This window comes from Pseudorasbora parva, chromosome 11 (assembly GCF_024679245.1).
Source record: "Pseudorasbora parva isolate DD20220531a chromosome 11, ASM2467924v1, whole genome shotgun sequence".
In the NCBI taxonomy this organism is placed as follows: Eukaryota; Metazoa; Chordata; class Actinopteri; order Cypriniformes; family Gobionidae; genus Pseudorasbora; species Pseudorasbora parva.
In genome coordinates this window covers 10078222-10150310 of record NC_090182.1, presented here as the reverse complement: position 1 = coordinate 10150310, position 72089 = coordinate 10078222, and the positions used below count along the sequence as shown (strand labels likewise).

Below are 72089 nucleotides of genomic sequence, written 5' to 3'. Positions count from 1 at the left end.
CCTTCTCTGCATCTTTATTAGATCGCCGCTCTTGAAGCAAAAAGAATGTTTTTCTTCCTATAAAGGGATGAGAAACGAATATTCCTTTATAAACATAATTTTTGTGTCTGACTATTAAATGTGTCGTTTTTCAGTTTAAAGGCAGTGGGTTTTCTTTTTAAGGCAGTAGTGGGAAAGGGTCAACTCAATGAACTCTTCTCTGACAACCTGTCAGCACATCTCATTTTCTCTCCTCCTACAGTATCTGCCTCCATCCTTCATCTGTTCTTTTCTCCAATATTTCACTCTCTCCTCTGACTCTCACACTCTTTCAACTCAAGCCAGTCACCTTCACATATGTGACTCGCATCAGAACGTACATTTAATTACATTTCACAGGAGTCGTGCTGCGCAGTGTAGGCTACCCACCATCTGCACCAAAACGGAAAGCACTTACCAATACATTTAAGTCAGAATAAACACCATATTCACATTGGATATGATGAATGAAATCGAGATTTAATATTTCCTACTCTCCTAAAAGTGCAGAGGCTAGATGTTGTGCTAATAGCAGCACCCAATTGCGACAAAAACTAGTGCTTGATGATAAAGTACATTCTTAGAAATGCTTCTTTTGGTATAATGATATAAAATCACTGGGTTTATATAAAATCATTGGATTTAAAATTAAATATAAAAAAACTTAAATCAATGGTTGGGTTTGTCCACGTTTGACTCAAACATGGGTTGAAATTACCCAGCAGTAGTGTTGTGGGTGGCAGTCGAGGTGTTTTAATGTGTTGTTGTATGGTTGTTAAAGGGGCCATGAACTGAGAAATCTATTTTTTTCTTGAGATTTTGACACATAAGAGGTCATCCATCATACTATAAGAATATCCTGTAAGTTTCAGACCTGAAAACTTCCATGTTAGTCCAAAAACAGCTTTATTGTAACCAAGCCCAGAGAACAACTTCTTGTGGAATGTGCCTTTCTATTGGGGAAAGACCGCCTGTGCAGAATCAGATCAATGCCTACTTCACATTGTAACTTTGGCCCCGCACACTGGTGTGTTATTGAGATGATGAGGAGAGAAGAGCAATACAGGATGTTCTATAAGTAACATTACCTTCCAAAGGATCCTAATGCTAGGAATGTGGTTATTTTATTTATTTTCAACAATTTAAATGTCTCAGTTGAGCATTATTTGTATGCAGTACTTCCACTGTGGATTCTTTGGTAAATCAGTCGCAATTTCGCAGCAGGGTTTGCAAACAGACTTTTGCAATATGGACTCGACTGTAATGCCACAACATGTTTCATGTAATGATTCATGTACAGTCAGATGTTCTTTTAGCCTAGAAATATAGACGCACCCTAGCGGCAGCAAATTTAATCTCTCAATACCCTTCTGAGCTTTATTCCTCTCACTCTGGATGGGCCAATCACATCGTGTATAGAGTCGGCAGGCGGGGCCATAATGACGACGGCTGAGTTGCGTTTGCGTGCTTCTAGTAAACACAGAAACTGGCGAATGGCGGCGGTCTTTCGAATCAGCTTTGACCGCGACTCTGGAAGACTTGGAGTTAAGCTTTTCTCTGAGAAAAGAACGGCACTGAAGTCATTCTTAAAAAGGGAAGATCCCAGATGGCAAAATTGCTCTGGCCCAGATCCGGCCCACACTTTACACTTTCATCTGGCCCACTACCCGCGTGGAATGATGGCACTTGGGCGGTCCGCTCCCGTTTGCCAGATTTAGACCGCAATCAAGCCATAGCAACGCCGCATGTCAGCCATGAACAAAACGCATGAAGCAGAACTGGCCCACATCTGTGTTCGGAGTTTAGCCGACCGGATATGGCGAATGTTTAATCTATCAACAAGCTCTGTTTCACCTTCGTTGCTCTGGTTGGTTGTAGCGCTATCCTATCGCGTGCAGAGGGAGTTTGAAAGACAACCGTTTATCCCGCCCTGTCTATGGTGAGTTTCCAGACCAAACATCTTGATGTGGCTTGTCAGGCTAATGCTCTTTGTCTATGTGTCAGTAAATCAAACTAGTGACTAAAGGGTCAACTTCACATTGTGTCTCTTAATGGATGAAAATAATCTGTTATTTAAACTGATTAAACAATATTTATAGAAAGTGATCAAGAATGGTCCCTTCAATTGCTGAAGCTGTCAATGAAACAGCGTAAGTTTAAATCAATAATTCTCTTATTTACATTGTGTTTGCACTGTTAATGAAGATGAGGCATTCTTGAGTGTGTAGAAATCGAGTTGCATTGACAAGATGACTGCATTCATGCACTCAACATGTATGTGATTGGCTTCAATGTTTATCACTGCAACCTTTCATGCCACGATCTAAATATAATGCTACAATCATCACTTTTCATGATAGGTTAACCTTGAGAGCTGTAATAGCAAAAATATGCTAATAGTTTGAGAGAGTTAAACATGTAATACTCAGCTATTTCATATGCAAAGATGTTAGCCAATCACAGCAGTGGGCGTTTACACTGAAGTCTCACAACAGAGCGCTCAAATCAGAGGCTAAGATCAGGGTTGCCTTTTATTTCTAAATTATGTCACATTACAATGTAGAAATCATACTAACATTAAAAGTGCACCACAGAAAACATTATAAAACAACAAAATGCTGTTCATGGCCTGTTCAAGGTGTTCTAGGTAGTTGGTAGTTTACCTCCTGGGCAAAATCAAAAAGAGGATCCCTGCAAGTCTGTGTGAAATTCTAGTACTGATGCCTCTTTTCAAGATCACTAAAAGTAATAGCGATGCTTGATGATAGTTGAACTCATTTTTGGTCTGTGTGTGCACAGGAGGGTGACCATCTGTATTGCCGCAATTCCTGGAGTAACACACCAGCCTCATTTGCATTTTCCAGCAAAATACAAAATGTCACAGTGCTGTCTGGGCCTCATTAATAATAGAACGAACATCATTCAGATCCAGAACTTGGGTGGCATTCTGGCAATTAAACGGACGGGCCGTTATGATTTCAAATGCTGCCCTTTGGGATAAAATGGGCACATGCTGAATATTTAAATGCGATGTGACATAACTGCAGTCAGAGATAACAGGGGAAGAGACAGATTACACCTCTATCTCGCTCTTTTCCACTCTCTCCCGGTTTCTGTCGTAACGTTTGAAATGAAAGGATAACCACAAAAACATAATTTGCATTCCATTCCCCATACGAGCATGTTTTCTTTTCTACTGTCAGGTGTCTCCTCGCAGCATGACACCTCAGGAACCGTTCATCTTGTGTCTTGTTTGTTTTGGTGGCAAGCCTGCAGGGGTGGTTTGTGCTCTCCGTGCTAACGGACTCGTTCCAGATGCCACTTCCCATTCCTGGGTCCGTGTACCAGGTCATAAAAACCGAAGAGGATTTCATTATCAGGAGATTCCAGCTCTAGTTTTCAGCCCGACGCACATGTCTGTGCAGCGGTCGGCTAAACGATGGGTGGAGATTTTTTAAAGCTCTCAGAGGAGAGATGGAACACATGTTCCCGCAGTTTACCGCTCTGAACATCTTTTCCATTTCGGCGAGAGGGAAAATCTATGCAAACGGCACGGCTTCATTGTTCACACCGAAGCTGGGTTGTTAAACGGCTCCTTTCTCTCCTCCGTACTCGTCTAAAACATCCAAGTATTATTAGACATGTTTACCGTGAGCACCAAACCAATTCACCCCCCCCCCTCGCTATGGCTTTTGTGTAAAACGGTAAAAGCAATTACCGCTCATTTTCCAGGAACAAAACAGAACAGCGAGGAGCCCTCACTCAGAGGAAAGCAATCAGTATGTTCTTTAATTGCATTAAATTTCTTTTGTTAAAATGTTTTGCTGATCGTTAATTTGTTTGAAATTTGCAAGCAAATGCTTTATTTAGTAAATCCAGTGAGGGATATTGTCAAATGAGGAGAGCAAACCAATGGCCAAAAGGTATTTGTTAATGCAGCGAGAATAATATATTATTGGTGTTATGCAAGCCCTTTTTTTAACCGATCAAAACATGATTTTTAAAGTTTAATGCCATTCGATTCCATTAAAAATTATTTTAGCACCTCTAAATAATAAATAACTATCTAGTCTTTTTAGAAGTGACATAAATGTCATTTAAGCAAGGGCGGACTGGGGCTAAAAAGTGGCCCTGCATTTGGCCCACAACAAAATCACACCATAACGCACAGAGCATTTTTAAACATCACTTACCAACATAAAAATACAGTAATAAAGTACAATACAGAAATATAAATCCTGTTTACATTTTTTTAAATTGAAATGCCTATCATTAACATGATCTCACATTATAATTTGTCTTTGCCTTTCAGTAAATTTAAGACATTTTACACAGTTCAGTCCACATGTCAATGCTCTGGTATGGTAAGACTTGGAATGCAGTGCAGGATGGGGACTGTTTTCTAGTGGTTATAGTATTTTTCCTTTCAGGATTTTGACAGCTGTCATTTTATGAGCTCCAATTGTGGAAAAGTGTGGAAAAATTCATAAATCCCATCCAAAATAAAAGTTTGTTTACATTGTGTGAATAAGTATTATGTATATTTTTTATATTTAATTTATTTTATTTTATTTTTCGGTTTTATTTATTTATTGTTGTTGATTGTTGTTGATTGTTTTGTTTTTTTAAATTCTGTAGCACTTTGAGATTTTGTTTAATATAAAGTGCATTATAAATAAAATTTATTATTATTATTATTATTATTATTATTATTATTATTATTATATTTGAATACACACACATACATTTAAGAAATATATGCATGCATATACAATATAAATATAGTACTTATTTATTAGTTTTCCTTTAGGGATATATAGACTAATATTTTCTTCTGTTTTGATAACAAACTTAATCTCACTTGTAACTTTTACAGCAACAGAACTGAAACTATTCCAATATCAGTTACAGTTCTAAAAAAGGGCAATATTATAAACATAACTAGTATCTATGGTGACTGCATAATTATGATGACCTGAGTGAAACAATGGAAACGCTTCAATGGCGATTTCCAAACTCTCTTGGAAGTCATTCGGGCGCCATGGTAACCGGAGTTCTCTCCATCTCCCAGCGGCTCAGAGGTCAGCTGTCATTGGCTCTCTGTGCATTGTCTTCTGTTCTCGCTAACAAACGTGTCACACTACATCAAGATAACATTTATAACCCGTCCAAACAACAGGGGTACAGCACAGGGCTCCATCCCAGTGACAGGTGAAAGGAAAGGGAGATTTCAAAAGTACTTCTTTGGCTTACTAAACTGCCTTTTGGGATAAATGACAGAGTTTGAGATTATTCAAACGTCGCCTTTTAAATGAGGTCAAAGGCAAGCCGGCCTCATTCGTTTCAGACAGCACAACAGCATCCATCTAACTGATGACACCCACAAACCCTTGCGCTTTATGGAAATGAGCATGAATATCATTTACGATTGGCCTGTGTATTGAGTGTTACCTGCGGCATCAACAGCCGCGCATGTGTTGTGTGTTTTAACGCGCCGTGAGAGACGCTTTGGAGACCTGTGTAAAAGAGCATCTGAAACGCACCTGAGGGGGAATGAAGATGGAAAATGGTTATTCTCCACTGGCGTTGGGCTAATACTTCACGCTCGCTGATGGGAAAACTGCTGTGACCTTTAGAATTGGCAAACGTCTCTGAGGACCTGTATGTGTGTGTGTGTGTGTGTGTGTGTGTGTGTGTGTGTGTGTGTGTGTGTAAGAGATATCTCCTCTTAGGCTACAGACAAACAAAAAAAGATAATTGAGAATGAGTCGAAAATTTCCATTGCACTCATAATCTGCATTCATAGCACCATTCACCATGTACAATGGCTATAATTGCTTCAGTGAAACTACAAAATAACCAGTCAGATCAGGGTGGCTATTTTTTCGTTCCCCTTTTGTAACGCGGTTGTTTTTTTTCTGCACTGCCTTTGTGTGGCTTTTCATTGCTTAACTTTTCCCCATTTAATCTAATTCATTATCTCAGACCTCTTTGTCCTCCTATCGAGTCACACAATGCCGCTCGCTCACTATGGACATGTGATTTCTTTCTTCCTGGCATTCCATCCTCTCTTCCCCAGGGATGAAGAATCGAGGAAAAGTACCTGTAGCCGGGGTTTTCCCCTCCTTTGTGTCTGGGAGGATCAAGACGGGAATGGCTGAGGCACTGGATAAATGCTTTAAGAGGCATCAAACCTGACACCTTTTTGTCCCTGCAGGGCCTCCATATGCATGCTGTGGGCTGATGAGACCCAAGAAGAGAATGAGGGACTTTTTTTTGGCTTTTAATTGAAGATGATTATCAACACAATCCTGACAAAAATAATGACTATATATATATATATATATATATATATATATATATATATTTTTTTTTTTTTTTTTTTTTTTTTTCCTCTCTCTGTCAGGCAGCCAAATTCTCAACTGAATTTGTATGTCGTGGCAAAATCATATACCTAAAAAACAATTTATGTTAAATTTTATATAACAAATTAAAACTAGCTCAAATCCATAGACTTGGCAACACTGTTTATAACATACATAATTTATAATTTGAGATTTATTTTATTTTAGTAAAAAAAAAAGAAGACCTGAGCTGTAAATTTGTTGAAACATTGCATATGGCATGCAAAATTTGCATTCTGCGAATAGGCAATTCTGACACATACAATATCCATTATGACATGTGGGCCGTTTAATCAATGTACACAATAATAATCTTTTATTTTTAATAGTATAAAATGTGTGTGTAATAAGCAGAGTGTACTCACATATTACCAGTGTTGGGAGTAACGCATTACAAAAGTAATACATTACAGTAACGTATTACTTTTTGCTGTAACGCAGTAGTGTAAGGCATTACTAATCAATTTTCAGTAATATTTTACTCGGTACATTTCCAGTAACGCGTGCGTTACCCCCCCCCCCCCCAAAAAAAAAAAAGAAAAGAAATACAATAAAAAGGAAAAGGAAAAAAAGGCGTGATACATTAACGCATGAAAAATGCAAGTTATTACCTGTTCGTGGTCATTCAATAGCCGCGTGTGGTGTCCAGGTTAGTAATTAAATACTAACTGACAGCTTCTGATATATTTTTGTATAGCGATTTACTTCATTTTCCTTCAATTCAGTACTTCAATTCATCTCCCTCTTGCTGGTGTACTTTTGGATATGGTGTGACATAGTCCAGTGAAGGCGTACGTGTTTATTGCGGATTTTACAGAAGTACCGCAGGCATGATCTCAGTCTCTGTGCTCGCGCTGGCCAGTGGAAAAGTGGCTAAAGAAGGTTTAAAGGCTCTGTCGTTTCAAAGAATAGCACAACGGCGAGCGCGTCGAAGAACGGATGAGAGACAAGACGCGCGCTGCAGAGCCAAACTATAGGCCTAATGCCTATAAACAACACTTGGGTGAAGATGACAGAATAAGACTACTGCACACCGTGACACCGTCGTTTAGATTTTTTATAGCAATAAAGTAATTTAGTTCAGTTAGAGAACAGGCCGTTCAAATAAAAACGGAAGCATGAACCGAAAATGTGATCTTGAGCTGACAGATGATCGCGGAAGATTTGGTTTCAAAGTAAAATGTAAAAGCGCCTATTAAAGGGGGTTTGTCATTGTGTTGTGTATTTCATTAAGAATAATAGGCTAATTTTAAACCGAAACTAAAAATCTGCTTGGCCGCAGACAGAGCGCGCATTTACTAACGAGCTGTCATTCACTGTGTGCGCGCACTGGCGCGTTTTCAGTTCATATGGAAGCTTAACTTTTATAGGAATTCATTGAAAGCACTCGCTTTGCATCCACTCCTCCCGTTATTAATGCCCAAGCGGCAGTGCGCATGTTCCTTTCGGTTAAATAGACTAGTGATTTAAAAGCCCAGATACCGGTGATGTCATCACACTTTGATTAACCGGTGGGAAAATGTCCACACCGTCTCATCCCTACTGTACATTCGCGAGATGGATGCGTATTGCTTAGTTTATCAGAGATGAGGACAAGAACGTAGGCTAGTCAAATGCAAATGCAGTCAAATACAACCTTTTTCTAAAACCGAAATAACTAGGCTATCTCGCAACTATGTCGCAACAATAAGAAAATAACAAATGCGCATATTGTCATAACTTAGAGTTTACACAGTTCTGTTCTGTCTATGAACAGAAGCTATTCCCAGATATTGCCAGATAATCACTTTACCTTTAAAATAATACTTATAACAGAGATGGATCGTCATGATTTCTTGCATTGTCTTGAGCATTCACTTTTTTGCCAATTCTCTATTGTTAGCCTGGATGGCCCATGTCATTATTCTTCATCATATCGCCTTCTACTGGATGTAAAATGCTCTCTGTCTACATCTTATAATGTTAAGAGCTACTTCTGTAGTTATTTTGGTGAAAGTAACTCAAAAGTAATACAGGAGTAATGTAACGCATTACAATTCTGAGACAGTAATATTGTAGTGTAATGAATTACTTTTAAATAGCAGTAGTAAGTAATCTATAATATATTACAGTTTGGAAGTAACTTGCACAACACTGCATATTACTAACATGCCCTTTAAATAACACAAATACTGCGCTATTGACTTTAGACCAGGTTTTAGTTGGTCAATGGCGCAGCCTATTTCAGTTTCCTAAAAATAGCAACACGCCAACAATGCGCCTGAACACACCTCGTTTTCAGACCCGAGCGCACAAATGGGTGGAAATGCATTTGCTATTTAAAAAAACGTGCAGAATGTGAAAATGATTACTGCATCAGGCTGAAACTAGCAAAAAACGTTTGCGATGCATTGCACCAGGTTTATGAAAGGGCCCTCTGGCTCCAAGATGTCAGTGGCTGTCATTGGCGGCTTCACTTTTTTGCAGTGGTAGTGATGAGAGTGATGCGTTTTCCATCTTTTTTTACAGTCTATGCAGTTGCTAGGAAGTTACTAGTGAACCACATCCATGTCAAAGTAAAATAAACCCAAACTGTAGTAGAGATTCTTGGTTAGACTTGGAATATAGTGAATTGCAATGCACAACATATAGTCAATATTTAATAAAATATTTGAAAGCTGTAAGATTTCAACATGTACTCCAAATTTCAGGCACTACAGAGCTGTTGGAGCAGTTAGATTCCCGACTGCAGACTTTCTCCTCAATCTCCTATAGCCAGAGACGCCCACTTGTGCATCCAATCCGATACACCACAATCCTGCTGTATCCGTGAGTAGGGACATGATTTTCCTTACTGCATTCGTCTCACAGTTTCTCTGTCTCTCACACTCCATCACTCTCTGGCTTCTAATTCTGCTCAGGATTCTTTCTCTATTAGAAAAAAAAGGTTAAAAGAATAGTTCACATAAAATTGACATCGGTTTCAATGTCAAACTGAACACTTTTTTTCTTTCGCAGAACACAAAATGAGATTTCAACCAGAATGTATGCAACTCTTTTTCCATACAAAATGACAAGTACCATAGTATGGGCACATATTCACTATTAACTATGACTTTTGCCTCAATAAACTCCTATTTTACTGCTTGTAAGTTAGGATTAGGAATGTAGTTAATAGCAAGGACTGAACCCTAAAATAGTGTTACCAAATGACGAAGGACTATAAAAATATTCCAAAGTCCTACAATTCTGACAACAAACCAAAATTAATCATAAGCTTAATTTCCCCTCAGCAGTAGTATCTTAATGAATTGTGATTCGTCCAAACCGATCTCACTAAAATTTGTACGTATTTTTTTTGAGATGGCTAATTTGAATTGTATGTATTTGAATCGTATGGTTTTGTTCAAGTGACCGCTAAAACTAAAACCTATATTGACACTACAGACAAATTGAACAAATTCATGTGAGGTCATACGAACTCCTACAAATTAGCCGCCTCGTACAAATTGGTCGTGAGATAGCATTAGACTGGTCACATGGCATGCAAGAACCAATCGTATTTGGAATCATTGAAGTAAAATGTTATTGAATTTAGCTGAATAACTGGTCTTTCCTGCCATTAAGGCAGTAGATATAGAGAATTTGAAGCTGCTGTGAATTTAGGGAGGTATTTTGATTTTCTGTCATGATTGGGAAAAATGTCGCCATTGTAGGTCATCCATCGAGAATTGCCATAGGAACTCACATCATCATTCAAGGAGAAAACTGGACCGTTTAATACAATTTTCTCCTTTTCTACGTGTATAGATACTAAGGGAAACAGGTTGAGGAGGTGACAGATGGTGGACGGCAAATCCAATAGCAATGGTCACCTATTAAACCCACTGCCTAATCACTCAATACAATAATCACATTGCTGTATGCTTTGTATTTTCTTTTTGGTTGTCATTTGTTGAAATAAATACACAAAAAAATGTTGTCTGTCCACTGAATGTGACCCTCTCTGATTCTCTCCCGTGTCCATATAAGAAAGTGACAATAAACCTTCAGTTACATTTCAACTTTACAAAAAAAAAAAAAAAAAGGATTGACTTCTGTCCACTTCTTGAAACGCTTTTATTTGGACATTTCTACCATATACCCAGCGAGTGACATTGTTTTCACGGTAGCCAGATCAACACCCTGTCCCAAATGGCACTCTAAACCCTCACGGTCTTCCCGTGGGTACGCACTCACATCGTAATGCTGCTTTGACTGCCAGGAAGAAGTCTGCTGCGTAACCTGTACCAGTGCGGACTCGGCAGAAGATCACATTGAGGGCGCATATAGACCTCAAAGGGGGCGCTGGCAAGCACTCTTCTGAGACCTAAAGCCGCGTTTTCACCACACTAACTTTCCTCAGGAACTAGGAACCTTGGGGTGGTACCCCTACAAATGGCCCAACCCACAAAGTAGTGCTTTTTCAAAGTTCAGGAACTTTTGACGGCGGGACTTGGGCGCTGAACATGCTGATTGATTGAGCTCATGCAGCATTTTATTTCAACCGGTATTTTTAAAAGTCTTTTGCGAGGTTTGTTCTGTGTTCTGATGGTGCACGGACATCTTAGCCATCTTACGGTCAATGTCTGTCAAATAGCTGATAATACATTGTCATTTTAAAACTAGCTTTACAAGCTTTCAGAATACGCTTTAGTATCAATGCTCTTTCCTGCCGTTTGGTTAATTACCTTTTTAGGTAATCCAATACAGCACAGCTTGAATCACCTTCATGCTTGTTATAATGAAAAAAATATTACTGTCCATTGGTGACTGGGAGTAGTCCTGGATCACCGGACTAATTAGCTTAAAGGTCCCGTTCTTCGCGTGTTTTCAAAGCTTTGATTATGTTTACAGTGTGCAATATAACATGAGTTCATGTTTCGCGTGTAAAAAAAAAAAACAGTATTTTGCCCTAAAAACGGCCTGATGATTTCCTTGTTCTATGAAGTCCCTCCTTCAGAAACACGTAACGAGTTCTGATTGGGCCAGCGCTTCCCGTGTTGTTATTGGACAGCAGCTTAGCGCACTTTGCCCGTACAGGTCCCGCCTCTTACCATAACAGGGAGATGGAAGCACTGAATACGCGCTCTTCTCCACGTGGGAGAGCAACAAGATCACGCCCCCTATTTTGCGTGTTCTTGTGGGCGGAGGGTTAGTCAACAAACGGTTCTAGTGACGTCATTCAATCCCTGCACTTCCTGCTGTAGTCCAAACCGGCCGTTCGCTGTAGGCTTTGAAAGGCAACTTCTGTTAAATAAAATACCTCGCTTGGCATCATTGAACTTTGAGCTTTATAATTTTATAGGTATTATTTATGCTCCAACAGCAACATTTCACACTAACTAAAGTTTGAAAGATGGAATCGCGAAGAACAGGACCTTTAACCTTCACGGTACTTTAGACTGAAGGTAAAAAAAAGTTCCTGTAAAAAAATGTTCCTGGTACAAATTGTTCTGGGTAATTTTGGTGGAAACGGGGCTTAATGACAAATGGGACACCCTGCGGTCCTGTGGTCTTAAACACGCGCACATCAACATGTGCAAACATGCTTTTATAAAGAAATACAAGTGACTTTACCTAAAGGTGTCATGAACTGGCTTTAAAAAAAAGTGTTTGAAAGACATTCATGACGTTTGCGTGGTTTTTACATTCAAAAACATCATAGTGAATAAGTAATAGGCTATTTTCTATCCTGGTTTTGAGCCTCTCTCATGGAACGCTAAGTTTTTTAAGTTGTTTTTTTTTTTTTTTTTTCTGGGTGTGCCGCACTGAAGACTTGGAAGTAAATGCACGGCCACTGCCATGACTGGGAAATAGTTTTGCATATTACAATGAGCGTTGGCTCCCCCATGAGTATACGTGAGGAATTGTTTTAAAAGCATGTGGAAAAACGGCAACCAGAATGATTCCCCCGCAGGGCTCAAAAAAATGTCTTTATCAAACAAATACAGTGATTTCTCTCTCATCCACCCAAAATGAATTGGAATGTTATTTTTTTATTACTTGGCCCACTCAATTGGTTGATAGAACCACAAAATGCATTACTAACACACAAAACACACACACACACACACACCACACTGCAGAGTCAAACAAATCAGCATGATCAAAAACCATGTTTGTATTATTCCTTCAAATATCAAGTCCAGAGAGTGAACAACACACACAAATCATGTTCTCTTATTACTATTTAAGATAGCCCGTTGGCAGGCTGGTGATATGTTTTGGTAGCCCGTCTGGAAAACACACAGCCCTGGGATGTTTGAGTTCGATACTGAAGCGCAGCACAATTAACCAACACCACCTTAAAGGGTTAGTTCAGTGATCACTGATTAGCATATGGCTTTCTAAACCCTGGAGTATATTCAAATTATCGTATATATGCATATACAGTATTATGTAATATGTAATCTCAATAAATGCTAAAGCTATGATGAAGGGGAATGTTTGTATGAACTTCTTTAAAAAGTGCTTGTATTTATTTTTAAAGCTCAACTAATGCATCTCACAATTACTGTAATTATTAGATGACAACTCGTTCTACAATTCAGAAGTTGTTTATTTCTATGACAACACACAAAATGGATCCATTTATGTTGGTAAGTGCAGTACATTAATAATACACTTTCTGAAAAACATTGAACAAATAAAACACGCCTGCCTATAAAAAAGACAATCTATAGTTGTTCTTAATTATATGGTTTTGTAATTATGAGTTATTGAAAGACAGAGATGACACATTTCAACATATACTGCAGCATAAACCTTTCGAAAATATTTTACATGTGGCCAAATTGGTTTAGGTTGGCTTTTATGCTTTTAAAAAAAAAAGAGTTTACATGAAATCACCACCTCGACAACAGTTCTTCTGTTTATGATCGATTGAGAGATCAATCACAGAACTTTCTGATGTGCTTTTCCAAGTACTAATGGTCGCCACTGGCTCAGTGCAGAGACCTTAAACTATATTTATTGAAAGTGTAACAGATACAGCTCAAGAGGCCTGCTGTCAGTCAAGCTTTGTGTTGAGGTGCTGTGGAAGATCTCTCCCTCTCTCTCTCATTACACACCATGAGTGACGGGGAGATGAGAGGAAGGGTTAGAGAGGCAGAAGGGTGAAGCTACAGTGGCACAATTAAAACAAAAAAGGGGGAGCGTACAAGATCTGCCGCACCGACCACACACACATACACATGCTCGTTCAATCCATCACTCACAGAAACCCTCACTATTCACTCCTTTGAGACCTCGGTGCTCAATGGCTGAAGGCTTTCTGTGGCTGTGAGAAGGAAGACACCACCTGGTGCCCGATCTGACAACTTTCTTCACTCCTGAAAGTCTTCCATTTTTGATTGGATGGAAAGGACAAGGGATATATTGTTTTCTTGATATATGTCATAATCTGCTCAGACGCGAACATATTCAATAACAGGTCTGTCTTGATAAATTAACTTTTATATGCACTGTATTTCTCAACAAAATTAGAGTTTAAGAAGCAGATGGGATGTGACAAAGGACCATGAGGGAAAACTACAAGATAGATAGAGCTATGTTTTAGATTTGTATTTGATTATTGCGTTGTTTTGTTAATAGGTGCAGTTACTAATAATATTATGTTTGTTTATTGGGAGTTTAATAGTGACACACAGAGCTTGAATTGATATGAAAATCAAATGAACAGTAATGTGCAAAATGTGTATATTCTACTCTTAATGTACAATTCTTCTTCTAAAGGCACCACACTGAACTGACTTCAGGTGATTATAAAAGCAGCAGTTTTACTTCTTAATATGTGGAAAAAGTTAACAAATTAATGAGTGGAAATGGCTAATAAGTCAAATAAGTGCTCATATGCCGCCACCTACTGGTTATAGTGGTATGTCTTTTTTAAATAAAAGTGTTTGTTTGCTAGCCTGACGTGGTCATACTCAATTCTAGTCAGAATACGATTCTGATACTGCTCCATTGGGCTTTGACTATTTTAGCATTTCAGCCGGACCAGGAAAGACCTCAATTGGATAGATCAACAACCAATCAGAGCGACAGAGTAAATGACGCATGTTGAGTTGATTATTTTACGGACTCGGATCATTGGATCTCCTTTAGCAAAATTAACAAATCTTTAACCCAGTAATTTTGTTTGTTTCAGCAGAATATAATTCAAACGTCACGTTATATTCCCCAACACATCTAGTACTTATGCAAACGTTGATCACATTTGGAATGAAAATAAATAAATTATAAGCTAATGCAGCCAAGGACAAACTTTCAGAAATTATTAATTAATTGCTTAGCTGGGTCTTCAGACTATGCCTTCTGTTAGAATCTGAATCCTCACCTTCGAATCAGAGTTGTTCTTTCTTTTGTCCTCACATTTAATCACGTCTGTTCCCTGGAAAGATTAGTAACGTTACAGCTCTCCTGTCTTCAGGTTGGAATAGTTAGTTCCATCATCAGTTTCTGATCTGAGCCATGATAGCCCAATAAGCAATGCATGCAGTTTCGAAAACAGAATTGATTTGTTCACCTTCGATTCTTCAGGTTCCAGTCATTCATTTTCACAGCTCCATAGACTGTGTCCAGAAGATCCTGTACAGAACCGATGGCCTGTAGCGCATGCACGGTCAACACAAAATGAACAAACTGCTCTTGTATCTTGCCGATCTTGTAAAAAGTAATTTAAGGATACACAGAGAATTTACTAACACAATCATCATTTTAGAGAGAAATAGCAAAGGTGAATGCATACGAACAAGTTCTCAGTGTAGAATTAGTACACATTCAACAAAAGCGCTCTTTGGTGACTTGGATAATTATAATACTGTATCATTGACTTATCTGTCAATCATCGGCTAAAGCCCACCCTGACCATTTGATTGGTCCAAACAGTTTCTGTTTGGGCATAATTACTCCTCAATGAATCGAGTCCAGACCAAATTGGCCTCAAATGTTGTGGGTGGGGCTAAATTTGACTGGTAAAATTTAAATTCACAAGTGGCCTACATCTTTAAACTTTTACATTTTATAATCTGTCACATTAAAAATAACACTCTCAAAAGGTTGTATGAACCCTGAGATGAAAAATATGTAAATCTCTGTAATATGATCATTGAAATTGATCAGTGCTTGGACCTCTCCTCTTCTCCATTTACACTACATCACTGGGACCCATCATTCAGGCACATGGTCTCTCTTATCATTGCTATGGTGATGACACACAGCTCTACCTCTCATTTCAACCAGATGATCCCACAGTAGCTGCACGAATCTCAAACTGTCTGGCGGACATCTCGGCATGGATGAAAAAACATCACCTGCAGCTCAATCTAGCAAAGACTGAGCTGCTTGTTTTCCCTGCTAACCCCACCATACAACACGATTTTACCATCCAGCTAGGTTCATCTCTGATTACTCCTTCGGGGTCGGTCAGAAATCTTGGAGTAATCTTTGATGACCAGCTGTCCTTCAAAGACCACATCTCGAAGACGGCTCGGTCATGCAGGTTTGCATTGCACAATATCAGGAAAATCAGACCGTTCCTTACGGAGCATGCAACACAGCTTCTTGTCCAAGCCCTGGTCATTTCTAGACTTGACTATTGCAACGCGCTTCTGGCTGGACTTCCATCTTGTGCAATCAAACCGTTGCAAATGATCCAGAACGCTGCAGCACGTCTTGTTTTCAATGAGCCCAAAAGGGCTCATGTCACACCTCTATTCATCTCTCTGCATTGGCTACCACTCGCTGCCCGGATCAAATTCAAAGCCCTGACTCTTGCTTATGGATCTTCCACAAGCGCAGCACCCGCATACTTCGACTCACTCCTACGCGTCTACACACCCACCAGAAGCCTTCGCTCAGCTAATGAGCGAAGGCTTGTGGTACCATCACAGAGAGGCATGAAATCCCTCTCTCGAACTTTTTCTTTCATTGTTCCGGGTTGGTGGAACGATCTTCCGTCCTCCATACGCACAACAGAATCACTCACTTCGTTCAAAAGACAGGTAAAAACTCATCTCTTCCATGAGCACTTAATCTTACATTAAAAAAAAAAAAAAAAAAAAAAAATCCCCCTCTATTTCTCCTTTCTTCTTTCCTTTTCTGGTCTTTGCTACGCTAAGCAGTGTACAAATCTTAGTATTTAGGGCACTTTTTGTGTTTCGTTGCCTCTTCTTGACGGATCGCTTCCTGTTCTCCTGAGTTGTAAGTCACTTTGGATAAAAGCGTCTGCTAAATGCATAAATGTAAATGTAAATTGTAAATGAAATTAGCTGGATACCATCACCGTTTTCTCCAGAGTGGCTGTACAGCCGAATCAAATTCTGTTGCATTACAGTGAAAGTGAAGCTGCTTTGAAACAATTGGACTGTAAAAGGTGATATATAAAAAAAGGTGACTTGCCTTAATATGTATAACGAACACGTCAAACCAAACACCTTGTAATTACTGTTGACTTTGCTTACATGATGTAATATCACATCTCGCAAGTTATTTAATTTGATTTAGGCAAAATTAAAGGTAACCAAATTCAAGGTTATTTTGGCTAGAAGTGGGTCTCTCATAGCCGGGCTATATCAGGTGTATAATTAAACAAGACTGTGAAATGACAGCTATTGCTTGCTGGGATATCACTTTAGTTAGCGTTCATGTAAAAACTACATTTGGATTCATCAATCCGAAACAAAAGTTGTGTATGTTAACACAGCCATTGATATTGCTGCAAAAGAGACTGTAGAATGCTTCTTTGTGGAAATACCACCATTGGCATATTTAGTTCATCTCTGATGTTTTGATGTAATTGACTATTTCTGAAGGAAGTGATCCTTAGCACATTGAAAAAAACTATACAAACACTACCATTACATCCTGTGTTTTATAGCACTATTATGAAGCCAACAGTCGCACTTAGAGTCTTGATGTGCTCACAGCCGAGAATGCTCTTTATTACCAAGTGCAATAACAGGCGGAAAAAAAATGAAGCCATGTGACAGAAAAAACACATTAACTTAATTAATCTCTCTCCAACCCATTTTAATGATTTAAATAAAAAGAGAGATCAATCTGCTAATGGCGCATAGCCATTTTTATTCATTATGGAGATTCACAGCAACTAAACAACACACAGCCATCTTTCACTCTGACAATTAATCCCAATTTGGGACTCGGGGAAGAACACAGAAGAAAGCCCCCGACCAACCCCCAACCCCATAACAGGGCAAGTAATAGCATTTCATTTGCTGTATAAATTTTCTCCTGCGCGACAGCGTCTGCTCTCAGGTCTCTGATTACAGCCTGACCACAACGCCATAAATCTGGTTTGCGCGTGCTCCCTATCAGCGCTAAAATCTGTGTTTTATGCTAATGTATGGGCGGGGCTGAGGAATGAAAGGCTGGGTCAGAGACCTCTGGTCTCTTTCTGATTTCTGAATGTAATCTACAGCTCTGCTCAGGGAATGCTAATTAGATTCGGTGTTGAATATACATGCCAGCGAGTGCTGTTTACCGAGAGCAGGGGTCCGGTATTTAAAGTCAGCTCACGTCGGCAGACACAATAACACAAACACACACTCATGCGCATTTGTGTATCTTTCTCTATTTTGCGGGCAATTCTGTGACTGTGGCTCATTTGATGGAGTCGCAGAGATGATCGGAGCTCAAACTGCATTTTTGAAATGTCGGATACTGGATCTGAATGCAAAACACAGTAGCCTGTATGAGCAGGATTCCAATAAACAAATATGCTCTATAAATAACTAATGGGTGAGCCATGGTAACGGCGTTTTGGAACTACTGTCAGTTTTCTCTGAGGGAAATTTTCCAAAAAGCGAACGTTTATTGCTGAGAGGTTCATAATAAAATGATTGCGAAACAATTACCTTTGGGTATTTCTGCTCTGCAGAAATAAGTCTCAGAATAATAAAAGGTCTCAGAATAACACACAATACTGAAACGTTTGCATACTTTCAAGAAGGTACTTATTATGAATAATTACTTCATGAGCACTAGAGAAGGGTTGAATGTAATCTGGACATGCTACATTCACCATGTTGTCATTATCATGTGATCTACCAGCATCATTTCTGTATGTATACGCCAAAATGGGTTTTGGCGTGCATATGCTACGCAGTTTTTCACGTACATATGATACACACTTTATGGCGTGCACATGACACGCTCTTGGGTAGCTTGGGGGTGGTGGGGTGGAGGGTTCGTACTTATAATACGCCATAAAGTGCGTATCATATGCACGTGAATTTATACGCATTTTTGTGAGATCCGGCTCGTCAGTTGCTCTTCACTGCCATTCACAAATCCTCTCCTGTTGCCTCATGAGATAATAAAGTGTCCATTGTATGCACACTTCAAAATCTTGTATTAGAAGTTCCTCCAGGTACTTTTTGCCTACTCTTTTATGAGTATACTGTGAATTCAGACACACTTCTTTTGTCACATAGTTTTTCACCTACTATATATTAGATAAGTATGCCATTTCAGATGCAGCCCTTGTTTTTAATTCATATTTTGTCCAAAATGTAACCTCTGTCCTGATTTCTTAGAGGGGAGGTTCATGGGCGGGTAAATGCAATTCACATATCTACGCGAAAGGAGCAGCAGCTTTAATTTCAGCCCGGATAGCCGCCAGACCACACCAAATGCGGCGAGTGCATGTTAGAAATCAGGAATGGTGAGAGGAATCGTATTCAAACCAAACTTTGGTCTTCAACCGACAAAGTTGAAATCCCGACTGGCCAGCGAGCTTCCCATAATCAGTAGGTGGAGAGTAGGCGGTCTTCTGAGGCTGTACAAATGCATTTGACCACATTTTTACTCCTGTATTTAGCATCGCCTACTTATGATCGGATTAATAAAAATGCTTCTTAATATCAGTTGTAAATAGGGTTTATAGCTCAATTGTTTTGAGCATAAAAGCATTGACGAAAACAAAACTCAGCCACTGCGTCTTCAGCGGATTTAGGAACATCAGAATGTCTGCTGTGTTCATCATTACACCCAACAACAGAACACCACAATCGCTTGGATGCCCGCTTCTGCTCCAGCGTATCAACAATGGCGGACTATGACGACAACAGCTTGAGCTCGCTCGGGGCGGGCCTGAGGTGAAACGCTACTTGTCAATCACGAGCACAGTCGTGGGAGGGGCGTACGACCGTGTGACGTGTGAACAGCTCGATTTGAGAAAAAAAAAAAAAAAAATCTTGATGGATTTGTATCGTAAGATGGTTGTGTACAGGCACTGCCAACACACATTTCCATACAATCAGCTTGTAAAAGCGCATGTACCATTATACGACCCCTTTAAACAATATGTCGCTGGACGAGAAAATGATAACTGCGTGAATTGAAAACACTTGAATTGCATCACATCTCGCCGGGGTGTATAATAGGAGCCTTAGTATGCAGAGAAAACAAATCAATCATTTGTATGTACTCTGAGGGGTGTTAAACATCTCACTAGACAACCAATGGTGTTGAGTTTGGCACAGGACCAGGGACGGAAAGCATTCAGGAAAACAGTCCAATGGGATTCTTTTTTTCATTTGCTTTCCATTTAAACTAATTACTCTTTCCTCCCCTCTTCCCTATTCTTGACTCATGATAAACATTTACGTTGGCCTGGGTAGTGTAAGGAGGCCAGAGGTCCCATTCAGCGGGGAGTTGAAGGAAAAGGGTGGACAATATACCGTCTATCATAATCATATAAGGAAAACAGCATTGCCGTCCCATAGGAGCCATTTCTATTCCTCTCTCTAATACACACGCAGTTCTTCCCCTCTGCCATTGAACAATTATCAGAGAGGGGTCACTAATGAGCCTGAACATTTGATGAATAAGACTTGTTTATGCTAATTAAAAAATGGCTAACGAAGCGACACAGCCAATTATGTACCGGTTCCCTCCAGTTCCTCCATCACCAGAAAAGAGACATGGGAACATGGCCCATTACCACAATCACCTAATGAGTATCTTTTCTCCCAGAGATTTATACTGTTATTTAGCACAAATGAAAACCCTGCTCAGGAACATGCTGCACAAACGCCTGTGAACAAGTCTAAATAAATCACGCATAGTTACAAGTTCATTAATGGTATGCCTTTAGATTCGAAATCAGAGCTACACAGCTGTACTTGTGTGGTCGGTTGTAAGCGACTTATACTTGTTCAGTCTATATGTTTTACTAGTTTTTTCCCCCCTTTTTCTCAGCTCATTGCAAAGACTAGAGAGTGTTCATAGTCAGCTTTAAGCTCTGTTAGGAACTTCTGTGCTCACTATCTTTGCCCCAGAGTAGGCAAACTTTTTAAGAGCGAGTCTCCAAGTCTCTGAGCCCCCAGGACAACAGAAGTGAAACTACACGAATAATTATCTGTGGCCGAGGGCAAAAACAGGAGGAAGGTTGTTCAAATGTGTGGAGATCCTCTGGGGAGCGTAGATGATGGTCTCTTGTGGAACATCCCCAGGCTGTGTTGCGCTCTCATTACATAATTTGCCTGATTTTAAATGTTGGGGATATGGGGTTCAGGCCGCAAGACTAGTGGTGCAAAACTGAGGACTAGAGTATACACCATATCTAACGAAGTAGTGGTATCCAACATGTTGATAATGAATGTCATACACATTCTAAAAATAACCCAAAGTTAAATAACAGAAACAATGTATTGTTAATTTTATTCCATCAAGCAATGCAACTTTTCAGTCCAACAGACAGTAAAAATATTATGCATCTGTGTGTTGACTAAGTGCAGAATATTTCAGAGATGTAACTCTGAAAACAAAAGCAGATGGGTCTTTGGGAATTTGTGGGTACTTTTCAGACACAAACATGGCCATTTGCAGATCTTATAAAACCAAATCCAGCAAATAGATTTTTTTTTTTTTGTCAAAAGCTCTCATTGTAACTGCGTGCTAACTTCTCAATACATAAAACCCCTTGCATGTCATGGATGGATGGGTGGGAGCAAAAGTGTAAAATGGGTTGCTGCATCTTATATATCAATACTTGAATATGGGTAAGTTTTATTAAAAACTCTCCAAATCAGATTCAGAATAATGATCAAAACACAAAGTCGATCGCTTCCATCCCCAATGTTTCGCGGTCGTTTCCTCTTCATGGGTTCAACAATTATTTCTGTAACTTTAGGCAGTTTTGATTTATATGCTGTTTAATGTTTGATGATCACCTTATTTTAAATTTGCGCAAACAATCTTCTATCCCTCCTTTCTGCTTCTTCTTCAGCTGTGTTTTGATCAGGCGATTCTTTACTATGGTGTGTAATAGCGAAGAAATAGTAAAGTAGATTTGAAGCAAATTCCTATACACTACCAGTGGACTAGCCTACACTAATTCAGATACTCAGAATAAAGAACATGTGTTTATCACATAAATCAATATTTTCAAACAATGCAAGTTTATAAGAGAGTATGTAAAAATGTGAAAAAGTATTCAGTAGGATCCTCAATGAAACAAGCCAATTATTCTTACTTAAGTATATCTCTATCAAAAAGCATAGGCTATAGGCCAAATATATTTAGACTTTTCTGTCAGTATAATCAAGTGATTTTTTTTTTCTTCTGAGAAGTACAAAAACTGTATTTATGAGGAGTACATAAAAAGTAGACATAGACTTGAATAAACTTTTGCGTAAGAGGAGCGGGCAAATCATGTGCTGTAGTGAACACATCTTCGTTTAATCTTTTTTCCTCGCAAAAGTAAAACAGCAAAGTCAAAGATTCTCCATTCCCATAGCATTTTTTTCGGAGGAATTCTGAGCTGGATTATAGAAGCAGGGGAAGAAAAAAGCGAGGATGGGATGTGTGTTTTAATAGGTCTGTGCTGATGAGGCTGGTTTCTTTGAGAGAAGGATTTTGTTTCTCCTGTGAGACAGAGCCTCCAGGGTGATGTCGTATTCTGTTCCACTCACTACAGTATGCACACTTATCTCAGCCTCAGAGTTTCATAATTAAATGTTTCTTTTTCTTGTGAAAATACTTCTTTTAAGAGTTTCATCCAAAAATATATTTCCAAACTTTGATTTTTTAGCCCATTAATTTTAGAAGAGCTGTGAAAATGTAATGTTTCTAACCCATGGAAATTGCAATTGTTATAGAAAAAGACCTTCAACTCACGAGTACACTGGGATTTTAAAATGTGTTTTAGTTGTCCCTCAAATTATCTTCCCTTGTTGCATTGATGTCATTAGGTTCCTCAACAACAGAGAACAGCAAAATAAACATTACAAAAAAATAAACCCTTCCACTTTTTTTTGTGGTTTACCACATGCACAGGGTGCATTTTCCTGCTGAAAGGCTAAAGAAAGATATATTTTTCCTTTAACAAGCTGTGTGGAGAAGCAGAAGTCAGCACATTCAGCCAGCAGACGCAGCACTGATGTGATCCCAGCCCGTCTCACAGCTAAATGAACACCAGAATGTGCAGCTCTCTAGTGAGTGGGAGTGGATGATGGTTTGGTGCAGTGATCTTTATGTATTCCTCTTCATATTACCTCTTATGAGAAGAAACACATCTAAAAGCCATAATGGAAAGATAAGATGATGGAACTGCAGTGTCATGTTTTTCTGTTGGTTTATGCAATATGCGAAAACAAAAAACCCTCGTCTTACCTATCAGCATATGTTACCACTGCAGCTGAGTGTCTCGCTCTCAATTTTCATTTATTTCAATTTGATGACAAAGTACTAAGAAATATATATATATATATATATATATATTTTTGAATGCAAATCAAAATCAATAGAGAAATAAGTTTTTACAACCAGATGGTGTAATTGTATGCCATCTACCAGCTGAGGCTAACCCATGCTAACCAGCTAAACCTTAACCGGCCTCAGCTCAAAATTCAAAGTTTACAAAGCTCAAAGTCTACATTAAGAGGGGGGGTGGGGAGACACACTCAGTTTCAGTCAGTCAATCTCATGTCAATCTTGAGTACCTATAGAGTAGTATTGCATCCTTCATATCTCCGAAAAGTCTTTAGTTTTATTATATTTATAAAAGATAGATAGGCTGTACCGAGTCTTTCCGAAAAATAAAAAATGAGCATCTTGAGGCGTATCATGTGGGCGGAGCTAAAGAATGACGATCACACACAAAGCGGTGATGTCCTCAAGCGTGTGTACTGTATTTAGTGGCCTGTCAACATTTGTGTGTTTATTCGCAGTTTATGAGGACATGATTCGGTTTATGGACTATTGTATGCGACTAAACCTTAGCAGTAGCAAGCAAAACGGTTTTGCACGTCAGACTAGTGTAACGTTATACATAGAACAACAATGGAGTAACCGTTAGCGCATTTGAATGACGAAGCACGCTTTGTGAGAACGCTAGGTTTATGTTTGGGTGGTTTTACAATAAACAAACTGACACCTATAGTGGTCAGCTAAACAAATGTATTTAAACACACACCATAGATCGCATGCTCCATTGATAAATTAACTAACGTTATACACGATCGTGTCGTTTACTGATGTTTACTCACGCGACGATAGCCAACCACAGACATTTGAAGCAGTTTTACTCACCGCCTGCTTCTAAAGCACGACCGCGAACCTTTATCGTCACCGCTCCATCAAAAACACACTTCTTTGGCAACGGTTGTTTTCTTGAAGTCCTGTGACAGCAGTGGCCGTGGAGATCCACTTTTGCGACGCAACTGAAGCGATGTTGTGAAGTCATTTCTGCGTTCAAATCGGTTCAAATGCAGCGCTGCCTTCCCGGAATGCTGTGCTGAAGCGTTGAAGTCGCTCAATGTCAACCATAGGAATAAAGTGAAGTGCGGTGGGACAGAAGTGTTGCACGGACGACTGGATCTGCACCTGAGCGAGTGTTTATGGGCGTGCACCCTTCCGGGAGAAGAGCCCGTACAGCCCATATAAGGACCTTCCGCTTTATCGACGTCAAGCCGACCCATACTCGAAAAAAACTCTCCGGAACTTGTGAGAAACCGGAAGGAGTATTTTTGACACAGAAATACTCCATCAAACGTCCAACATTAGTTTTTGAAACTTTGTCTATGTTTAGGATGGGAATCCAAGTCTTTAACAGTGTAAAAAGCTCAGTATGCATGAAACAGCATTTCACCCCCCCTTTAAGTGTGTCAGATTAATCCATGAGGTAATCTGATAACGTCATTGCATCAAAAATGTCACACAAAAACTGCTGCGACATGCTTCTTTCTAAAACTTTTTTAAAGGAGGTTTTAAAATAGCTTTGGAGAGTTGTGCGTCTCATATGCATTAATATGACATCCAGAGACAGCTTGAGTTTTTTTTCTTCCCCTTTTCTTTCGTTTGTCTAAACTGCATTCTCCACTTCTCTCATCTCTCCCCCTGCAGGCTTTTTCCTTTCAGCTGCATTCTGCCACATGGTCTGAAAACAACAGGCTCTTGTCAGAAGACGAAAGAACAGCGAGCACGAGAGCGTTCTGCTTTAGAGGTGAGAAGACGATCCTGCCTGTCAAAACACAGGTTATTCTGCACGAAGGAAGCGTGCTTTTGTGTGGCCTGGGGAGATGACAGGAGGGTGTGTTCGGATACACTAGATTTTATGAAGAAAGTGTGAGTGGTGTTGCCTGTGCACAACTGTGCTGGAGTGTTGTGTGTGGTGGCCAAGGAGTTGCTTGTCTTCGCAAACACTATGGAAAAAGAGTAAAACTGTCTTCTGATAACATCCTATCGTTTATTTCTGTAGTCATCCGTTAAAGGGTTAGTTCACCCAAAAATGAAAATGTGATGTTTATCTGCTTACATCCACTTTTGGATGACTTGTATCTGCGTACATCTAATATGTAGTTGTAGTTGTTTCTTCAGTAGAACACAAATGAAGATTTTTAACTCTAACCGTTGCAGTCTGCCAGTCATAATGCAGGTGAATGGGACACAAGGCCCTGACACACACTAGCACACCTGCATTTGGCCCGACAGTGGATACAAACAGTAATGATGGCGTCGGTTTTTACCATATCAATTCATCATCCTTTGGAAGTGCAGCAAAGTGGATTTGCTGTCAGGACACAGAAAACATATACTACGTCCTAAAAGGATGAACTCTTTTTGTGAAGAAAAAGTATATACTTTTGAGTGTATATACGTTGCCATCTTTAACCGACTCTGTCGCTTAGTTACGAGCATCCCGTCACCGTTTAACGGCCCTCTAAGTCATCGTCAGATTCGTCACCGTTCAAATCCTCCACATTCAGTGGCCGCACGTTGATCTGCCATGTGTGGGTCTTTAATGCAGAGACTCTCCTCATGTGTTTGCAGTTGAAATATAATGATGCATTTTAAAGTTAATGGCCAAATGTGTCATTACAAAAGTTCACAATGCTGCTGCAGGTGAAATATAATGTGGACAACACTAAATAAATATATTTTTGTCAGGTTAAATATTGATAGTTGGTCACTCAAACCCCTTTATCTAAACTTCTCTACTTAATCGTCAGACTCGCACATCCGTCATGTTTGTAGTTTTTTAATGCTTTTCATCCGCATTTAAGACCAATTAAGACCGTAGACTAACATTATGTACATTTGTTAAGAATCTACATAGGTTAATGCAGGAAGTAAGTCTTGAAAAAGTCTTTTCAGAATTGGCTGGAGACAATACATTTATATGTTGTGCACTTTGATCTTTGAAACTTGCAAGGCTTTTACGTTCACAAACTGCTACACACTAAAAGAAAGGTATATCCAAAAAGCATAATAGGGCCACTTTAAGAAAACCTAATGAACAAGATATGTTGACGAACAATTATGAATGACACTATTGATTACTTTCCTTGAAAACATTTTTAATACGGAAGAGTATTTTAAGACAATTAACGTTTTCTATAATTGATCATTTCCAAGACAGTTGTCATTAATCTATTAAGTTAGTTAGTTAGTTAAATAAAGAAAGAAATGCATTTTAGCTGGCATGCAAATATTTACTGTCGTTTCACATTTAGGTGACGTCTAAAAAACATTTGTATTTGGACTATTTCTAAGAGAACAAAAACCATGCTCTGTGTGTGTTTATTTACCCTCACACTCACACCTTGTGTGTAGTTCAGCACAGCTTTGTTTGACACCATGTTATTGTCCAGAGATGGAGCTCATCTGTCTGTCAACGGCCGCTGCAATCAGAGTCGTGCGTTATCAGGAGATGTCTAAACCCTGCTGCTGTATCTCATTGTCTCCAGGCAAGAGGTTAACCCCAGTTATTAATTCATCACTCTGGAGGGGATGTTTGTGCCTCTGCCCTTCGCCTGTTGCTTTTAAAGGATAAAGTGGCATTAGTGAGGGCAGAGATGGAAATCCGCATGCTCTGTGTGTGTGTGTGTGTGTGTGTGTGTGTGTGTGTGTGTGTGTGTTTGTGTGTGTGTGTGTGTGTGCGCGTGCGTGTCCGTGTATAAGGTAGAAGACAGTTTTTGTGGAGGAGATGCAGTAAAAGATTAATCAGTGGCATTATAAAGATCAGTATTGGAGAGTTACGAATTATGGATTAAAAGGTGCAATATGTAAGATTTTTGGATTAGTATTCAGAAACCACTAGAATAATGTTATATATTGTGTTGACTTGTGTACTTGCATTATCCCAAATATTTCCAAGAATGTTTAAACCCAGAAATATAAGCTATTTTAACCAGGACACATGCCTGTGCGTCGCTTATCAATGACACCACGTTACCCCTTCGATTTTCCATTTTATTTCGTAGAAACCATATAAACACCAAAGATGCTTTAATAGATTGTTTTTTTACACTCTAAAAAAATGCTAGGTTGAAAATTGACACACCCAGCAATTGGGTTGTTTTAAGCAAACATTTAACCCAAGCTGTCCATTTTCAACCCAACTTGGGTTCTTTTTATAGCCAGCATTTTTGTAGTGTAGACAGGTGAGCAACTATTTGAATACATTCATCCCCAGAAAACTAATCATCGATATACCTCAGAACAGTTTGACTTGTTATATCTCGTTTTCTTGATTTACCGTGAGCACCATGTTACACCATGCCTAATATCGTTCTAGATTACTGCAGTGTGACCAAGTGTCTCATAGTAGCCACCGAGCGAACGCACATGGTAGAATTATAACATAACTCAAATGTGATCAACACACTCAAATGTATGCTTCACGTATGTTTGAAGGAGCAGAAGTGGTCATCTGCGGCATAATAAAAGCTCAACCGCTCGAGCCGTGTTACGCTTGTCTCTCATAAGCAATCCCTCCAGTGGTTTTCATCCCCACCCTGCTTCATACTACAGTAACATTAGTAAAATCTTTTAAACATTAGCTCATCAATGAATATGGTTTTTGCCCTAGTCCTGTCGGGTTCTTTTCCACCGGCTGTAGAGGTGAAGACAACAACTCCCATGATTCCGCAAAATCAAGGCACCATCAAGCTATGTTTTTTTTTTTAACCTCTAGCAGCGAAAATGACAGTACCTTTAAACTTTGTGCATCTTTACTTAGATACTGGTGTCATCAGCAAATAAAATAAAGCTTGCATTCTATGAGAGCAGGTACAGGTCATCGAACTTCAGAACAAAATAGACATTTCCCATAGCTAGCTCACTAGTGACATTTAAAAGTTATGAAGAACATTTTCCTCTCTTGATGGCAGCAGTGAAATGTGTCTAAAATGTAAGAAACTTTGCAAAAGATTCTCTCAGGTGATGAGGGTCATTTGAGGTGACAGACAGATTTAGTTTTATATCAGACAGGGTGCGAGTCTGCTGACCGTCTCAGTCAGCAGCAGCTCTGTGGGGAAATAAACCATGGCTGTATAACCTTTCCTGTGACAGACCAGATCCCTGAAATTCTTCTCTTCCCATCACCCCCCCCCCCCCCCAACCCACGCACAGTATTTGCTTCTCTCACAATCATTAACAATCAGATTGTTGTCATTTGAGAAATGTATTTGTTGTTGCGCTTTCACCTATAAGCACAAATAAAGGATGTCAACCCATATCACTGAGAAGGTTTGATGGCAGATTTCGACGCACAAACTGCTTGTGAGTCGCGACAGAACACAGACCAACTGAATGACACTTTAATTTAAACAACAAAAAAAATCTCAAACGGAGATCGCGGAAATGCTGCTTAGCCAACTTGTTTATTGGTGTTTTCAGATCATCCATCGGGAGAGAGAGCTGCACATGGTTTCCAGATTGCAAAGTTTAAGTAAAACACCAATTGAATACGTGTTCTTTTAAAGGTGGACTGTGTAATTTTTCTGACCACTAGAGGGTGCCTATTCAAAACAAAGGGGTAGTTTGATGACGCCAAGTTTGAGATCAGAAACTTGGGACATGGTTTTCACCTCACAGCCGGTGGAAAAGAATCGGGATAGGGCTCGGGCAGAACAAATGATGCCATTATTAACGATACCGTAGTATGAAGCAGAGCAGGACCAAATGTTGTGGGAGCCGAGCTAGGCCGCTGGAGCAATTGTTAATAAGATGAACGCAACACACGCCTCACAAGCACCAGGAATTTTGTCACAGTCGCCGGCGCCATTTTGCGCTTTTTCGGTCATGAGTATGAGGTAACGCAGCTCTGTTTATCATATTAGACACATTTGAGTGTGTTAAAAATGTTATGACATTACTCTGTGCATTTGCTCGGCGACTGCTGTGACACTTGTTGCACAAATGCAGGTTCCGTTTGAATGGATGGCTGAAACACAAGCTCAAGACACTTTCACATTTTATTCGACGACAAGAAATACATCAGTAATGCCCTTTTGTGATTCTTTTTCTTTTGTCTTGAAATGCAGTTGCTAACAGGTGACCAAATGGGACTACAGGAGATTGTCGAGGAAATTAAACATCATCAGCCAAACAGGGATGAGTTTCCCAAAAGCATCATTAGCCAACTATAGTATCACAAGTTGTTGTTATTAGCATAGCTCAACGAGTTGGTGTTTCCCGAAACCAACAAACATCTGAAAACAGCATTGTAGAGTTAAGTGGTTGCAACGATGCAGTTCAACCTATGGTTAGAAGCATAGTTTTTTGTTTGCATGACATATGGTCTTAATAAATCCTTATCTTGAGCTAAATAAGCAAGCTGACATTCAGTACAATCTATATCTTTGATTTCAAATACGTACAAACGCTATTGACATCTTTTAGTTTGTCAAGAGATTTAAAACACCGTTTTTGAAGTGTGTGTGCATGTGTGTTTGTGTTCTAGTACGTAAAAAGCGAGCAAAAAACGAGCACCGTCTCACTGAAATACTTCTGCTAAACCACCAATACCTAAAACTATGCAGATTGTCTATTGTTCTTACGAGTAAAAATAAAAGGATTGAGCAACATTTGTCAGTCATTCATGTTAGTGATTGGCTACCATATGCTGTTATTGATAGTTCCTGCATGTGCACTGCAATAAATGAGAATCATACTCATGGGCTTGTAGATAATGGTGAGGAATTAAAGTTGCGACATCTCAAACAGAGTGGTGGATCACTGAGAAATGTCCTGCCCAAGTCGTCCTTGCGATGGAAGTTCAGGTGGAATAACTTGATCTTCCAATGTTTCATTGGACTCACTCTCGGATTGATATGGTACAGAAACGGGAAACTCAGACTCACTAGCCACTTTCAAATCCTTGCTGGTGTCTCGCAAACTATTCTAGATCAAATGTAAGTGTTTTTAAACAAAGATTGGAAGAGTTTAAGCTTAACGGCGGTGTAGCTTCAAGCCATGTGACCATTGTGTAGTTTGTTCATAGTATACATTTTGATTTTTACTTCTGCCAGTTGGTTTTAAGCTTCAAAATTCACAAAAAGCACATGAACAAAATGTGTAAACAAATCAAACTTCAGGAACAATCCATAGCAGTTGGATTTTTGTTGAGAGATCCGGGGTTGACTTCAAGCTGCTTTATAATGCGCTAAAGGAAGTTGGAAATTCCAACTTTGAGTTGAGTTTCGAGAATGGAATCAGTGCTAATTTTGTGAATAACACCAGTTACCTTTAACCATTTTCTAAATTAGCCTCTTTCTTTCTGCCCATACAATTTTCCATATCTTTCATCTAGAGTATATTATTGTTGTCCTTGTGTATTGTGTTGCACATTTCCAGGCTTTTTCTTCCCGTTTTATCAGTCCTTCTGTCCATAATCTTTATCTTTTCAAGAAAAAAGAAGAAGCCAAATGGCTGCATGAAATACAAGACTGTAAACATCTGATGCTCTGATAAGGAGTTGAATAGTGTAGGAGACTCTCCTGAGAGACTGCGTAAGAAGATCCTCCCGCCGCGGGCCCGTGCGGACGACCACCCATCTAGAGCTCAGAAAAAGACTGAACGCATTCACTCATCCCTTCATTATGTAATGCTGATTGCTTTGCTGACGATTCTATTCTTGCCACGCTGTTTCTCTACAACACTTGTGCAACTGAACAGTGTTATTCTACAGTATAAACACCAAGCAAATCGAAGTGTATTCTTCAGGAGAGCTGTGGTTTGTGCGTTATGGGCAATAGCTCAGTGCATCGAGCTTAAATGAATACTGATGGGAATGTCTCGACTGTTTTAGTTCCCAAACAAGGCAGAGCTTAAAAAAAAAAAAAAAGTGATCGCCCAGCACAGCTGCTAAATGAGATGGTCATACAAAGAAAACCTGAATAAAACTGACACTGCAGTGCCACCAGATGTTGAGGGTTGGTACAACACACAATGCATCATTTCCAAAGATGAGTTTTAGGAAATCAGTTTAAAAAGTCAGCATGAAATGGCCTTTTTAATCATGCATAGCCAAGATGGGGAAATAAACAGGCTTGTCAGCTTTAAAAAGAGAGGAGAAAGCAGTTCTCTAATTGCGTGTCATTGACTTCAAGTCTCAACACAGGCTTTTTCCACCTGAACTTAAACTAGGAAGATGCCAACATAAACAGGATTTGTGATGCCCTCGTTTTTTAAAAACCATGAATAAACCTACAGGAGCATAAAACATGACCAACCATCACTATGGGTTCTATGTTGAGAAGTCAGAATGACTAAACCCAAGGCATGTGTTTCTCCTTTAATCTTGGTTTGAGTCTCTCTCCTATTTTCCCTCCTCCCCATCTGTCACTGATGAATAGATTACGTCTTATTTTCGGCTGGGTGGTCATGAGTCCATCATGATTGTGAATGTGTGTGTGATTTATAGTGTCGAACAGCCCTCTCTGTGATATGAGTGACAATAGAGTGAGCAGATCTACCAGAACAACACGATTGTGTCAAACGCTGAACGCTACCGTCTTCTTTCAATAGAATGGGAATCAAATCAATTATATGAGTTTCTCCTATCGCAAATATTTGTTTGTTTATGTCAATAGCACCTATCAAGTAGCCAATGACACCACAATAAATGATAGGAAACTAGAACGGAAATAAAAGAATGGAAGCATAGACATGAATAAAAAAAAAAAAAACATGTTATTCATATAACTAAATAAAAAACAAAACATAAAAACAAAAGAGTAAGGACAAGGGAAGTACAGCACTATTTGCCTGATAAGTATATGACAGTAAAATAAAAATAAATCTGATTCCTGGAGCAAAAAAACAACAAACAAAACCCCCCACTGTTTTAATAAAGTACATACGTTAATTAAAGTATACGTACTTCAAGAAACCGGTTACAAGTATCTGTTTATTTCAGTCACTTTCAGCAGTTCATCTCTTTTTTTGTATTCTGCCTTCCAGTAAATATATCGTATATATTTTGGTTATCATGATAAGCGTAACGTCACAAATCTTTGTGTTTGGGTCAGTCGGTGTGGGCTGACTTTGCATGACTTTGACGTATCCATTCCCCATTTCTGGGAAATGCATGGGAAAGAATTTATTGCAGTAGATTTGTTGTGATGCCTTCTCCACTGTTTTCCTAACAAAAGTGGCATGAATTGATGGCATTTAGAAGATAGAGTCAATATTTCAGGAAAGGAAAGATGAAATTTGATTGGAAGAGAACGCACAAAATTGAAGTCTGAACTTGATAAACAGTGTCTTAAAGGGGAGCAGAATAGTATGTTGAACAACACATTAAATAATGTTGTTTCTTCTCTTTTCTTATGAAAAAAGCAATATTCTCAGCCAAGAAGTGACATTTTTATACTGATGATCAGATCACAATTTTGCTCAGGTGTTTTTTTTTGTTTGTTTTTTTACAATCTGCCCTCATGTTAAAATAAAATGAGTTGGAGAAAAACTCAGAAACAACCTCAAAATAAAGTGTTTTCCTCAAAGGTGCTGTGAGAACACAAACGCCCACTGGAGAGCCAAAACTTTAACCACGTTAAACAAAACCCCAGAGAGTAGGGTGATCAAAGAGGGAAACATTGTATTACCATACCGCAGAGAGGGAAAAATAGATAATATGTAGAGACTGACTTTTACGAGTCAGTCAGCTGAACTGCTCATTCTCTGGAGCTTTATAAGCTCCTCTAAGAGCACCTGTGATCAATGAGTACTCAAGTATTCTGATTGGTGCAAAGTGGGGGGAGAGACCTAAGCAATCAACCAATGAGGGAGTGATCAGCTCTGTCACTGGATGACACACGTACATTTCCCTCTCTCTTTGATGCTGATATATGAAGACTATAGACACTTTCACTGCAAAGAGAACATGGGGAGCAATGTACACTCTTGATAAAAAAATGGTTCTAAACAGTATCTAAACAGTACCAAATTAGGATGCTTTGACTTGTAACAATAGCAGAACGCTTTTCAGAGATAAATAGAACCTTTTTTTTTTTTTTTTTTTTTTCAAAAAACAAAAGAACAAAAAACCTTACTCTGTAAGTGTTATATAGGACCTTAAAGAGGTGGTAAAACATTATTTAGACAGCTTGATTGTGTTTTTGGGGTGCACTGTAACGTGTTCATGTTTCGATTTTAAAAATTAGCATTAATTTTTGTATTCCCTGCAAAAAAATAGCATTGTTTTATGTTTGTTTTACACTGTGTATTTTACACTTTTCCACTTTGTCCCTCCTTGTAAAAACAGCCTGATGGTTTCCGGGTTCTATGAAGCCAGTCCCTCAAAAATACACAATGGGCTCAGATTGCCTGGCCTAGTGTGTTGTGATGCAACACATTCTCACACCCAACTCGTCACATATGGACGCTTGACCCGGACCCCTTGTCGTCACTTTTCAACGAGCTGGGCGTACCTTTATCGTCAATTTTCGACGTGCAGGGTAGTTCGATAGACTTTCGACGCGCTGGGTGCTCCATTCATTTCAATGAGAAACCTTTGGTGTCATACACAGACGCACTGGGAACGGGAATATTATCCAATGGTGAAATTTATTTTTTGATTTATTTATTGAAATTATTTATTGGTTTATAATTTTGCCATTATGACATGTTGGAGTGTGCTTCTCAATTAAATCAGCAAGCATAATTTCATTTACGTTTATTTTATTTACGCTATTTAGACACATTTTAACATGATTTCAATTACATTTATTTTATTTACGCTATTTAGACACATTTTAACATGTAACCCAACCCCACCCATCCCTAAACCTACCCATTTGTGTGAACATGATATAAAACACAGGATATAACATACGACTGCATCCACGAGGTCAAACGATTGATTTGCATGAAGAAAATCCCCAAAAGCGATCAGCATCTCCATCCGCCGAAGATCATGAACACATCAAATTTCAAATATTTCCGCCCGTTACGTGAGATTTCATAGTGAAATTGCATTGGCTCTCGTATGTCTTGTGACCAATTGCGTCATTACATTAGCATTGATTGTAAAATGTCATTGGCTCTCGTGTGTCTTGTGATCAATCGCGTCATGCTCAGGAGTCTTTTGAATTATTTGAATGAGATATGAATGAGTTCATTCACGGGGCAGCGAGATCATCATTTCAGCGAATTAAAACATCAAGATCAACTCTGTTCTTCACATGAAGACATCGTATGACTTCAGAAGACTTGGAATGCAACATGAGTTAATACTTTTATACTGTTTTGGGCAGTTTTTGCAATAAATGCGTGTGACTGCACACTAATTCCAAACAAATCCGCTGCTGAGATTTAAAAAAAGTTTTTAACGTTAGGTGTTTGTCGGATTACATTAAGTATGAATGAGCATTTAACAAACTGGTTTGCAGAGCCAAACAGCATTGTCATTAGTATACTTCCTTGCTACAATGTACAATTAACAATACAAACTATTACAGGAAAACACATAGACGAACAATAAATCATACTTACAGGTTGTGGCCCGTAAACAGCTTCTGTTTTTAACTTTGGAACTGCTCCATCTTTCAGGACAAGCCGTTCTGCGAATCATGCATTGAACTTGCGAAGATTGTGGAAGCTTTCCTCTGTAAAATGTGCAGCACAGAGAGCGAGATTTTGATCATAATTATGAGGGGCCGAGTTAAAAAATGAATGATTGACCATTGATCCCTAACTCCCCCATCCCAAGGAAGGCTGAACAAAGTGGGCCTGCAATCCGGATGAAAATAACAGCATTTCATTGGCATTGAGGCAACAACACTCCAGCCTACTAACTATACCCCAACAACTCTTCTCCACAACAATAAAAAATAGCCTCGCCCCCCTTATTTCATATTCTCAGAGGAGGGATTTATGGAAATATTGGGACTGCTGATGTCAGCAACCCTGGAGGAATGTCTGTAGTCCTACCGGCCCTTTGCTGTTTTCCTTAGAAATAGACTTCTTTAAAAGCAAATATCTCCCTTTGCTTTAAACTTTGTAACTTTGCAGATGTTGTTTATGCTCAAACAGCAACATTACACACTAGCTAAAGTGAAACGTGAAATCGTGTTTTACCACCCCTTTAATGATGTTTTAATTTACCATTTTAATAATATTGTATAAATATATTTGTTTTAAATATTGTTTATAGTTGTCTATCTGCCTAGTCTTGTAACATTTTCTTGAGAGAGATACACCGCTCTACAGTCATTTGAAAGTGATTGCAGTACCAGTTTTAGCCACACTCGCAAGGTGTCAAAATCCGAAGCATGGTCAAGTGCCTTCCGTGTCACAATGAAGACGCTAAAGGTGCCCCTTGGCGTCATTTTTCAACGCGCTGGGTGCTCCATTCATTTCAACAAGAAACTTTTGGCGTCATACACAGATGCATTTAATTCTTTGCGTTTGTAAAAGCAGACATGATTTTATTAATATTTAAAGGCTACTTTTTTATTTTGGAGCAACTAACTCCACTCTTACCCTAAACCTACCCACATCTTAACAATATAAAACACATAACAGGCAAATAAATGTACAGTCACACGTATTTATTGCAAAAACTGCCCAAAACAGTATAAAAGTATTAGCTCATGTTGCATTCCAAGTCTTCTGAAGTCATACGATATCTTCATGTGAAGAACAGAGTTGATCTTGAGGTTTTAATCGCTGAAATGATGATCTTGCTGCCCCGTGAATGAACTCATTCATATCTCATTCAAATAATTCAAAAGACTCCTGAGCATGACGCGATCGGTCACAAGACACACGAGAGCCAATGACATTTTACAATCAATGCTGACGTAATGACGCAATTGGTCAGACGACATACGAGAGCCAATGCAATTTCAATATGAAATCTGAAGTACGGGCGGCAATATTTTAAATTTGATGTGTTCATGATCTTCGGTAGCCTGGATGCCAGCCGAACTTAGCCCCGCCCACAAAATTTTTAGGTCGGGCAATTCGGTCTGGCCTCGCTCCATAGAGGAGTAATTATCCCCGAACAGAAACTGTTCGGATTAAAATTAAATCATCAAGGGCGGGCTTTAGACGATGACGGACAGATGATAAACGGAAACGTAATCATGCACGTAATCAAAGGGGATTGGATTATATTTGTTCAAATCCTAAACGGAGAGCTTGTTTGTATCTGCATTCACCTTCACAATTTCTCTCAGAAACGATGATCATGTTGGGTAAGTACTCTGTGTATCATTAAATTATTTTACAACACTGGCAAAGATCGTGTATTCCAGCCTGATTTCAGCGCACGTGCAGACAGGGTTGCTAGCCCTAGTAGCTTCTCGGGGGGTTCTCCGGGGAAAAAAATGGCGTTTGGGGGGTAAAATGTGTGTCATTTTGGCAAGGTTGCCTGCTAAAATTCGCACTCATGGGTCTATATATCACATAATAGTTGCTTCAACCCGACATAGACATAGAAAAGAACCCGCAGAAAAAACGCGGACTTGGCAACACAGTGCAGTTGAGCTCTGTTGACATTTGACAATGCGTCCCTTCGTTGCTCTGATTGGTTGTTGGTCTATCCAATTGAGGTCTTTCCTGGTTCGGTTGAAACACGCCCCATAATCACAGCCCAATGGAGCAGTTTCAGACTCATATTCTGACTAGAATTGACTATGACCATGTCAGGCTAGATCTTTGGCGGATGGAGATGCTGATCGCTTTTGGGGGATTTCTTCATGCAAATCAATCGTTTGACCTCGGAAAACTTGGATTATTTAACTTTTTTGAATAACTTGTGGATGCAGTCGTATGTTATATCCTGTGTTTTATATCATGTTCACACAAATGGGTGGGGTTGGGTTACATGTTAAAACGTGTCTAAATAGCGTAAATAAAATAAATGTAAATGAAATTATTCTTGCTGATTTAATTGAGAAGCACACTCCAACATGTCATAATGGCAAAATTATAAACCAATACATAATTTCACTAAATAAATAAAAAAATAAATTTCACCATGACGATAATATTACCATACCCAGTGCATGTGTGTATGACGCCAAAGGTTTCTTGTTGAAATGAATGGAGCACTCAGCGCGTCGAAAAATGACGCCAAGGGGCACCTTTAGCGTCTTCATTGTGACGCGGAAGGCACTTGACCATGCTTCGGATTTTGACGCCTTGGGAGTGAGAATGGGTTGCGACATCGCAATACCTTTATTATTTCTGTTTTGTTTTCCCTATGGGTGGGGGGAGGGGGGTATCGCTGCTAGGCTGCATGTATAGACACGGCGTTCTTGCTCAGAACAGAACCACCAATCCAAACTGTATGCTAACTGTCAATCATCTTTGACGATAGAAGTCCTGATGGAAATAATCTTCATGGTGACTGTAAGCAAGATTAATGTTTCCCTTCTTGTCTCACCTTTATTCCCTGAGAGATAGCTGTCTGTCTCCCCTTCGCTGTCTCTCTGGGAGGAAAAATAAAGCTCTTGACTTTCAGCAGTCTGTTCTATATTTAGCTTCAATGTCATGGCCCTCATCTCTGAACTCTCTTCAGTCTTGAATAAGAGAGCACACACTCCGAGAGCACACAGTCCGAGCTGAACCAGTGTGGGCTCAACTAACACTCAACTCACTCTTAAAATACACGTTCTTTATTGGCATAATGTGGTTCCATGAAGAAATTAGAACTTTTGGAAAAGGAAAAGAGTTCTTTAAATTATATTTTCTAAATACGTAAACTGTTTTTTAAAAGTAAAACCAAATGGTTCTTTGGCACTGGTTAAAATAAAGGTTCCAAAAGAGGGTTTTAGGAATGATGCAATATAAGAAACAAATATTAAGCTCCTCACAGAACCTTTCAACATTTATTAAAATAAGCAAATGTAAAGAACAATGTAATAATCTGATAAGGATAACCCCCCCCCCCCACCCCCTCATTGAACCACCAATGCCAATAAATAAACTTTATTTTTTAAACTAGAGTTTATGAAAATACTGTAAAAGCCCCCTTTTCCTTTGAGGGGGGGGGGGGGGGGGGGGGGTGAAACACTCAGTTTCAGTCAATCTTGAGTACCTATAGAGTAGTATTGCATCCTTCATATCTCCTAAAAGTCTTTAGTTTTATTATATTTATAAAAGAAATATAGGCTGTACCGAGTCTTTCCGGAAAAAAATGAGCGCCTGAAGGCGTATCGTGTGGGCGGAGCTAAAGAATGACGAGTGCGCAAAGCGGTGACGTCCTCAAGCGTGGAGAAACCCATGTATGCTATCGACCGGATTCAGCTAATACGTGATCCAGAATCAGATCCGGAGGCTGAAATAAATTGAACAGGAGAAACAGCAACAGCAGGACGTCCGTCTCTGTGGTATGTACTGTATTTAGTGGCCTGTCAAAATTTGTGTGTCTTTACTCGCAGTTTATAAGGACATGATTCGGTTTATGGACTATTGTATGCGACTAAACCGTAGCGGTAGCTTTTACTCACCGGCTGCTTCCAAAGCAGGACCGAACCTTTATCGCTGGGACCGCTCCGTCAAAAACACACTTCCTTGGTATGATTTGGTGAAGTCCTGTGACAGCAGTGACCGTGGAAATCCGCAATGTTGTGAAGCTTCCCGTCATTTCTGCGTTCAAATCGGTTCAAATGCAGCGCTGCCTTCCCGGAATGCTGTGCTGAAGCGTTGAAGTCGCTTGATGTCATCCATAGGAATAAAATGGAGCGGGGGCGCGGCGCGTCATTAGTGTTCACGGACGACTGGATCTGCAGCTTGAGAGCAGTGTTTATGGGGCGTGCATTTCCTCTCTCGCTCTAGTCACGCACGCGCGCACCCTTCCGGGAGAAGAGCCCGTACGGCCCATACAAGGACCTTCCGCTCTATTAACGTCAAACTAACCCATACTCGAAAAAAACTCTCCGACACTTGTGAGAAACCGGAAGGAGTATTTTTGACACAGAAATACTCCATCAAACGTCCAACATTAGTTTCTGAAACTTTGTCTATGTTTAGGATGGGAATCCAAGTCTTTAACAGTGTAAAAAGCTCAGTATGCATGAAACAGCATTTCACCCCTCCTTTAAGAGTGTGGTGGGTTTATTAATCCTGGGGTTTGGTAAAGTAATGGATTCGGTGCATAATTGCGTCATTCAATATTTAAGGATACTTAAATATGTTTATCTGTAATTAAGCAACTGTATCTGTTCTCTCTTTCAAATACGTTGAAAAAAGCAGAGTATTTAAATTTAAAACATTACATTAGCTTATAATTTTGATATTAGACTTCTACATTCACTGTTAGTGTCTGCATTCATTCCTCTTTGACATTTATATTTTCAATAGTTGCAGGAAAAATCATAGTTGAGCTGGAAATACACGTCAAAACACTGCCATGGCAACCAGGAAGGATACAAGGACATTATTCCATACAGTGATTCCATACGGGCTATTCCACATATTCATGCTTTCATGAAATGAAGACTGGTATTCATTCATGGTCATTAAAAGCAGAAGGACCTACACCAATGAGGAATCATAGCTTTTAATACATTTATTTTAGTGCATAGGAACTCCACCTTTTTTATTTTTTGCATGTGCATGAATGAAAATATAATCGCTATGTAACATTATATATCATTATTTATGTTTACAAATAATGTCACTAGGTAATCATTTAATGTCATTACAACTGAATGCATTTAAGAATATATAAGCAAAACTTCACATAAAAGTATGAAATTAATTGCAGTAAAGGGGTCCATGATATGTTAAATTGAATTTTTTGGAATGAAAAAAAATTCCAAATTTTTTGTTGAAACATACTGCAAGTTTCACAGCTCAAAATGTCTTCCTCATTATAAACGGTTCGAACTTTAAGTTCACATCTACAGACATGCGAACACGTTATATATAAACAAGGCTTGAATCCCGAACACATGACGCACGTGCGGCGCATTCATGTCATCAAAGAGTCAAACCAGAACGCTGTGAGCAGGATTCGAACCTGCGCGGGGAAACCCCATTGGATTTCGAATCCAACGCCTTAACCTCTCGGCCATCACAGCTGACTCACGATGGGGTCCTGAAATATGGTTGGATTTTCAGGGGCCGTTAATATTTAATGTAGTAGCCTAACAAAGACTGAAACTGAAAATGACAATGAAGCTGAAAATGTCCCACTTCAGACATTATAATGGATCTCAGATATTAAAGCTCACAGACATCAGCAAAAACCCAGCGGCTCAAACATCACTCCTTTAGCATTACTAAGTCTTTTACCTTCAGTAGCAGTTTTTTCAGAAGAGGAATATAAATTCATTATCAATACTTATTCATCTTTAAAAAGAGCAGAGGCAAGAATGAACCTGAATGCACATGGCCTACCACATCTGGTTAAAACATGTTCCTTTGATTCTTAAAGATAGTGAATGAAGATCATGATGATGATGATGATGATAATCATCATCATCATGTTTAAAGAAATGTATGTTTTCAATAAATATATTTATTTATTTTCTTCATGGAAATGTAAAATATTTCAATTTGCCCATTAAAAAAAATACACACATTATGCAGACCTGTGTATACCTTATTTTAATTTTTCTGAAAAAAAAAAAAATAGTTTTGAGGGTGGCCCTAGAGATTTTTAAAGGGATTTTCATCTTGTTTGACGGTGCAAACAAAAACCCATAGCGCTGACAGTGTTGAACGTTCCATTCTGATCAATTTATCCGTAGCATTTGCTTTGATGCATGCACGTTCTGTGGGTTTCTCTCTTCCAGTTACACTCCCAACCCAGGTGACTGTCCACAAAGCAAAGAAAAACACACAATCCAATCGAAATATAATATCTGTTTATTATCATTTGACTTAAATCTCTTGTGCCCCCAAGCTATCTATTAAACACATATGATCTTAAAGGGTAGTTCCGTGATTTTATTTATTTTTTGGTTGTGTTTATGGGGCACAGTAACATGTCTTAATACTTCCTTTTTTTTTTAAACACCATATTTTTCTTATATTTCACACCGCTGTCTCCACTGTCCTTTGAGCGGCTCGTTTGCTTCCTGCTTCTGTGAAGCCCATCCCTCCGAAAAACGTGATGGTGGTTAGATGGCCAAATGTAGTTTCAATTTTTATTGGCTGAAGTGCCAAGCACAGGTTGTCTGGAAATGCCACGCCATTACGGGCAGAAGTCACATCTGCGGTGACTAACAAGGGTTTATGATGTCACCAACCCGGGAAGAAGCTCGTTGTAGTCCAAACCGGCCGTTTGGCAATAAACTGCCATAACTTTAAAAGACAATATCTCCATTTGCATTGAACTTTTAGCGCTGTAACTTTGCAGATAGCCTACTGTTTATGCTCAAGCAGCAAAATTACACACTAACTAAAGTTAAAAAAGTGAAATTGCATGCAACTACCCCTTTAAAATCCATAACTATGTTGTTGATGGCTAATGCTATATGTGAGCGCACTATTCTGTCATCATTATATGGCTTATATTTAATCTATAGGCTCCTGTATTGTGTCACTTCATAATGGCTGTCTGCTTCTGCCTCACATTTTCATGAATGCTGATGGAAAAAGTGGGTTTAGAATGACAAAGGTTTGAGCAAATTATGACAGAATTGCAGAATTTCTGAGCAAACTATCCCTTTAACAATATGTGGTCTTCAACAGGAAATGCCAAAAAGCAACAGTATAAGCAAGGCAACTGGCGTCCTCATTCAAGAGGTTCTTCACATCACTGTTAAATCATTAGTCATTTTCAACAGCAGGAAATTAGAAAGCGCAACACATTTTTTTATCACTACCAGTACATTTCCCTCCTCAAGCACTGATCTGAGGCTGTACACTTTCATTGGATGAAATAGGCCTACATTAATCATAAAATATCTGTTAGGCCTACTGAAATTGACGTCGGTTTCATTTCATTACACCACAATGGTGCAATTGAGCAAATAAGAGCATTAACGGCAGTTATATTCTCTCTCTCTCTCTCTCTCTCTCTCTCTCTCTCTCTCTCTCTCTCTCTCTCTCTCTCTCTCTCTCTCTCTCTCTCTCTCTCTCTCTCTCTATAATCTAACAAACAAACGTGATGTATTTTTGATCATTTTTGGGGAGAAGAAGGGTTTTTATGTGAACCTGATGTTTTTTTTTTTTTTTAAAGTAAATATATTTTGAGGATGGTTGTTAGTGAATGTTAAATGGTTTTGTGTTTGGTTTGTGGACATTTAAAATCTTGTGGAAAATTCTCTTTTTAAATAATTTTTAGTAATGTATAAATAAAAGCCATTCTAAAGTCAAAGTCTCTCTCTCTCTCTCTCTCTCTCTCTCTCTCTCTCTCTCTCTCTCTCTCTCTCTCTCTCTCTCTCTCTCTCTCTCTCTCTCTCTCTCTCTCTCTCTCTCTCTCTCTCTCTCTCTCTCTCTCTCCTGTGTGTCGTATATCTTCATTTTTGTTTCCCTTCTGAGTGTTTGTTGCTGGAGCTGCAGACCGGAGAGAAAAAGAGCAATTTATTTTTACCTCAAGGCTCTTTCCCCAGGGCTGATGCTTTCATATTGTGAAAGAGACAAAATCCCTGTATCATTGTGCTTGCAAGAAAAGAGTAGCCTACTGTGACCTCCAATCGATGACCCTTACACAAATAAACTACCTTTAACAGATTTACACAAAGTTAGATACTATAGGCTATTAGAACCATACCTGAAAGTTTAATTATTTATTGTAATATTCTTTAGCTTCATACCATAAAAAGCTGTTTAAATTAAATATGGATGTCCGTCCGGAGCTATCGCGTCCTGCACGAGCGTTTGATTCATTGATTTTATTCATGAAACTACACCGCCACCTGCAGTTTAATTGGGCTATTACACTCTGTGTAGCGCCTTCTGTTAAGTTCCATTGATTCTGTTCAAAATTACATGTTGACTCAGTCTGAAAGGTAGGCTATTATTATATTATGAAAGATTAATATTACAGATGGTAATTATGGTGCAAAATAGACAGGCAGGACATATTTTAAAATTTAAAAATATAAATACAGTAGGCCTATATTTAGATATTTACTTTTTCAATAGCTATGTGTTTTTAATGGTTTTCTTACAAAAAAATGTTTTAATGTTTTTAAGATACGTTTCATGTATTGTCAATAGCCTACCTATAGGTCTATATAACAATAGCTTTTATATATGGTATGATATTACCCCCAATTTCAACATATTGACACAACATGATAACTCACGTTTCTCTGCCAGTCCAGTTGTTTCTATGAATTGAACCACTCGTTGGCATAAACGCGGGCACTCAGGCTGACGGTGACGTCACACGCATACCCTTTATTTCTCTGTAGTACATCTCTCTCATAGCTAGATATGACCCATTATTTTGAGGTAAATGTGTTCAAAAGTCTGAAAATCTCTAACTTTAAAGAACGTCACTAATAAACACAGTTTTTCTGCAATATAAGCAAACTTGTTGGGGGGTTATTTGATAAAATGTAGTTTTTTGAAAATTCAGAACTGTTCTGGCTGACCATGTGCTGATTAGCATCTTTAAGCTAGGCTCAAAAAAGTATCTAAATGGTCTTCACGTTTTGGTGTTTCAGTAGTAACATCATTCAATTGTTTGGGTCATTTGTCATTTGCATTTAAGTCATTTGCATTTTAGTATTGAGTTAAAATTCTGTAATGTGATGTTGTTGCTACCAAAGCATACTGAAAATGTGCAGTCTCGACCAAAACATGGGATGTTTCTTATTGATTTAACTTTTTAATTAAATAGCAACAATATATATTTACAAGGTACATGTAAACAAAATCGAAACAGGTCTAATAAGCCTTATTATTATTATATATATTTTTCAAACTTTTTTAAATCGCAGAATGTACATAAGAGAGGGAATGAACAATAGTGCAAGGCAACAAGTATTGGGACAAAGACAGACAATTTGAATTTAAGAAGGAATAAATAAAACACACAGACACAGACACACGCACGCACGCACGCACGCACACACACACACACACACACACACACACACACACACACACAGAGCAAGACTGAAAACAGGTAGCCAATAAAGACATCAAAGAAGAACATTCTAAAATAATATACAGGTCCTTCTCAAAAAACTAGCATATGATAAAAGTTCATTATTTTCCATAAATCTTTTATTGTTTTAATACTGATGATTTTGGCATACAGCTCATGAAAACCCAAAAATCTCAAAAAATTAGCATATCATGAAAAGGTTCTCTAAACGAGCTATTAACCTAATCATGCGAATCAACTAATTAACTCTAAACACCTGCAAAAGATTCCTGAGGCTTTTAAAAACTCCCAGCCTGGTTCATTACTCAAAACCGCAATCATGGGTAAGACCATCTACCTGACTGCTGTCCAGAAGGCCATCATTGACACCCTCAAGCGAGAGGGTAAGACACAGAAAGAAATTCCTGAACGAATAGGCTGTTCCTAGAGTGCTGTATCAAGGCACCTCAGTGGGAAGTCTGTGGGAAGGAAAAAGTGTGGCAAAAAACGCTGCACAACGAGAAGAGGTGACCGGACCCTGAGGAAGATTGTGGAGAAGGACCGATTCCAGACCTTGAGGGACCTGCGGGAGCAGTGGACTGAGTCTGGAGTAGAAACATCCAGAGACACCGTGCACAGGCGTGTGCAGGAAATGGGCTACAGGTGCCGCATTCCCCAGGTCAAGCCACTTTTGGACTACAGAGAAGCAGCGCTGGACTGTTGCTCAGTGGTCCAAAGTACTTTTTTCAGATGAAAGCAAATTTTGCATGTCATTCGGAAATCAAGGTGCCAGAGTCTGGAGGAAGACTGGGGAGAAGGAAATGCCAAAATGCCTGAAGTCCAGTGTCAAGTACCCACAGTCAGTGATGGTCTGGGGTGTCATGTCAGCTGCTGGTGTTGGTCCACTGTGTTTTATCACGGGCAGGGTCAATGCAGCTAGCTATCAGGAGATTTTGGAGCACTTCATGCTTCCATCTGCTGAAAAGCTTTATGGAGATGAATAATTGGTTTTTCAGCACAACCTGGAACCGCTGAGTGCCAAAACCACTGGTAAATGGTTTACTGACCATGGTATTACTGTGCTCAATTGGCCTGCCAACTCTCCTGACCTGAACCTCATAGAGAATCTGTGGGATATTGTGAAGAGAAAGTTGAGAGACGCAAAACCCAACACTCTGGATGAGCTTAAGGCCGCTATCGAAGCATCCTGGGCCTCCATAACACCTCAGCAGTGCCACAGGCTGATCGCCTCCATGCCACGCCGCATTGAAGCAGTCATTTCTGCAAAAGGATTCCCCACCAAGAAATTGAGTGCATAACTGAACATAATTATTTGAAGGTTGACTTTTCTTTGTATTAAAAACACTTTTCTTTTATTGGTCGGATGAAATATGCAATTTTTTTGAGATGGGCATTTTGGGTTTTCATGAGCTGTATGCCAAAATCATCAGTATTAAAACAATAAAAGACCTGAAATATTTCAGTTGGTGTGCAATGAATCTAAAATATATGAAAGTTTAATTTTTATCAATACATTATGGAAAATAATGAACTTTTATCACAAATGCTAATTTTTTTGAGAAGGACCTGTATATTTTTAAAAAATAAACAAAGTTTCAGACTTTTTTTATTTTATTTTTTAAGGCATTTAAAGCTCTGAAACATCACAAATATATTAAAGGTGAGTTTAGATCATTTTCATTGGTTGAGGTCAGGACTCAGTGAAGTTCCTCCTCACCAAACTCGCTCATCCATGTCTTTATGGACCTTGCTTTGTGCACCGGTGCACAGTCATGTTGGAACAGAAAGGGGCCATCCCCAAACTGTTCCCAAAATTTTGGGAGTGTGACATTGTTCAAAATTTCTTGGTATGCTGAAGCATTAAGAATTCCTTTCACTGGAACTAAGGGAACAAGCCCAACCCCTGAAATAAAAAAATTAAAGTGTGATTCGTCACTCCAGAACATGTCTCCACTGCTCTAGAGTCCATTGGTGGCGTACTTTACACCACCGCATCCACTTAGTGATGTAAGGCTTGGATGCAGCTGCTCAGCCATGAAAACCCATTCCATGAAGCTTTCTACGCATTGTTTTTGAGCTAATCTGAAGGTGACACAAAGTTTGGAGGTCTGTAGCTATTGACTCTACAGGAAGTTGGCAACTTCTGTGCACTGTGTGCCTCAATATGCGCTGACCCCGCTCTGTGATTTTACGTGGCCTACAACTTTGTGGCTGAGTTGCTGTTGTTTCCAATTGCTTTCCCTTTGTTATAATACCACTAACAGTCGACTGTGAAATATTTAGTAGTGAGGACATTTAATTAATATATCTATTGCCCCGGTGGCAACCTATCACGGTACCACACTTGAATTCTCTGAGCTCCTGAGAGTGAACCACTCTTTCACAATTGTTTGTAGAAGCGTCTGCATGCCTAGTGCTTGATTTTATACACCTGTGACCATAGAAGTGATCGAAACACCTGAATTCAATGATGTCCAAATACCTTTGGCAATATAGTGTATCATCAAAGTACTTTTGCCTCATAAATGCAGACAGACAGGTGTAATATCATGAAATGTTTTAATAGCAGTCAGATCTAACTCGGTCTTATGTTCTGTCGATTGGATAATAAAAACTGTAATTACAGTCTGAAATATGACAGTTTTTTCACAAACACTCAGAATTGTAAAAATAAATTGAAAGTTTATCCAACACAAGGTTTTAACAAATTAAATTGTGCAACAGTTTAAGCTCCGTCGAAGAGTTGGGAAGCGCTTCCAGAGCCACATTTCAGCATCGATTTTTATTTTCTTTAAATTGAGATTCAGCTATGATTATTTCAATATACGCACTTGTCATAATGCAAAATAAGGCATGGTAACGGTGTTTCCATTTGGGACTCGTTTAAAGCTGATAACCTTGTGGTCATTTACATACATTTGCCACCATGAACACACATATGGGGCTGCATTTATACATCATAATTCCACACACCAGCATCTCGTTATTTACAATCACTTGGACATATTTAATTCTAACTTTTGGACCAACAGTCATGTATATTTGCAAATGTGCTCCCAAACTCTTCAAACAGGACGAGTTACATGGTCAACAGACTCAAAAGAAGAGGGGAAAAAAAAATCTAAACAAAAACAAACACTGCATTGATCATACATACTTCACATTCTGTTGACATGAATACATTTCTTTTGAGGTGTGCTGGTAGATTAAGAAAATAATGTGACATGATTGTGCTGTACAGAATCTATTGTGTGCGCTGTTTTACACATCAGTCCTCAGAGACCGACAACTAGATTACAGACGTGTCGCGTCACACTGGAGACTTCGCTACTCTTAAAGGCCTTTACACTTTGCTTTACATTCCATTATATACAAATCAGATTTCATGAAAATTATAGGTTAAATTAAGAGTTTGATGGAAAATGACCATCTACTGACCATTTTTCTAAAACAAATGTACATATGCTAGTACCATTTTTTATTCCAATACCTTGCATCGTTCCAAAACACATTAGCATATGCTAATAGTTCCTTGATGTTCCACTAAAGAACATATTTAGATGTCGCATGTAATTTTTGACAGGAAGGAAAACTGGGCTGTGAGAGACAGAAATATAATTATTCTTTTTTTTTTTTTAAATGGATCCAATTTCAAATACTGCACAAATTACAAACGGTTTCGTGTGTCATTAAAACCAACCTTTCAAGTAGTGTTTCATTCATGGTTTGTGGTTGTGCAGAGATATAGCGATTTCAGGCCGTTCAATGGATCGTATTGTTTAACAAAATCAAATTTTTCAGCTGACGAAACATCTTTCAGAGAAAAACTCAAAATTTAAAAAACATTTTAGAAGTTCAGAGTTGTGAAAATGACGTGATACTTTTATATAGTACGTTTTATACTATGGTTTTATACAGTACTGCAATTGTAAAGACATCCATCCCTGACAGCCTTGTTTTCATCCAAATTAAGTGTAATAAGCCACCTATAGGGTCACAAAAAACGTCATATTGATAAGATAATACAAGAAAATATAAGCATTTTTTTTTTTTTTTGCAATTGTGATTGTTTTGAACTGTGACTTTTTTTTAATCATATCACAGGAAAAAGAGTGTTTTTTTCTTAATACGGTAACACGAATTCATAAAAATATTCACAATCAATCTCAAAAACATGCCTTATTTTCCTTATGCAAAATAATATTTCTTCAATTTCATTGAGAAACAGAACTTGTACATGTTCTGGAAAGATATGCACATCATATCACTGATCATTTTTAGATGCAGTAAGACAGCATGAATTCATTCAATAATGTCAGGATTATCAAAACCAGAGGTAGAACATGACCATCCATTTTGTATTGTATCATGAAATATTTTCCCTCTTTCTGATCCATTTTGTCCAAAAATACAGTTTAAAGAACTGGATGTTTAGACTAGCTGTTTCCAAGAAGTGTCGACAACAAACCCTTTCACCCACAGACAGATAAAAAGTGACTATTTTAAAAGCACTTACGGAATTTAAATGTGCTCCAATGCATACATTTTAGCAAAAGGTCTTCCACATTAAACTGTCCTGTCTCTCATATGCATAATACCTGGGGCCCCATCCAGTAACAATTTATGACTGTTATCATTTTAACCATGCAAAAGAAAAGTTGAAAGTTCTGGAAAACATCTGTGGTTTTCAAGAAGGTTCCCTCATCTTCTAAAATTGCACGTTGTTCAGTTCTGTAATGAAAACCTCTGAAATAAGGCTGAATGAAAAATTAAAAAAAAAAAAAAAAATACTAATTTTAATACATTTCTCACCCAGTTATAAAAAAGACACTGATGAAAATAAATTATAGATTCATCTAATAATTTAAAACCGGAGCAAATTAACCCATAGAACGCAAATCCTAATGAATCTGTGACCTAATGGTGTGAATCTCATGAAAACTGTCAAGAACATGTCCAGGTCATATTTCATCCCAAAAGAAATTATATTTTACATAATGAAAATGTAGCATTCTGTTAGATCCATAAAGATAGTTTTACTTTGTGACCACTGAGCACATTTCCCACCCAGTTCTCATTACCATAATGCATAACATCCACATTGTATTTGACTTTCATTTATGCAAATGTATGATTGAAAAGTTATAAATTATTGTATTGCAGTATTTTATTGCAATACAGATATCAGTCAAATAAGAATGACATGTATCAAAATAAAACATCCTGAGATGTACTGATAATGTTCATACATTATTAGGGATAAATTATGATTATTTTCATGATATTCACCCAATGACAAAGTACAAATCATATAAAGCCTTTCAGTATTTTCTCTCACACTGAGAATTATGAATTTCATTGAATACATTTACTTGAACTGACCGTCCGCAGTTATATCACACTGAATGTGATTGAGGCATTTGAAATCACTGTAGTCTCACTCTCTCTTGCTGTAGACTATCTCTCTTGATGGTCAGAGCTGGCCTTAAGCCCCGCCTCCTCAGTGGGTGTGTCCAGTACAGGATTAACAAATCCCTCAAAGTCTTCGTCGCCATGGTCACCACTGTCCTCGGGATGTGCGCTGACGAAGTCGTTCTCCCACTCCAGAGCGTTGGAGTCCTCAGAGGTGGAGGTGGGGCCGCTGTCCAGCTGTTTCCCGCCAGGACGGAGCGCCGCCCGTAAAATGTCCTCCTCCGTTTTGGAACGCTCCCATGCAGGACCCATTCGATTCATTCCTGTGTAATTACACGTTTATTTGTTACAATAAAGTGTATTCATCAAAATTTACTAAATTTAGTAAACACCTAGTTATTGTTGTTAATACTATATATATATATATATATATATATATATATATATATATATATATATATATATATATATATATATATATATATATATATATATATATATATATATAAGTATTGTTTGTTTACAAAAACGTAATACTTATCAATAATATAGTTTGAAATCAAATGGGCATCTGAAATGTTTACAATAAGGCCTAATTTGTTTTAAAGGATCCTAATTTTGTTCTTCAGTCTCCCACAATAGGTTTACATGCATCCAAGGTCAAAAATCACTTTCATTGTCTCATAATATACAGCATTAGTGTTGTCAAAAGTACCAACCGCAATACCAAATCGGTACTGACATTTAAAAATGTGACTCATTGAGCGGAATCGTAAACACCTCTGACTGGCCATTGTGCTCACGCGCTCATCAAATAGGTCTGTGATTGGCTACTACGAACAGCGCTTCACAAACGTTGTAAAAATACATCAATGACGCTTTTCACAGAGTGCTTGCACAGATACACACAGTGTTTAAAGGGTTACTTCACCGCTTTTTCATATTAAACTATGTTATTCCCTTAAATAAAACAAGTTTATACATACCTCTCTCGTCTCAGTGCGTGCACTTAATCTCTCTGACGTGCGGTGATGATCTGATAGCATTTAGCTTAGCCCACTAAGCCCAGTTCATTCACTATGGAACCAAACAGAGATCAAGTTAGAAGTACCAAACACCTCCACGCTTCCCATATTTAAATACAGTTACACGAATAGTTGAACGATCAAGTATGGTGACAAAAATAAAACGTGGTGCGTTTCTAATCGGATTAAAAAGGAGAACTATAATGTATGGCGGAATAGCACTTCTGAGAGTACTTCGGCTCGGCGCAGTAAAAAGTCCCGGCCGAAACATCTTCCCTCACATCTCCCTATTGACAGAAATGAGGTGAGTGAGGGGGAGGTGTGAGGAAAGATGTTTCGGCCGGGACTTTTTACTGCGCCGAGCCGAAGTACTCTCAGAAGTGCTATTCCGCCATACATTATAGTTCTCCTTTTTAATCCGATTAGAGAAGTACCACGTTTTACTTTGTCACCATACTTGATCGTTCAACTATTCGTGTAACTGTATTTAAATAGGGGAAACGTGGAGGTGTTTGGTACTTCTAACTTGATCTCTGTTTGGTTCCATAGTGAATGAACTGGGCTTAGTGGGCTAAGCTAAATGCTATCAGATCATCACTGCCCGTCAGAGAGATTAAGTGCACGCACTGAGACGAGAGAGGTATGTATCAACTCGTTTTATTTAAGGGAATAACATAGTTTAATATGAAAAAGCGGTGAAGTATCCCTTTAAATGCAGGCATCTATCAGCCTACCGGTCCGCTGGTCGACGCCTACTTGTGCTTTCAAACGCTCCTGCTTTCAAAACACTTTCAAACACTTCCGTGTTCTTTCAAACCACTGCCGTGCGTTGATCATTGTAGCCAATCACGGGCACATCCGATGAGCGTGTGAGCACAATGGCCAGTCAGATGTGTTTACAATTACAGCTCAACAGCGCTCAAAGCGTCACATTTTTAACATTTCAGTACCGATTTGGTATCACGGTCGGTACTTTTGACAACACTATACAGCCAACCCGATCACACATAAATGCGTATAAATAGTACGAGTGTGCAATGTCGTGGAATGTATACGCCAAAACTCATTTTGGCATGCATATGATACGCTGTTTTTCACGTGCATATGATACGCACTTTATGGCGTATATATGACACGCTCTTGGGTAGGTTTAGGGTAGTGGGGTGGGGGGTTTGTACGTATAATACGCCATAAAGCGCGTATCATATGCACGCGAAAAACAGCGTGGCATAGACACGCCAAAATGAGTTTTGGCGTATATATTCCACGACATTACACACTCGTACTATTTATACACATTTTCGTGAGAATACCCTGATACAGCATCACCTCTATTCTCAGTGTCTGGAACGGTTCAATCAAGGATTCGGTCTCTCTAAACCCCTCCTTTCTGGAAGCTTTCATTGCTCTGATTGGTCAGATGGCCCAGTCTGTTGTGATTGGTCGACTGCTTACAGCACGTGTCAGAAACTAAGCACCCATTACCATATATCAATTTCAGCTCTCTCTTTTGAGACAAAAACTTCACTTGTTGTGCACTTTGAAACTTTGCAGACCTATTACATTCGTAGTTGTATTACACACTACATGAAAGGAAATATCCAAAAAAACTTAATAGGAGCGCTTTAAAAATGTATTCGTGTTAGTTCACACTGCATTAACCCTTAAATGCATGACTGTGTCGCCAAACATTCTTACATATTCGGGTCGTTAGCGAGTTTAACATGGATAGACCTCTACCTGTCGTGATAATATATAAAACTCCTGATGTTAGAGTAACAGTTACAGAAGAATAAAATAAAACCCATTTCGTTACCTTTTGGATCTTAGAAGGGTTCATTTTGAGCAGATGTTTAATACCATCATCATGTCCTCGTCAGAGCTCGTTTACCAGTACATCCGACTCATATTCGCCATCTCATGCATATTCTCAAACTCATTTTCAACGTCTTCAAAATCAATATTTTGATCACTGACAGCTTCTTGACAACATCCATCATCAAGAGACAGTGACACTAATATTTGATTGTGTTTAGTACTTGCCCTCTGCAGTAAATCACTAAGCCATTTCAAGTTTTGCAGATTATAAGTATTATTGTTTTGTTTTCTGTCTGAAGTAACTATTAGTGAAACATCAATTTATCTTTGCATATCGGACATTGCCACTTTGTGGAATAAAGGTGAATTGAGCCTTATTTTGTGATTATAGACTCATTTATCTTTGTGCAAAAAAAAATATATATATATATATACACAATCATACACACCTCGGATCGTTAGGGACCCTATACAATTTTGACAAAAAAATATATGAATAATTATGTGAATAACAGGCATTCAATTATAATTCAATTATTTTTTTTCTTGTTATATTGTTTAACATGGATTGATTGAGGAATACTAAGAAGGTTTATGTCTAACTTATTTTTTTTTTTTAATTTTTTTTTTTGAAAAAGGAACATATAACAAACATAGCATAGTCATACAGTATATCACAAAAGTGTGAAGCATTAATTCGTAGCAGGGGACCCAATCATTTTCTCATAATATTTTAAACATGTTAATGACTTATTATATTTTAACAATTTCAAAGATGATATAAATGAGTCTAATTCCGCTATAATCATCTTAAAGTTTGGGGATGAATTTAAATACTTTTGTTTATGAATATGAAACTTTGCCAGCAGTATAAATAAATTAACAATGTATTCAAGATCTTTGTTAACATTGTTTTCAAAATATACAATAATATCCTTTAATGTAAAATAATAGTTAATCTTCACTAAATTAAAGATAGAATCTGCCAATTTCCTCCAGAAACTTTGGATAATTTTACAATCGAAAAACAAGTGTGTCAACAGCTCTCTCTCACTTTTACAAAAAGAGCATAAATCATCAATATCAACATATCTTGAAATTAAAGATTTAACAGGGTAGATGGTATGCAAAATTTTAAAATGTATTTCTTTAGTTTTATTATTAATACAATATTTAAAGGGTATTAACCAAGCTGTCTTCCAATTAATATTATCAATAATGGAGTTCCAAAAAATTTTTCCTCTAGGAACTATTTTATTTTCTTTTTGAAAAATAGTGCAAATATGTTTGTTGTTGCATTTTTTATCAACCAATTCAACTCCGTTTAATATTAATTTTGGGTTTGTCATTATTGTTGAATTATATTGAATATGACTTCTAACAAGCTGAACCAGAGTAGGGGGAATAGCATTGACAACCAAATTAAATTCCTTAAAATGCACAGGGAAACTATGGGTTTGCATGAATTGTTCATAAGTTAAAATATTACCACAACGATCAAACATATTCATAAGATGATTAACATCCCTGTTAAACCAATTCCTTAAAAATAAGGATTTATTGGCAACTAATATATTAGCATTATTCCAAATAAAGGAAGTGTGAGGGGAAAAATTGTGTGAGTAGCAAATTTTCCAGGCTAAAAGTACTTGCTGGTGATATTTGGACAATTTGAAAGGGAGTTTAGAGATATTATAGTCACAAGTTAGCACAAATTCTAGACCACCAATTTGGTTAAAGATACTCTGTGGAATGTGGTTCCAAAGGGAGTTACAATTAATCAAGCATCTTTTAAGCCAATTGACTTTAAAAGTTCTATTACCATCTTCAAAGTAAAGTATCTCCAGCCCCCCTTCATCTTATTTATTAGTAAGAACCCTTTTCTTAAGTTTTTGGGATTTGTTTTTCCAAATAAAAGAGTAAAACAAATTATTGATATCTTTACAATAAGAATCTTTAACATATAAAGATAGAGAGGGATAGACAAATCGAGATAATCCTTCTGCTTTAGATAACAGGACACGACCATAAACAGAGAGATCACGTTGTAACCAACAGTTTAACAACGCTTTGGTCTTTTTTAATCTAGAGGAGAAGTTTAAGCTTTGTCTTTCTATAACATCTTTTGTTACATGAATTCCTAGGTATTTAACTGAGGGTTTCACTGGAATTTCATTAATACATTTATCATTTAAACTGTGTAAAGGAAGGATTTCACATTTGGATAAATTTAAAGTTAAACCAGAAGCCTTAGAGAAATTATTGATGAAGGAGTAACTTTAAAAAATGAATGAGGAGGAGGGTAGTGAATGACGACCTGAGGTATGCATTTACGGGTTAAGAAACATATTTTGATTTTATAAAGTATTTATAAATGTTAAATCTGAATTGAATGATTAGTTCACTTTGGGTTAAAGGATTAGTTGAAAATTACCCCATGATTTACCCACCATCAAGCTATCCTGTATATGATTTTCTACTTTTTTGATGAACGCAATCAGAATTATATTAAAGGTCCCATTCTTTGCGATTCCATCTTTCAAACTTTAGTTAGTGTGTAATGTTGCTGTTAGAACATAAATAATACCTGTAAAATTATAAAGCTCAAAGTTCAATGCCAAGCGAGATATTTTATTTAACAGAAGTTCCCTTTCAAAGCCTACAGTGAACGGCCGGTTTGGACTACACCGCTGCACTTCCTGCTTTAATGACGCAACTAAAACCGTTTGTTGACGAACCCTCCGCCCACAAGAACACGCAAATTCGGGGGCGTTGTCCTTTTGCTCTCGCAGGTCGAGAATAGGAAGCGTTGTTTTTGTAGAGTGTGTTTGTCGCCATGCCATTGAAACGCTGTTATTTTCATCCCGGAGTCAAATCACCTTTGTTTGGCCTTCCCACGGACGATGTACGAGATCAATGGCTACAGTTTATGGTTAACTCGGTTCCGGAAAATTATAATCACAATTTAAAACTATGTGCAGCACATTTTGCCGAGGACTGCTTCCTCAATCTCAATCAGTTTAATGCCGGATTCGCAGAAAGATTATTCTTAAAAGATGACGCAGTTCCCTCTTTGTTGTTTATATGGACCACAACCGGTAAGTGTATTTTATTATTTAAGTCGGTCCGTTTAACAGTTTATGTAACTCATGACACAAAGTGCAACGCTGTTTAGCTTTGTTAACTAACGTTAGATGGTAATTGAAACTAATCCGAAAAACGTAGCATATAAAGGTGTAGTAATTCATTCAGACACCATCGATTGTTGGTGTTTGTAATGATCAGTTTAAACTACTGAATAGACAGCTTACCATTCTGAAACATCCAGCAAAAGTCTTTCCTGAGCAGGTTGTAATCGATCCTCTTCGATATTCTCCGGGTCTGATTCCAGCTCAAATAATAAGGCAATATAGACATTTTTGCAATAACATTGAGCGCGCGTATCTACCCGTTATGATAAGAGGCGGGACCTTTCCGGGCAACGTGCTAAGCTGCTGTCCAATCACAGCGCGGGAAGCGCTGGCCTAATCAGAACTCGTTACATATTTTTGAAGGAAGGACTTCATAGAACAAGGAAATCATCAGGCCGTTTTTAGGACAGAGGAAACAGCGCTGTACAAATAAGTAAATTGTGTGAAAAACACTGGTTTTTATTACACGCGAAACATGAACTCATGTTATATTGCACACTGTAAACATAATCAAAGCTTCGAAAACACGTGAAGAACGGGACCTTTAATAAGTATCCTGATGCTTCAACACTTTATATTGGTAGTGATATATTGGTAGTGGGTCACTTGAGTTTGAAGCTCAAAAAAATTTGCATCCATCCTTAAAGGGGTGGTTCTGTTTTTTTTTTTTTTTTTTTTTCTAGGCTTGGTTGTGTTTATGGGGCGAAGTATAACATGTCTCAATACTTCTTTTTTTATTTTTTAAACGCCATATTTTTTCATTTCGATCATTTGCTTCCTGCTTCTGTGAAGCCCATCCCTCCGAAAAATGTGATGGTTTTAGATTGGTTAGATGGCTTAATGTAGTTTCCTGTATTTTTATTGGCTGAAGTGCCAAGTCCAGGTGGTTCAGAAACGCCACGCCCGTTACTATTACGGGCATAAGTCACATCTGCGGTGACTAGAGAGGGTTTATGATGTCACCAACCCGGGAAGAAGCTTGTTGTAGTCCAAACCGGCCATTTTTGTAGGCAATAAACTGCCATAACTTTAAAAGACAATATCTTTTCGCTTGCATTGAACTTTCAGCGCTGTAACTTTGCAGTTACTGTTTATGTTCAAGCAGCAACATTACACACTAACTAAAGTTAAAAAAGTGAAATCGCATGCAACGACCCTTTAAAAAAAAATTTACTCAACAAGACACCCGGGCTTAAGCGTTTTGAACTGCGTGAGACTTTACAATTTCTTTGTAAGATGAATACTGAAGGTGGTCTCACGGAAGCCAGATATTTTACGTGATAAAGTTTTAAATATGGATATTTTTGTACAAAACCCCAACGAAGGCTTTTATTAACCCCCAGAGGGTGCACTTTTTTGAACTCGTGAGCCACATTCACTGATTATAAAGCATCAGGATATGTATTAATATAACTCTGATTTTGTTCACCAGAAAGAAGAAAATCATATAAACCTAGGATGGCTTGAGGGTGAGAAAATCATGGGGTAATCTTCATTTCATGTTCATTTTAAATTGAACTAACCCTTTAACCCAAATTAATAAACACTTCAAAATGTAAGTTAAAATCTGACTTGGATATGGTATTTAACAGCATCAAATAGCATCAATAGTTTGCATTGTGCTCATAAATGATTACTGAATGCAGGAAGCAAATGTTATCGCAGTTCTGTGAAGTCACTAACCCTCCTCATCCTCCCACTCCAGGTCCAGTGAGGTGGCGTCAGTCTTGCTGGTGAAGTCCCAGCTGCTCTCTGTGTTCGGGGTCACCACATTCGTCTCAGAGCTGAGCCCTTACCAAACAGACAATAAAGATTTTAGAATTTAGAGATTTTTTTTCTCTTAATTTAAAATCCATGTATTCTAATAGTGTTCTATTTGAAATATGTTAATTGAAACTCACTGTTACCACGAAATGCTTCAGACTGAGCCTTCACATTCTGCAGGTACACCTCAAACTCTCCATCCGACGCTTTGCTGGAAAAACACAGTTAACTCATCTGTCAGCAAAACACTGTTAGACGCGTCTAGAGCATGACAGTCTTGACAACCTCTAAGTGACTGCTCATTCAGGTGCAATGTCACTGAGATTGTGTCAGCTCCTGACTAAGGTTGGGAATCGAAAATACTTATATATTTATATATAAATAATTAAAATGTTGATTTTTTTCTTATCGATTTCTTTGTGTGCATGACTTCAAATCATTCAAGCACAAGAAAACTCGCTTGGTTTTCTGTGCTCTGATCACACAAAAGACAGAAAATTCACTCGCTGTTTTTGACTGAAAAACTTTTACAACTATATTCGTAATGTACATTTTATTTATAAAGTGCAGTGTTATTTTATATTTAATTACAGCATATGTACCTGAATACATGAAAATCTTCTAACACTTCATTTTAAAGGTTTTTTGTCAGCTAAACCCTTTAAATCTAAAATGTTTTCTCGATGTTCCCACAGAGATTTTAAGGTAATATTTCAATAATTTAACAACAAATTCACACTTCTGATATTTTATTTTTATCTAATAATTTATTATATATATATATATATATTTTTTTTTTTTTTTTTTACATTTTCAACTTGAATAATAATTCTTTTGGGGGTCACTGAATGGCTCTTGCATTCATTTCAGGGCAGAATGAACTTACGGTTTATGCCGAGGGTCATTGCTCTCTGCTTCTGATTTGGCTTTGGTCCTCTGTGGCTGCTGCTTCCTCTGAAAATAGAACATTTTAAGAATGACGACTGACTCACTTCCACTAATATTTCACCATGTGCTATGGTTTTGCTCTGACTTTCAAAAACAACATGGCTAAAATTACTTCTAACTGTTTGTGCCAAAGTATGGTGCCCTACTGGGAAACAGACACCAAATGTAATTTTAGCAGATGGTCAAACACAAATCATGGTGGAATGCAAAATTAGAGAAAGTAAATATGAACAGAAGGCATGAGGGCAAATTAATCAGAAAACTACTAATAAAAAAAGGAGGAGATGTGAGAGATGTCCTATAGTTTAGGATAGTTAGTTCAAGGTGGCGAAGCAGCCTTTCCTTATAAGCAGATCGATTTTACATTTATCAGCATTAAGTGCTGAGTTTAATAACACGTTGATCAATAATGGATGCTCTACCAACATTAAGAGCCTTCAATCCTGTTTTTTTAAGTCCTTGATCTCAGCTATTCATCTTGTATCCCAATCTATACTTATCAAATATGAATAATTTCAATAGAAATATATGATATACAATGCAAAACTTACAAACTCAAGCTAATTTTTCTGTTCAAATCAGAGATTGTAGCATATAAATTAGACAGAACTGAAGGCGTCAAATGAGAAGGATGTGGCTGAAGGTAAGTGGGCGGGGTTAAGAGAAGGGCTGGGCGTGCTCAGTGCGAACGCCTCACCTCCTTTAGCTTTCGTTCCTTAGCGAGCCGCGCTGCCTCGCGCTGGGCTGCAAAAACAGCCTCCTCTTCTAGCCTTAACTTCTCCTCTTCTGCCACTAACTGGGCAGAAATCACAGCAGGAAGGGGAGGTTAACTAAACTCAGAAATAAAAGCAGGGGTGAAAACCAAAGCAATGGAAAACAACAAATGAAACCATAAACTCAATGTAAGCTCTAACTTAAAAAGGTAAACATTGTTTTGTGGCAACATGTTTTGACTTTTATAAACATAAAACTGAACATGTTTACATTATAAACAAGTTTCTGGTCGTATTATGAATGGTTCATCAGGGCACATGTGATGGAGGTACGGATGTGACCTCCTGTACCTGTGCATTCAGCTTTTTGTCAATCAGCGCCTGTTGGTCTGAGATGGCAGTGTAGCGTTGCTCTTTCAAGTGGTGGATCTCCTCCTCGCTGATGGGTCTGGACCAATGACAGAAGAGAGAGTAGAGTTCACAGTCCCCATCAGCCAATCAAAATCTGTGAACTCATGTGATGCACTGATCTGAGAGGAATGTGACTAATCACAGTCCTAACTTGGACATCAAATGGCTAGTCTTGATGATCTGGTCAAGTTTACAACCTTATCTAGGCCAAGAGCCAAACTTACAAGGAAATGACATTTTGACCATCAGGGATCATCTATAGTTTCTTTTAAGTGACTTGTAAATGTTCAAATATGAAATCAGATGTGGTAGAAACCGCTGCTTCGATACACTAAATCATAAAGCTCCGAAGCTTTTTGTTTTGAAATCGACCATCACTACAAGTGCGCACAAAAACTACTCTCGTCATTTTATAAAATTACTGTAGAACCACTGTAGTGAGATGGACTTTGTAACGACGTCTTTAGTGCCTTTTATGGGTCTTGAGAGAGGAAATGACATTGGTGTCAATGAAGGCCTTTCTGAGTCAACGGATTTCAATAAAAATATCTTCATTTGTGTTCCGAAGATGAACGGGGGTCTTACAGGTGTCAAATGACATTAGGGTAAGTAATAAATGACAGAATATTCATTTTTGGGTGAACTAACCCTTTAATTTGAGTGTACTATATGTATCTAGGTAAGGAAAAGGAAAATTCAAGATTAAAGAATATCATACCTGGGGCAACTTTGTGAGCTCTCACCCTGGAAAAGAAGGCAAAAGTGTTGATGTCCAAGCAAAGGAGGAATATTATAACTACACTCAAGTTCTTATGTAGGTGTTCTCTCACCTCATCGCTCTCCACAAGGTTCTCAAACTGTAACAGAACACATGGACGTCATTCGAACTACACAGCGATAATACAATTTTCAATTTTAAATCAATTATGATTGATGTACCTCAATGGTATAGTGTTCCCCAGATGTGGTACTTCTGAAGTACTTAGACCTATTGGCAAAAAAACACAAAACAAAGATAGGCCAAATAATATTCAGGCCAGGCTGGTTTTATGTTATGTATACTCACTTCTTACTGACTGTATTAAAATATTAAAAAACACGATTTTAGTACAGGCATTGTGAATGTTCAATTACTATTCTGTAAAAACACCAAAAGGACACAATTGCTTTTCAAAACAGTAATAATCCAAGATTTTACAGACACAAACTAAGAGCATAAAACATGCCTACTACTTGTTGCGAGTAAACAAAGATATTCAGATATACATAAATAACACAAAATGGCCTAAAGCTGATGTCCCAGGGCGGATCCACAATAGGACTCTGGGCGGGGTCCTGAGATCAGACATCAACTAATGCGGAAACTAGAGTAGCGTTGATGAGTCAGAATCATTCAAGAGAATCGGCTCGTTTTTAAAAAAAAAAAACAGATTCGAATCATTGCTTAAAAGTGTGAATTAGACGCTTAATGCATCAAGTAAATGTTATACCAATTAAATACTTAATTACATCCCGTGTCAAACTATAAATATCATCTAAAGTGGTCTCCGTAACAGTGAAGTGAATCACAAAAGCGATGCGAATCGGCTCACAATTCATTAAAGGGAACGATTCTTTCGCAAAATGACCATTACTAATGGGACTGATATCAGTTGCATTCAACCTAAACTTTGCGTATTTGATGTAATAGTTAAGCTGCATTAATATATTTTCTTCAGTAAGTTACGTTCAATCAAAAAGATCCAGAGATGTTCATCGGCTGTATGAAAGTTCAATGCAATGCACCTGACAGCAGGCGAATCATACCGCCAAAGATCACAGCTGGTGCAACTTCACATCAAATAACAAGCCCCATCATGAATGACTCACCCTCCTCCTCTTTGTATCCGGTTTGCTTCCCTTCTAAAGAGCCCAAAACATTGAGCCCAGCAGTTCCCCATGGCATGCACAGATCAGGTGTAATGTTATCAGCTATTCTTCCATTCCCGATCCGTATCCTGTTTCTTTACGCATCGCCCCGGATACGAGGACTGTGTTCTGCATGATCTGTCTAATCGCGGGCACGCGGCCGGTTCGCGCAGGTGAGTCACCTGCGGAGACTTCGCTCGCGCAGCGGCATCATTCATCGCCCATGGGTGGCATTCTCAGCTCTGGCCTAAAAACCTCTATTGTTTCTTCTTCCTGACAACTCATACATGTGATTAATGTTTAAACTACGGCAAGTCGCGGGGCTCAAATGCTGTAATGACGTTTCCGAGACACTAGGGGTCGACAGAGATCATCCATACTTAAAATTACCATGGTAACCACAGTTTCCCACTAATAAAGTAATGCTGACTTCACGTGCTATCGGAATGATCGTAAATAAGAGTTTCCTAGGTAAAAATTGCACATGAACGCCGTCCCATTTCAACATTTGAATGCGAGGAGCTCGTAATCACGACTTCAGAAGTGAATTATCAAATTTCCAATAGCACGTGAAGGCTGCCTTAGACTACTGGAGTGCTAGTAATGCAAAACTATAGGCCTAATAGAGTATAACCAATAATAATATGCAAATAAACTGAGAATGTTTTCTGAAGGATCACTGAAGACTGGTGTAATGATGCTGAAAATCCAGCTTAGCATCACACGAATAATTTATATTTAAAAATATATTCAAATAGAAAAAAAAAAGTTCTTTCAATTGGAAAAATATTTCACAATATACTGTTCTCACTGCATTTTTTGTTCAAACAAATGCAGCCTGGTTGAGCATAAAATACTTATTTCAAAAACACAAAGTCATGTTAAAATGTAAATATATAGGCTAATTCTAAATGTACATGAATATGATTTGTCATACTCTAAACTATACAATGTGGTTACCTTCAGCTATAGCGATGCTTGCCTTACACCAAAACGATGGTATTTTTACAGAAGCTATTGGTTTTTTTACATTTTTCAACATTCTTTGGATATCAGACACCTACATATGGAGGATCATCTGCATCTCCTGTGACTCAGAAACAATGGGGTCTCATTTATTACTTCATCAGAACCAAGACCCTGCTGTTTTTTTAAGGTCAAGGAGGATTTAAATCACATTAGCCAACGTACTTTGACGCTTGATTTCAGGGAGTGCAAATTGCTCCAAACAGCAGGTGAAGCCGTGCGCCCAGATTGCACGCCAGGTACGGCGTCACCACCTTTACGGGCCGTCAGTCTGAAACCTTCACGTGTGATTACGCTCCTCCGCGTTTACACGCGCACAAATGTACAGATAAAGCCACACATACACCTGCTCCTATCAGCAGGCCAATGGGGCTCTTAATGAAAAGTAGATTATACCTGTAGACAGAAGTCCGCTGTACTCGTGACACAGGTGGGACGACTGTTGTGATGCTTGGCAAAGGTGCTGGAAAAACAGTGTCAGAGTTTTACGGATGTTTGTGGAGGTGGCCGTCATTACCCGTGGTCATTTACCATGAAGGTTAACCTCCGAACACATAAAATGACTCATTGGTTTCCATATAGAGCTAATGCTCTCCATATGGAAGTATTATCAAGCTCTTTGTTCAACTGGATTTGCTAAATGTCTCTAATTCTTCACAGGCACAAACTAAATGTGTCTACAGGCATTGGAGCATGCGTGGAACATTCTGCATTTGGTAAAACGTCCCATGTCATTTAACCTGCTAAGACTAATGAGACCTTCCTCAGTTTCCCAGCCTGCGGCCGTAGCATTTGCTTTTTGCATCTGCATCTCAGTAGCGCAAATCAGATTAAGATGAGAAAATAAATGCTAAAAATAGTTTTTTTTTAGGGTGCCAAGACGATTTTTAGGGGAGAAACTAATTAGGGTCACTCACAGCAGCATGCCAGCACTGCATAAAACAAGAAGTGCTGTTTCTTTGGAAACCGCAGAGAGACTTAAGTACTTCCTGCTGTGGGCGAAAGGGCATCCTCTGATTCCCTTTGACCCCAGCTGCACCGGCTGAGTCTTAGGCACAGATGCCCAAGCTCAACGAGACCACGACTACGGTCCAGAGTGCAGGAATTATCATCTATTACACACTCTCTGGAATACTTTCTTTTGTCTGGTCAATTTGGCATTTAAATATTCTGGTAAACTCAACAATAAATAAATAAATAAATACTCCATAAATATAGGGCACAGTATTAGTTTAACAAGTTTTACCTGTATTTAGATTTTTGCCCTTCATTGAGATGTGTTTTCATGCTAATGTGAATGTCTATAAAAATTACTCTATATGCTATAGTGTACTTTTTATGGATTTATTTTTAATGGGTTATAAGTATAATGATATAACTATAAGAGTAATACATGTTTAAAATGGCATTTGAAATGTACAAGGCATGCTTATTGTGGAGGGCTTATGTAAATACACTTATACATCACACATACTGATTCAAAGTTTGAGGTCAGTTATAAATAAATACCGTTATTTAGCCAAGACACATTAAATTGATAAAGTTTTCGGCCTTTATATAAGGTGGCCTTAACTACACTTACATCAAAAAATGAGTACAGTATACTTATTGTGTTCATACTGTTGCAAATCACTTTAAATGGGATATAAAGTTAGAGACAGGTGTGATGGTATGGGTAATTTTAAGGGTAAGGTTAGGGGGGTAAGGGAGGGGTCAACAGTAATTATGAATGTAAAAACAGAAATAAATAACAGATGTAATAATTACATATAGCTATTTAAAAAAAATGTAAGTACAATGTAAAAGCATGTATGTACACAAGTATTGTATCAAATAATTGTAGTAGCTACATAGTAGTTAAGGCCACCTACTATAGGGGCCGGGACTCGATTAAAAAAATTAATCTAATTAATTAGAGGCTTTGTAATTAATTAATCGAAATTAATCGCATTTTAATTGCATATAAATATTTGACCTGAGAATGAGAAGTAATTTTTCACATGTATTTTTAGTATACCATTGAATGATGACTGAATACATAAGCATAATCAACAAAATATTGTTTATTTATTTCAGTCCAGCAGACTAGTGCAATGTTTGCCATTAAGTTTAGCAAAAGCATATCTGTGATATTTGAGGCTCGATGTGCTGCGGTGATACGCGAATTCCTTGTTGTATAGCTTGCTCACAACCATGCTTTTGACGACGCTTCCATTCTTTCGTTTTTTAAAACAAAATTTCCCATCCACGGGGCCAAGCAAAGCAGTCTCATCAGCTTCTTCGTTCCATAGCTTCGTTCATGTTCACATGGTTTGTTGTTGTCGTGACTCCGGAGCGCTAGTTGGTGTTCCAGTATAATTGGTCCGTCGAAACTCATTCATTGAAAAACGTTCCGCGGTGCAAAATTAAGTGTGGTAAAAAAAATAATAATAATAATAATATTTTTTTGCGTAATTAATTAAAGTCACGCGTTAAAGTCACGTAATTAATTAATCTTAATTAACGCGTTAAAGTCCCGGCCCTAATATATATATATATATATATATATATATATATATATATATATATATATATATATATATATATATATATATATATATATATATATATACTTAATATTTTTGTTTTGTTTTGGCGCTGCAGTGTAGACATGTAAAATATGCAATATTCCCAATACATGTAGGATTAGGGTATAGATTTTTTTTTTCACCACACAAAATATTAAGTCTGATTGCTTATGAAGTCATGACCTCGTCAATAAGCCGATTTGAGGTATATATCATATTTATTGCACAAACGATGTCGGATGAGTTATGTCCTGAAGGTCACTGGGTGTGTTAGGGGTTTGTGAAAAGTATGAACTTTAGCACACAAGACTAATAATGTTTTGTAGCATTTTCCCAATGGTAAGTGTTTTTAATAAAGCCCTGGGTGCTCTGACCTGAGGGAGATGACAGATGGAGAATGTCAGAGACCCGCGATCCAGCTGATGTCTAATCCTGATGCACCAGCAGAGAGAGTTCTGAACTGGTGATTATAGTAAATCTCACAAAAGCCTCAGAGAACAGAGTGACGTGAAGTTTAAGTTTGCTAGTAATATTCCGCGGTCTGTTGCCATGGTTACTTAAATCGTTCCTCAAGCACTACAGATCCTGATGTAATCAGTAATGCTGACATCATAGCGGCCCATTGGGCCCAACATCCAATCAGAGCGCAGAGCATAATCCAGAGGAGAAACTTCAGTTTGATCTTTAAATGATTTTTAAATGATTTTTGTCTTGTTTTCCAGTACAAATATTATATATGTGTATATATAATTAATTAGTTTTCTTTTTTCTTTCAGAAAACAAGGCTTACTATTTGAAGTCATTCTGCTTCTCAACTGTTACAAGACCATGACTAAATACTTTATTCCGATAAAGTATATAATATTGCATTCTTATTACATTTTTAAAGGAATTTGAAATTAACATATTCATGGAATAATTGTTTACACTTTACTCAAAGCCTTTTTGCATACAATGCATTGTAAGGTGCATTACAAAGCATAATTAATGCATTAAAATACTTTTATAATGCATTATAAATACTTTAAGTAAAGTGTTAACAACCCCTTTAGGAACCCCTTGAAAACGAGATTTCTGCATCTCAAGGGGTTTATCCTTAAAGAATACAATTTTTTACAACAAGGTATTTTATTGTTTTAACAGTTTGGTGTCTTACTTAAATGCACACTATACACACACCGAATGTAATTGATAAGTATACACTTTAATTTAAAAGTCTGAGTCAGTAAGATTTTTACTTTAGTGGAAATTAATACTTTTATACAGCAAGAATGCATTAAATCGATCAAAACTGTCAGCAGATATATGTATAATGTTACAAAAGATTTCCATTTCACTTAAATGCTGTTCTTGAAATATGTTTCATTATTATCAGATAATTTGATTGTGCAATAAATGTTATTATTGAGATCTCCGACATGATGTCACCATGTGTTCTGCAGGGGAAAAAAAGAAGATACTGTTACAAATCCAGCTTAAATAATTAATGAGGTTCAGATAACATCATATTTTGAGTTTCTATTTATTAAACCAATCTCCATTGTATTTACTCAAATTTTAACTTAATGTAATTGTAACACTTGATAAATTAAATCCTCAGCTTCTTAGATTTGCTGAAACTATGGTAACGTAGAGGGATAGATTTTATGGTTGTACTTCACATGGTCTTATTTGAAAATATATTTTGCTGTGTATTTACAGTCTTATGTCATTAATAAAGCCTATGTCTAGACCTTATGCAACAGAGAAACAAGTGCACAGCCATCTTTAGAACTCTGTGTTTGAACTTCTATTCTCATGGCTCTGTATATTTATGACATCTATCATCATATTCCAAGTTTTCCGAAGTCTTGACAATTTCCCCTAACACGGATATTGTTATCATTGAGTTATTTAAACTTTACAACCAAATCAGTACAATTTCGATTTGCTAGTTTTTTTTTTTTTTTATTTTTTTTTTTTTTGCGCCTTACAGTAAAAGAAAACTGTTTTGCCTAAGGAAAACTTAAATATGTAACTTTTCAATAATCCTCTGGACATTCAAATAGGATCAAAGGGAATGTCCATGTTTGATGTCATTCCCACAGTGCTGATGTTAACATTCTATGATGTGAATGTGTAAAGAGAAACTCTGTGACATGTTTAAAGTGCCCTTTCTCTTCCACTCCCTTATGGATCACTATATGCCGAGGGGACCATACAGCAGATGTGATGTATTTTGGCTGTCCTCTTGTGATCATTTTTCATGGCTTTGTATCATAGCATCACAGTTCTGCAGATCTGGGTTGGTCTCCTCCTCCTGTGCTACTCCATGCACCGATCCTCCTCTTCTGGTCCCTTTCACACACAAACACACGCCATGCCAGCGTGCATCATGGAAAATATACACACATCCAAGATAGCTTTTTCCATTGAACCTGCAAATCATCTTCATCCTTGAGCGGGTCACAGGGAGGTTGCTGTAGCCAGCATGATTACAGAAAAACTGAGTTTTATCCAATTATTAGGAGTCCAGTTCGGTTGCAGGCTGTTAGTTTGTTTTGCCTTTCTGATCATTTGATGCACACTTTTTTTTCCTCTTTCCATGTTTAGTTGAAAACATTGCTTCTGAACAGTGTTTTTATGTATATAATAGAAGATCATTTCACCATTTCCATGGCAACTAAATCCTCTGTTCAAAGGTAGCTGTGGGATAAAAGTGTTTTGGATCTTCATGAAGCAAGATAAATACTTTGCTGCTATTGTACACAGACCGAATAACAGGGTCGAATGGCTGGATAATCATTAGTGAAAATGTATTTGTGCAAAGTTACAATCTATCGGATGGTCTATCGGATGGTGTGTGTGGAAACATCTGGTGTTGTAGAAGGGTATTTATGAGGACACGGGGAAGACACGGCCAGATGTCTGAAGGTGCTGCTGGAGACCATCGCTCTTATAACTGCTGCAGCGAGCTGGCCCTCGACTCTCTGAATAGACATCGAACGGAGTTGCACATATTTCTGATGATTGATTTGAGATATTTTGAGATGTTGTATTGAAACATATGAATAATTTCATGCAATTCTTCATATTCAGAGAAATAACTTTTAGAAAATCCATGAGGGGCTGCAGCTTTTACTTACATTTTTTTTTTGTTCGTGTATTGTTTAAATTTAGCGAAAAAAAGAAGAAAAAAAGGGCAGCTGTGGTTGCTAGAAATTTACCGTAAAATTACTATACTTATATAGAGAAGGTGCACTGTGTCATTAACACAAACACTAAACGGCATCATGGTTACACATGACATTTTTAAAAATGCAATAAACATAAATGTAACATGTAAAATAAAACCCTAATGTACATAACTGATTAGAAAAAACCCCGAACAAAATCGAAGGAGAAACAGTTATTTCAACTGTTGAAATATTATTTCACTGTTAAACTATTATTTCAAATACATCAGATGTGAAGCGTCATGCAGGGAATTCTGGGAAAGTCAATGTACGGTTCCCTTTCAAAAGCTACACTCAATGCTGCATAAGTTTATGCAAATGGTAAGTGTATTGTCACAACCAGCTGTGAAAATAGTGTGAAAACACGTCAATGAAATTGACCTGGAGGTGTTATAGCCTCGTTCGGTGACGTCATCAGCGCACCTGCCACACGAGGCTATAAATAGATGAGCTTCAGCTGCAGCCATCAGATCTTTTTGTTTTCAAACTAACTCTGTGGTGTGTGAACAAGCTCAAAACAATCCTCTATATATCTCTCTCTCTTTTCTCTTTAAAAACTTAACTCGAGATCTTGTCAGGAGTTAGTATTCGACTGATAGTGTGCAGAAACTTCTCTTTCATCTCTGTGTGAAGCAAGTGAAAGTTTTCTCAAGCTATCAGTTTATATAAAGAGAAATGAGTCAACAGAAGCAGATTGACTGGCCCCGTGAACAAAAGATCCCCAAACGCAGTAAGCTTGAGGATTGGTTTCTGTCCGGTGGCAAGGGGGAGATCGATCTGAAAGACGCGTATTTCCACATAGAAATACTGCCACAACACAGGAAGTTCCTGCGGTTCGCTTTCGGGGGCAAAGCGTACCAATTTCGGGTTCTTCCATTCGGCCTAGCCATATCACCCCGCACATATACAAAATGCATGGATGCAGCACTGGCTTCGTTGCGACTCCATGAGCATACTTGCTCATTTGCGAGAGATGGCGCTTCAGCGCAGAGATATTGTGCTAGCGCATCTAGTTTCTCTCGGCTGAGACTCAACACTAAGAAAAGCATTCTTTCTCTGGTCCAGAGAACGACTTATCTGGGGATATTTTGGGATTCGATCACGATGCGGGCACAACTGTCTCCCGCTCGAGTCGAGACCATTCTACAAACCCTGAGCAAAGTCAGGCTAGGTCAAGATCTCACTATTCATCAATGTCAAAGATTGTTAGGTTTCATGGCTTCGGCATCCACGGGGATCCCTTTGGGGCTGTTGCACATGAGACTGTTTCAGTTGTGGCTCAGAGCCAGGGGGTTTCATCCAAGGGCCAACCCCCGGAGTCTAATAAAAGTGACACGGGCTTAAATTACAGATGGGGGAGTAGTCTCCACCCAGAAGTAGTCAAGCAGATTTGGACCAGATTTTACAGAGTGGAAGTGGACCTCTTCGCCTCTTATCAGACAGCGGAATGTCGCCTCTACTTCTCTCTCAGTCACCCAGATTCGCTGGGTCTGGATGCGATGGCTCATACATGGCCCAATATGCACCTGTATGCCTTCCCTCCAGTCGCTCTGCTCCCAGTTCTAGCCATAACTCTAGCCAGAGTTCTAGCCAGGGTTCGCCAACAAGGGTCTTGCCTCTTATTGATAGCGCCGTGTTGGCCGAACAGAGTGTGGTTCTTAGAGATAGCATCTCTCCTCCACGGCTCGCCATGGGCGATTCCAGCGAGGAAGGACCTTCTGTCTCAGGCAGAGGGCACGATATTACATCCCAGGCCCGACCTGTGGAACCTTCATGTTTGGCCCTGATGGGCACCAACTGAGGGAGACTGCGCTTTCACTGGCAGTTATTGAGACCATTCTAAGTGCTAGGGCTTCCTCCACTCAGAGAATTTACGCCAATAAATGGGGTGTCTTTGAAAGGTGGTGTGGAACACATAATGCAGACCCAGTTAACTGCCAGGTTGCTTCAGTTTTTGATTTTCTGCAAGAAAAGCTCTTGAGACCTTCTGTCCTCCGCCATTCGAAGCACCGGATCAGGAGAGACTTCATAGACTGTGTCCAGTCCGTGCTCTTCGGGCCTACGTCCACCGCACTAGCCAGTGGCGTAAGTCGGAGCAGCTGTTTGTTTGTCATGGGGGCCATAACAGAGGTTCTGCCGCCACCAAACAAACAATGTCACATTGGGTTAAGGATGCTATTGCTCTTGCCTATGAGGCGCGCAGTCAAGCTTCGCCGATAGGATTAAGGGCTCACTCCACCAGGGGAGTCGCCTCTTCTACAGGGTTAGCAAGGGGTGCTTCCTTACAAAGTATTTGTGATGCAGCAGGCTGGTCCTCTCCGCATACATTCATAAGATTTTATAGCTTGGGTGCTAATGCCACTCCGGACTCTCATGTCCTTGAGTCAACATTGCAAGCTAACGTCTGAGGCTTCTTGCGTCCTTGTGCACACCTACACAACCATAAGAGGTCCAGACACCGTCAAGCGCGGCGGCATGGGTATTCTCGTTCCCATTTGCATAAGCTTATGCAGCATTGAGTGTAGCTTTTGAAAGGGAACACTTGGGGTTACTTTACTGTAACCCTGTTCCCTGATAAAGCGGAACGAGATGCTGAATCGCTAGACCGTGCTGATGATGCTTCAGGACTGGTCTTCAAACAAAAGAGATCTGATGGCTGCAGCTGAAGTTCATCTATTTATAGCCTCGTGTGGCAGGTGCGCTGATGACGTCACCGACCGAGGCTATAATACCTCCAGGTTAATTTCATTGATGTGTTTTCACACTATTTTCACAGCTGGTCGTGACAATACACTTTTCATTTGCATAAGCTTATGCAGCATCTCGTTCCGTTTTATCAGGGAACAGGGTTACAGTCAAGTAACCCCAAGCGTTTTTTTTCCACTCTAAATAACACAATGACTTGTTCTTTTTCACTTCCAAAACTGTATATTTAATGTTAGTTTACTGTAAAATTACTCTAAATATAAGGTTAGATCTATTACAGTTATTCACCGTATATAGTATGGAATCTTACTGTTAACCAAACAAATTTTTTTTCCCGGTAGCATTTTAGCAGTCTTTTAAGCATTCACTGGTTCCCGTCTCCTTCTTCCCTGAACACTAACCTTGCCACATAAGTGCTGAAACCCGAGAGGAAGGAGGGACAGGCTGTCAGAGAGCCCTTGCTGCTGAGGGTGATCTGGGCACTGAGGAGGTTAAGAAGAAGGAGTGGTGACCGGCAGTGGTTGCTGGGCCATCGTAGCAGAGGAGCCATCGTCGTCCGCCAGGAGGTGAAAGAGTGTCGAGCCGCCCACTGAGGATCATCCAGTATCATCGCATGGCACGGCATGTGAGATCCTCTCAGCTGGTTGAGGACCAAGTGCCAGTGTGTCCGGTAACACTGCAGGAAGAGGCCGATGGCCATGGGAACATTGTGAGGCTGGTGGCGCCAGTGTTAGTTAGCATTACCTGCTTGCCACACCGGCTTCAAGTTCTCACAGAGGACCTTAAGGAGCATAAGAGGAGCGACAGGACCAAAATTCTATCTTTACTTTTTTGATATATTATACTTAAACTAAATATTTGTTTTATTCTATTTTTTATTAAATTTTTAAAAAAATGTATGTGTATGTATGTTCAATTCCCACATGCTGATTTAATAAAGTTGAATTAGTTAACCCTTGTATGTAATTCTTACTCTTCAAAAGTGTGTTGCAGGTGTTTATTATAATTAATTTACTTTTAGGTCCATAAATAATAGGATAAACAATAGGCCTATATAAAAAGTATAATGTTTGACATTAAAAATTAACCACAAAATATTCTAAATGGTCAATATCTATAGCATAAAAAAAGTTGTCAGAATGTCGTCTCGCAGTTTCTAAATGTCGCG

The 72089-nt window shown here is 38.5% G+C and overlaps 1 protein-coding gene and 1 non-coding gene across 3 annotated transcripts; both read right to left on the bottom strand.

The window, feature by feature from the left end:
* Window positions 1-40146: 40146 nt before the first annotated feature.
* On the bottom strand, window positions 40147-40228 carry trnas-cga (transfer RNA serine (anticodon CGA)). Its single transcript has one exon. It is a non-coding gene; the product is annotated as a tRNA-Ser (tRNA).
* Window positions 40229-46759: 6531 nt separating this feature from the next.
* ap1ar (adaptor related protein complex 1 associated regulatory protein) lies at window positions 46760-61702 on the bottom strand. 2 transcript variants are annotated; one of them, XM_067456985.1, is made up of 10 exons: window positions 61369-61702; window positions 60439-60487; window positions 60330-60356; window positions 60218-60243; window positions 59440-59536; window positions 59073-59171; window positions 58314-58381; window positions 57565-57638; window positions 57347-57454; window positions 46760-49952 (listed from the first exon to the last, which is right to left on the bottom strand). In XM_067456985.1, the coding sequence occupies exons 1-10, from the start codon at window positions 61437-61439 to the stop codon at window positions 49675-49677; spliced, it is 897 nt and encodes a 298-aa protein (XP_067313086.1). In that variant the 5' UTR covers window positions 61440-61702; the 3' UTR covers window positions 46760-49674. The 2 variants fall into 2 exon arrangements, with proteins under 2 accessions (XP_067313086.1, XP_067313087.1); XM_067456986.1 differs by lacking the exon at window positions 59073-59171.
* Window positions 61703-72089: the final 10387 nt, after the last annotated feature.

Bases quoted from the DNA above. Each gene is read 5' to 3' on its own strand.
- ap1ar (XM_067456985.1), bottom strand. From the start codon at position 61,439: ATGGGGAACTGCTGGGCTCAATGTTTTGGGCTCTTTAGAAGGGAAGCA. The intron at 60,488-61,368 runs GTGAGTCATTCA...TTTTGCCAATAG, and splicing joins CGGATACAAAGAGGAGGAGG to GTCTAAGTACTTCAGAAGTA. The intron at 59,172-59,439 runs GTACAGGAGGTC...ATTTCTGCCCAG, and splicing joins ACAAAAAGCTGAATGCACAG to TTAGTGGCAGAAGAGGAGAA.